At 32.1% G+C, this 72089-nt stretch overlaps 6 protein-coding genes across 11 annotated transcripts; 3 read left to right on the forward strand and 3 right to left on the reverse strand.

Annotated features, from left to right (window-relative positions):
• Positions 1 to 1751: 1751 nt before the first annotated feature.
• LOC129290995 (uncharacterized) lies at positions 1752 to 8181 on the forward strand. 3 transcript variants are annotated; one of them, XR_008588601.1, is made up of 10 exons: positions 1752 to 2106; positions 2839 to 2923; positions 3536 to 3610; positions 3705 to 3741; positions 3865 to 3948; positions 4064 to 4124; positions 4232 to 4338; positions 5468 to 5531; positions 6219 to 6284; positions 7680 to 7752. XR_008588601.1 is itself a non-coding variant. In XM_054928066.1 (10 exons), the coding sequence occupies exons 1-9, from the start codon at positions 2034 to 2036 to the stop codon at positions 6767 to 6769; spliced, it is 612 nt and encodes a 203-aa protein (XP_054784041.1). In that variant the 5' UTR covers positions 1753 to 2033; the 3' UTR covers positions 6770 to 6794; positions 7680 to 8181. The 3 variants fall into 3 exon arrangements, 2 of the variants coding, with proteins under 2 accessions (XP_054784041.1, XP_054784040.1); XM_054928066.1 differs by lacking the exon at positions 5468 to 5531 and adding an exon at positions 6746 to 6794 and having other exon boundaries at positions 1753 to 2106; positions 7680 to 8181; XM_054928065.1 differs by lacking the exon at positions 5468 to 5531 and having other exon boundaries at positions 1777 to 2106; positions 7680 to 8181.
• Positions 8182 to 13545: 5364 nt separating this feature from the next.
• LOC129290994 (deSI-like protein At4g17486) lies at positions 13546 to 14911 on the reverse strand. Its single transcript, XM_054928063.1, has 3 exons — positions 14515 to 14911; positions 14125 to 14412; positions 13546 to 14029 (listed from the first exon to the last, which is right to left on the reverse strand). The coding sequence occupies exons 1-3, from the start codon at positions 14645 to 14647 to the stop codon at positions 13761 to 13763; spliced, it is 690 nt and encodes a 229-aa protein (XP_054784038.1). The 5' UTR covers positions 14648 to 14911; the 3' UTR covers positions 13546 to 13760.
• Positions 14912 to 25042: 10131 nt separating this feature from the next.
• LOC129291512 (uncharacterized protein At2g39795, mitochondrial-like) lies at positions 25043 to 27692 on the forward strand. Its single transcript, XM_054928912.1, has 3 exons — positions 25043 to 25363; positions 26280 to 26614; positions 26721 to 27692. Exons 1-3 carry the CDS (start codon positions 25121 to 25123, stop codon positions 26881 to 26883), a joined length of 741 nt encoding a protein of 246 aa, XP_054784887.1. The 5' UTR covers positions 25043 to 25120; the 3' UTR covers positions 26884 to 27692.
• A 2221-nt stretch (positions 27693 to 29913) lies between these two features.
• LOC129291647 (zinc finger protein 1-like) lies at positions 29914 to 31154 on the reverse strand. Its single transcript, XM_054929126.1, has one exon. The coding sequence runs from the start codon at positions 30913 to 30915 to the stop codon at positions 30115 to 30117; it is 801 nt and encodes a 266-aa protein (XP_054785101.1). The 5' UTR covers positions 30916 to 31154; the 3' UTR covers positions 29914 to 30114.
• A 21139-nt stretch (positions 31155 to 52293) lies between these two features.
• Positions 52294 to 56609, forward strand: LOC129290842 (uncharacterized). 4 transcript variants are annotated; one of them, XM_054927885.1, is made up of 2 exons: positions 52294 to 52434; positions 52559 to 56609. In XM_054927885.1, the coding sequence occupies exon 2, from the start codon at positions 52625 to 52627 to the stop codon at positions 52961 to 52963; it is 339 nt and encodes a 112-aa protein (XP_054783860.1). In that variant the 5' UTR covers positions 52294 to 52434; positions 52559 to 52624; the 3' UTR covers positions 52964 to 56609. The 4 variants fall into 4 exon arrangements, 1 of the variants encoding a protein (XP_054783860.1); XR_008588577.1 differs by lacking the exon at positions 52294 to 52434 and having other exon boundaries at positions 52443 to 53210; positions 53862 to 56609; XR_008588578.1 differs by lacking the exon at positions 52294 to 52434 and having other exon boundaries at positions 52443 to 53210; positions 55601 to 56609.
• Positions 55464 to 59382, reverse strand: LOC129290841 (aquaporin NIP6-1-like). The gene is made up of 5 exons (XM_054927884.1): positions 58758 to 59382; positions 58359 to 58583; positions 58066 to 58260; positions 57136 to 57197; positions 55464 to 55820 (listed from the first exon to the last, which is right to left on the reverse strand). The coding sequence occupies exons 1-5, from the start codon at positions 58962 to 58964 to the stop codon at positions 55637 to 55639; spliced, it is 873 nt and encodes a 290-aa protein (XP_054783859.1). The 5' UTR covers positions 58965 to 59382; the 3' UTR covers positions 55464 to 55636.
• Between the last annotated feature and the right edge of the window lie 12707 nt (positions 59383 to 72089).

The following is a 72089-nucleotide window of genomic DNA, read 5'->3' on the forward strand; positions in this document are numbered from 1 at the left end:
AAATTTAAATCATTAAATTAAAATTAATTTCAAATAGCCCAAGTCTCATCTCAATAATAAATAGCATGTACTCCAAAGCACACGTTTTTATTTTAGGTGTGGACCTATGAAAAATGGAGAAAGCACATGACTTTAGGCCTTAGGAATCTTGTCTCGGAGGACCCGTACCATGGAAAGCAATTGCAGAGCAACACGTCCGGAGGGGATTTTCAAGGTTACAGAAAATTCATTGACATCATTATATATAAAAATAATATCCTGAATTTCATTCTTATTAAGTTCTGAATATTCCTACTGACATGAACAATATTTAAACTTTTTTCTGCTTGAAAATTATATCTAAGATTTCTGATTTTTAAGTCATAACTTTGTGAATATATTTTAAAATTTAGAAATAAGTACCTAAATATTTGATGAGAATTTTACTATTAGTTCCTAAAATTAATTTTTATTTTTATAGCTTTTTCATACAAATATCATTATTTTCAATTTATATGAATAACATAACATTTTTATTATATATTTTGTACTTTAGGTACAATATTCGCATTCATGCCATGATATCGATCATTATTATTGATGATTACATTGATTCTATTTTATATCCTTGTTTATTTATCGCTGTCTAAGAAGACAAGTCCATTAAATCCATCAACTAATATGTATTGAGAATGTCAGTAAACTATCACAAGAATAAATTAACCACATTTATATCCTTAATAGGTGATAGAGTTTTCTGAGAAGTGATTTGTAAATATTAGTTGACATACTGACAAGAATCTCAATCACAAATTGATGATTATAATTAGAATTTAAATATTTTATTTATAATTAATAATTTTAAATTTATAATTATTTAAGTTAATATTTGCAACTTATTTTTTAAAAAACTTTGTCATGGATCTAACTTTCATTCTTTCAAACACATACTCCCTTTAGTCTTATTTGTATTTTCAACACCATGAAAATTAAAAAAAAATAATTTTTTCAAAATTCAATAAGTTTTTAACTTTATTTTCATTAAATATATATATATTTTAAAAATAAAATACTCAAATAATTAATAAAATTATCAATATTTAATAAGAGCAAAATGATAAAGAGAATAAAAAAAGAGAAAATGATAATAAAATCTCTTTAAAATATATAAATAATAATTTAATCATTCGAAATGCCATAATTCTCCTGAAATTTTTAGAGGCTTTTTTGTTATTAATAAATTTATATAAATTATCAAATTACTCTTGTTAACAATAAATGATTCATAATTTTTTTTATATTTATAATTTTTTTCTTTTATTCGCAACAATGTAATAACAAATCACAACTTCATATGTTACATTGTTTATTTGCTGTTGCATTATTGCGAATATAAGAAAGAAAGTTATAAATCATTTATTTTCAACAAGAATAATTTGATAATTTATATAAATTCATTAATAATAAAAAATTCTTTAAAGATTTTAAGAGAATTATAGCTCTTCAAGAGATTAAATTATCATTTATATATTTTAAATAAATTTTATTATCAATTTTCCTAAAAAAATCATAACTAAAACAAATATCTTTTAATTCAATCCAATATCCTAGGCTTCTAATCTAGACTAATTCAATCAACAACTTGCAAGCACTTTTTAAATGTTTAGTTAAGCTGGACCAATATCTACCCAGTTCATCCAAGGACTGAGGGACATGTTAACCAAAACATGCATTTTGTTCCTCCGGTAACCATGTAAACGGGAATATGATTAAAGGCGCGTGTGTATCTATTTGACTTTATTTTCACCGCTTGGCTTTCACCCCAAGTCAATTTAGTATTCTTATCAATCTCGTCATCAACCTGTGTGCCCTGAGAGACGCGTTCTGGAAACGTACTATTGCCAATATCCGACTCCGACGCCTTCATTTCTCCCTTGTTGAATTGGCACACCCTCAAGGATTCCCTTTTCTGAGCGACGGAGATTCTTCGGTCGCTCGCTTCTTCATTTCCAATTCTTCTCTCCCAATTTTTCCCTCTGGATTTCTTCTTGAAGATGCGTCGCGCTACATCCAAGAAAGTGGGTCAATCCAATTCTAATTCCTCCCCCGCCGATCTCTTCCGCTCTGGTAATTGATTTCTCCTACAGCTCTTTTCCCATAGAATCTCGTGTTTGGGGTCAAAACTTTTTTTTTTCCCTCCTTTCTTTTCCTAGGCAACCAGCCATGGTCGTTCTTTGGTCATTAGAAGGGATTTTCTCTAAGCTCTGATTAAGTATATTGTTTACTTCGTTAGTGTGTTTTGAATTTTTATGAACTATATTTGTTTGAAGTTGTTTTTCTTTATTTCTTGCCTAAGGGATTGATTGTATATCGATGCCTGCCAACGTTCTGATTGGTCGTTTTTCTTTTATTCATTTTCTTCTTTTGAAAGGTTCTTTTTTGTTCCCAGGTTATTATCTGAAAAGGGAATATAAATTAGCAAGATTTCTTCTACTAGCCTATGCTGTTGCCCTTCTTTTCTTCTGGAAAAAAAAAAATGCAACTTTGGCTTGAATTAAAGGATTTATGATTTAAGTCATCGAACTGCATAAGTTGGGGCTTTGTGCTTGTGATCGGTTCTTCCATGTGAAGTGCTAGATGCCCTCGATTTTCTTTTAGTTGCTTTTTTGGAATGAACTTGTGATCTGTTCTTCTTCCTTCCTATTTGTATATTTCAATAGATAGCCTGTCATTTTGTCTACAATAAAATGTTGTGTATATATTCAGCGTTTTCTGATTATTATCTACGAATCAGTCCTGAGTGAGGCATTATTTATTTTTTCAATGCTCATAATTAAACAAGCATTTTTTCCTCCTCAGCTTCAAGTAAAGCAAGTTCCAAAGAATCAGAACGGATTGACAGTCTATTCTATTCATATGCCAATGTTTCTTCTGGTTTGATTGAGTAAGTATGCTTCATCCGAGGATATGATGTCTTTCTGAGGATATTTATGGGCTATCATTATATATTTCTAATTATTTTATTCAATATTTATTTTTTTAATTCAAATTTAAGACATGGATATCTAGGCGAAAATGATTCTTTCTCATGTGGTTGCTATAATGGAACTGTTATGGGACACATGTGGCTAGGGGAGTTTCATCAGTGTGCCTGCCCCACTGATCTGGCTGAGGCTGTGTGTGATAAACATAATAGGTGTACTGAAGTACACTCGGGAGCTATTTCATATGAAGAAGGGATTTGCTAAATCCCATGTAATATTCGATATACGGAAATTCAGGATGTACTCTGTGTCAATCCCTGGAGAAAGACAGAGTCACCCTTCATGTTCAAGACACTTATAGGTTATCGCATACATTACCAATTACCAAATAATAGAAGAAATTTACATTTTAGGTCTGAAGTTCTCAGAGTAGATGCCTTCTAAAATGCTAGAGAGTAAGTTTAGAGTGCAACTAACTTTTTATCTTTGTACTAGGCAAATCAATTGATTTTGTCCCTTCTAAATTTTAAAGGGCAATCCATATTGTAGCTAATTATTAATTTTGGATACAGTCCAGAAGGAATTGAAACACTTTGTGCTGATTTGGAGGTGAATCATACTGATGTGAGGATCTTGATGCTTGCATGGTAAACTATTCTTACTTCTTAGTCTATTGATTCCTTGTTACCATATCTTTATCTTAAGTCTGTGTTTGGGAATTGATGGAGTCTTATGTGATAGGAAAATGAAAGCTGAGAAGCAAGGATATTTTAACTTGGTAAGGGGCAGTTTTTTTGTGTATATCAAATCTATTGTCCATATTTACATAACTTCTCCTTCCTCTTCTTCTTGTTGTTGATGTTGTATTTAAAATCAATTCACTTACCCTAACTATTTATAGGATGAGTGGAGGAGAGGCCTTAAAGCATTAAGGGCTGATACAATGAGTAAATTGAAGAAGTCCCTTCCTGATCTAGAAAAGGAGGTATAGTGATCAATTTTTTATGTTTTCTGATGATATTCTGGAAAATTGCATGATGTATTTGTTAATGTGCGATGATGGTATTAAACTGATGGCTATTGTTCTTTGACATGTAAAGGTCTTGCGGCCATCGAATCTTTCTGATTTCTATTCTTATGCATTCCGATATTGTTTAACAGGTAAAGTAAATGTGTTATGAAAGTTAATTTTAGGAATGTTTTTTCATTTTCCTTATTCTTTTTCACAATGTCTGTTCTCTAACTTCTAGTTTTTCAAATTTTGGCAGAAGAGAAGCAGAAAAGCATCGATATAGAGAGCATTTGTGAATTACTTACTCTTGTACTGGGTTCCCAATTTCCATCCCAAGTCAACTTATTTGTGGAATATTTAAAGGTGAGTGTTATTTTTACAATGTTTATTTGGATTTTTTATGGACATTATTTATACTCTCAGGTTTCTCATGCCCTGGTGATTGAAGGAGCTTAATCAAATTCAATTACTTTTCTCTTTTTAATCAGTTCAGTTCTGCTTTATCTATCTTTATATAGTTCTCTCAATTTTCCCGCACAGCTAAGCTTCATTGAATCTTGTTTGATGTTTAAGATATTTTTCCATGTCAATTAAAAGACAGTTGATGTTCCAAGAACTTCTGAATGTTATTGAATAACAGAAGGAAAACAGAGGAGTCCTTCCATACTCTCACAGTGGCAAATAGAATTTTTAACACTAGCTGTAACAAAAAACAGCTTTGGAAACAAAGCTTAGTGATGCGACACAGAATAACGGAACAAGATCTATGCAAGAACTTAGAACATCCCGTTACTACTGGTGAGGGTTTATTATTTTTCTTCCATAAACATTACAAGGTCTTGGCCCAACAGATTTGGGTCCATCTATACCCACCCAAACAAGTTTCACCTCTTCCTTAAGGTCTAAACAGGAAGTTTGGACTACTTACTTCTTTTCAATGGAGCCTTGTGCTTGTTTCACAAAAGAACCAAAACAAGCATGTTTGCCACCTATTATGAGAAGTGAGTACTAATAACAATAGCGCAGACAATGCAAGGTCTCAATTCTTAACGCAAAACTAAAAATTTCCCCTAGATGCCACTATATCATAGCCATCATCCAAAGACACTCATTCAGTGCCTGCTGTATGCCCCCAAATCTTAATGCAAACTCTTCAAAGATGAGCCCAATTTGCTAAGTAATTGGGCCACCCTTTCAGCTGAGTAATGAACTTGGGTTGGCTGAATTTGCCAAGTAATTGGCCCACCCTTCTGCTGTAATTAAGCCCATGGTTTCCTTCCCAATTCAGCTTTGGGCTTCTATCCAGTCTGACCTCTATGACTCAATCCAAGATCCCTTCACTCTTTTCTTTGCTCATATCATCTTCTTCCTCTTTTGCCTTCATTGACAACAGAGGTAGTTGCTGGCTCCTATCTTTTTAATTTGCTCAAAACTTTGCATCCTGACAGCAAAAGACCAGTTTTCATCTATTGTCTGTTTTGATGTCTGGCAGGTGATGAGTTTCCTTCACATTGCTTGATTTCTCTGCAGCGAACAACATCATCGTTCACTTCTAGGTTCAAATGCTTCACCAATCTCTGATTTCTTCTCTTCTGTACTCTCTTTTGAATGCTTCTCTGTAACCACCCTCTTCAACTCTGATCTATCTTCTTTGATTGCAATCTCAGTTTACTGCCACTTCATCCACCTCTGCTAAAATGCAATATAGAATGACAAACTAAGAGCTAAGAACTCAAAAAAGCCCCTAGCTTTCAAGGGGCTAGAGACTCTCATTCTGGGATGAAATCTCACCTGCCCTATCTACTCAGCTCCCGCCACATATATCATGCTGTTTTCTCAGTAATTTCTCCACTCCTCACTTACCCTGCGTAGCATGTGAGAGTTAGTTAGACTTGGGACACCCATCTCTGGTTCCTTTTCTCTGGTTTCTTTTTATTCTTTTAACCGCTGACGTTACAGGGTCTTGGCCAAACAATTTTGGGTCCACTAGATTAGCAAACCAGAAGACCTTTATGTTTTGTATTATCAGCATGGTTGTCACATTCTTGTCCTTTTTTTCTTCATATTTTTTTCATCTTGAAGTGAGATATTAAACAAGAGGAATAAGTAAATTGCACAAACTCTTTGGTTTTATCCTTCTTGGTGGATGCCTCCTTTAATACTGTAGCCAGTTAGACTCTGGTTAAAATGAAAAAGAAAAGGATAAATATGTTAAAGGTTCTTACATACTTGTATTACTGCAGACTCAGAGTGATTACAAGGTCATAAACATGGATCAATGGATGGGATTTTTCCGGTTTTGCAATGAGGTACTCTCTCCTTTTGCGTCACAAGATTTTTGGTTGATAGTTATCCAGTAGGGAGATCTCCGTTCACCTTTTGCTGTGACACCAATGTCAGATTTTCATCTTTTAGCTTTCTATGTACTCTCTTACTACCTATTTTTGCACTTGTTGACACACCACTTGTTGCTCTACTAGGAAACACATAAGATCTGTGGAAGTCAAAATCATGATAAAATGGCTATTAATTACCTTTAACAATTACAATTTACAAAGATATAATCATATTCAATGTTTTTTAGATTGCAGTGTTGAGGGGAAACTTCTCAGTCTAAGATTAATAACTGGAGGTCACATAATTCAATGTTGAGAGTTGATGAACATAGTGAATGGGAGAAGCTATTGGTTTTGGTTTTAATGATTAAAGAGTGATTAGGCCTACTTTCAATATCTGGCCATTTACCACAATTGCATATGTTTGGCTGCAGACATTTAAAAATTTGTATATGTAACCCGTGGGCACAAAGTCACTTATCGGTAAGTATTGGTGATTTGCAAGACTTCTGAAACGAAGATGAGAGCTAAACAGATTGTACTATATAAATGTTGGTAATTAACGACTGAGTGATGATAACCTTTGTCTTGAAAGAATATTATGGTTCTGTTTCTGCTTTCATGGAGAAAGTCTAAGGAGTTGTTTGGTTGCTAGAGATGATGTGAATGGAATGGATTAAAATCTAAGAACAAAAATGAATTAAATTATCCAATCCCTTATGGTAAACATGGAAAAACTCAGTATATATGCCCCAAATGTGAGAATCACCACACCCACCACAACCTCAACAATCATGACTCCCAATCTTATGAACTAAATTTCTCTTCTCTCCTCATGAACATGATTGACTTATCTCCTCTCCACATCTTGATCATTGTATTTTTATCTTTATTTTTTTTTATCCATTCCATTTCTTTGCAGCAACCAAACGGACCCTCATTTTCTACTTCTTGTAGCAAAAAGAAATGCTTCCACCACTGCCTAGAAGCAATCTAATTTTTTTGTATTTGCAAAAGCTTGTCCAAACCCTTCATTTCCTCAAATGAAGTTTTTTTCTTTTTAAAAAAAGAGAGATAATAAGCAAGATTTCCCCTTCACAAAAGTAATGCAAAACAGGGAGGAGATTAATTAATGTAATGTCTTACAAGTTAAGAGAAGTAATGGGCTGGAGTTAAAAGAGGACACGGGGAAAATAAATTTGTTAGTTGGTGGTGGAGCAGAAACTAGAAACTCTCGGTAGTTTTTCCCATGTTATTCAATTATTGCTATTATTAAGCAAGCAATGTCGTATGGCTTTTGTGGATGTGTTCTTTCTTGTTTGTTTTTATTCGAAGTCTGCCTCTGACAGATTCCTTTTTTTCCAACAGATAAGCTTCCCAGACCTGAGCAACTACAATCCAGAACATGCATGGCCCTTGGTCCTGGACAATTTTGTTGAATGGGTGAGAGAAAAGCAAAAGTAACATGATTCTCTGCAGAGAACCGCTATAATTGATGATAAGGTTAAATGAATCTGTCTTTTTACCCCTCTGAAGAAGACATCACTCTTTACTATATCCTTCTCTAAATCTGGGGGGAAAAATCTTGTTACAGCCGTCCCCCTGGAATGCCACTCCAAGATTGTTCCTTCTACATCGGACTGCCAACTTTGTTCTGATTCATTTGTTGGCACTACTTCCATATAAACAAAGAGAAAACTGTCAGATCACCTAAAACAGATATACATGCATGCCCATGTGGCTCATTCTATTCTCTTTTTTCTTCTGCTGGCTCATCTTCTTGTTGGCCATTTTTTTAATTATGAATTATTGTTTGTTTGGTCCCTTTCAAACCACCTTTTTTAATACCATATGTGTCGTTGGGATCGGATCCTGATAGTTCTTACATGCTTTTACTTGTTGCTAATACAGTTTATACCACCATTCTTGAAAAGCTGATGTAGATCATTCGTTTTAATTTATTTTTCAATTTCTCAAATTCAAATCTGTGCTACTCTTACAACTCGATACTGTCATTTGCATGTTATATACAACTCTGTTGACACAATGACATAAACAGTCTGATAGGGCAAAAGATACTGAAATTATATGTTATTGGCTCTGCCTATTGAACTGAAAATTCTCAACTCCTCAACTGAGAAAGATTATTTAAGAATGGAAGGTTAATTTAATAAAAGACGAAGAAGAAGCAGCGGCAGCAGGGAAGATTAAATTTCTTCAACGAGAATAATAATAAAATAATCTGAATATTTATTTATGTACATACCTTCACGCTCACCTTAATCTGACAGTGATGAGGCGGAAAACATTAAGCAACCTTTGCATTGTACAGTGCGTAGTGGAGATTACTTCGTAATGGACTTGAAGTAAATTGTAAGTTGACTAGCTTATAAGGTATCAACTATGTGGCCTGTCACTGTCAGGTATACTATTTTGGAGTTTGAAAGTCATATAGCAGATGGAGGTTTAACCTACCGACCGTAACAATGAAATGATTGTGTGCTTTTTTTTTTTTTAGTATTTCAGAAAATGACTCTTGTAAGGATTTAATTTCAAATCAAAACCACTAAAATCTGAAAATACATTGCAAGAGCAAGGGGTTTAATTGAAAATATGTTGTGATATGAAATAATCAAAATGTCCTCCATTTATTTTAACAATTTAGTTTAGGATTTAGTAAGTATATTTCATATTTTATCAAGCCAACGAGATTGAATTTATAAGAAATATTGTTGACAAGTTTTTCTAGTTCCACTAAAAAAGCATGTGCGTATTTTAAAAATGACAAATTAGAATTTTAACAAATTCACTTTATATATTTAAAAAAAATGAAAGGCATTTTAGTCTTTTTCTATTAAAATATATTTTCAATTCAATCTATTTTCAAAATCTATTAGTCTTGATTTGAAATTAAACCCTACAAGAGTCCTTTACTAAAATTCTCCTCTCTTTTTCCCCACAACATACAATGGATATTGCATGAGAAGAGTAAAAAACTAATTAGTAGGCATATCAACCAACAAATAAATGCAACCAAAGGAAAAGAATATACTGTGCTTGGATGGAACTACACAATTAGGTCTTGACCTTGCAAGCAAGCTAGTCAACCCATGAATTAACATATCTGAATACGTGATCATATCTTATCATGAAAAGTCACCATATGGTAATCTCACGAAAATCTTGTTCCTTTTGGTCGTTTTGGATCATTAAATGGTAATGGAATGACAATAGGTAGGTACAAATGAAGGAGATTATGTTTTCTGAGTAGGATGGTCCTGCGCCAAAAACAAAGGACACTTATTAAATACTTCACTTGTATCTTTCTCCCTCGCTGAGGGACCATTCTAAATTAAGAAAGAATATGCACTGTTTGCAAACTTGGATTGATCTAAATGGGGTTTATCAATGGATTGATAGATTGGCCACTGATTGACTGAACAAATCGATCACTTTATGAGTTAGGTTTTAACTCAATCTCAACTGGTGGGATGAATGAGTTAACTTAGGTCTACTGACAACTAGTTGTGTTATTAATACAGTTTAGTTTGATTGTATTGTCAATGCAATTTAATTCAATTGTCAATGAACCTTGCAATAATCAATTTTTTTATGTAGAACATGATTGTAATTCTCCTTTTTTTCCCTTCCCCTTGGGAATTGTGAACCTAAATCAACTCTAAATCTCTTAATCAATATTTTTAATGTTATTGTATTTTATTATTTTCAAAAATTTATAATTAATATTTGTACAAGACATGCATGTGATTTTATGAATGAACATTCCACTAACTTGAGAATCAATAACTTTTTTACTTATATATTAATTTCTTTAATAGTCAAATATGAATATTTTTGTGTATTATGATTAAATTATATTATTTTTGTCAGGTCTAATATCATGTTGATTTCAATTAGACTATCAACTCTTGAACTATTGCTTCAACTCGTTTCAAAGGTTAATTTCGTTTTCAGTATTTTAAGAATATGAGGGTAAAAGAGAAAAATAAAAACATAAAATCACTTGATGGGCTAAACGGTGCTAGTCATCGATAAGGTAATTTTCGGCCAAAAAAATAACAAGGGTATATTTTTTTTTAATACCAGAAAAAATCTGAGGCGGACAAAATCGAACCTGAGGCAAAGCTAAAAGCCTAAAACATAAAAAGTCTCCAATAAAATAATGACAAGGAAAACGTGATTTTCCACATTTGTCCCTGTTGCAGAGGATAGTCAAAAGTAGTTGAACTATATTGTCTGACTTTGTTGACTATAATAGCATCCTTGGTGGCGAAAGGGGAAACATTCAAACATCTCCAAAGCCGCTCCTTTTTTGTTTTCATAACAAAATTAATTAATTACAGTGATGGACTATTAAAGGAAAAATGGAATCATGATCATACATATTTTTAGTGACCTCGTAGGAATAAGTGGATAAATCAAGTATATCATCACTTCATGATTATATTTTTTTTAGAAAATTATAATCTAAAATTCAAGTTAACTATATTTATGTTAAAAAAATTTAAATTAGTTTACTAAAATATCTATATTAATATTTTTTGGGTAAAAAAGTTTATATTAACACTAGAATCTATACTCCATCCTTTTTTTTTAAATAACAAGGGAAGAAACTGAGCAATAATAATGTCATGTTGTAACACATTAACTAAATCAATTGAAGGAGAAAAAAAAGGGGGGGTGAAAACCAACAACACAAGATAGAGCTTTGGCAAACACATCGGCAGTTGAGATTTTATAGACTACCACACTCTAATTGTGACTTAGTAGAGCTTGAATCTCATAAACAACATCCATATTTGGGTAAGAAGAGGAGTTTCTACCACTAAGTAACTTTGAAGTTTCAAAGTAATCAGATTTTAGAATCAACTATCGATATTCAAGATTCTAGGCAAATTTTAGGCCCCACATGCAAGTCAAGAGTTTAGCAATTAATAGGTCATCATCATTTATTTTAAACATGAAATCAGTTTTAAACTCACCACTCAAGTTATGAAATAAACTACCACAACCTGCAATGTTTTAAACCACAAAAAATACACCATCTACATTTAACTTAAGTCAATTATTGGTGGAATATATCTAGGTGCCTCTATGCATAGGAACATCTTTTTGCCTCTACACAATACCTTAAGTCAATCAGCTTAAGACAATTTTTAAAAGTATTAATAATAGCCAAAGTCTATGCATCAATGGCAAAGTTAGAGGTAGTTTTGCCTTGGAATAAGTTCTTGTTCTACCTTGATCTCCTGCGAACACCATTATCCCTCCTTGAGGTTCGCATGCTCCCTTTGATCTACTTTTGAATGCTCGCCTCAAAATATGACCTTTTATATTGATGGGGAAGGATCTCCATTCAAAAGTACTTTGTGGTAGGGGAATTGTGGAGTACATGGATGGTTTCCTCAATAGCATCCTTTCGCACCTTGAACCGATCATAGACTTTGGTGTGTTGAACTAGAGAGTCATAAGTAGTTTTGCCCGAAAATTGATTATTCTTACTCCACTTTCATAAAGCATTCCTATTTTCAGCACTCATCGCCGTCCCTGACTTAACATTCTCCCAAGAAGACTTGATCCCCAACCAAATGTTAGAACCTAATCGCTTCTTTTCAATATTAGGAAGGATGTCTGAACCACATTTGTATTTGATTCAAAGTACTTGGACCCAAGATTAGCCTTGTGTTTAATGAGCCCCTACCCTAGCTTCATGTGAAAAGCCGAGTCTCGTTCCTATACATGTTTGATGTAAGGCAAATTTTTGAAAAGTTTTTAAGTCTTTATTATAAGGCAAAGTCAAAGTAATTAATATTTTTTAATTTTACTCCTTGTTTATTTATTATAGTTTGAATTCCTATATTATAATTTATTATGATTATTAATTGTAAAGAATGACAAAATTGTAACATTGCATATTTTTTAATAATTTTAAAAAATATAACTATCATTTTTTAATGAGTACAAAGTTAATTAAGTTTGTCTTATATTAATGACTAAGAGAAATATATTAATTTTCACCAAATAAAGGATTATATTAATATTTGAATCCTATGTGAAGTGGTGGCTCGTTTTAAATTTTGAGCAAAACACTATCCCAATTTAGTTAAAATTAAATTAAAAACTTTAAAGTTAAAATATTAGATATAGTATATGATTTTTTTTTGGGGCCAACGATATAGTATATAAATATATAATTACCCGATTTATACTACCGACAAAGTGATCGCTTTAATGTGGATTCGAAATAATATCAGAACATGCTTCACCATTAAGGTCATATGGTCATTTCATTGAAGAACACGTCAGAATGGCCCTTTGTGCGTAGTATATGACGTGTCTGTCGGGGGTACTACTTTAACGTGTCTACTGCGAAACACGAGGATCGAATACAGTACAATTTTTTAAACTTAGTTACAAGATCTAAAAATTGAAAGAGAATTACATGCAAATCACATTTAAGATAATTAATTACTTTAAAATCTATTGATAATTGAATTTAGAATTCGCAGGTCCCTTGACAATCAAACTTAAGAGTCCTAAATTCAATTGTCAAAGTAATTAATTTTCTTGAATAAAATCTTAAAATTATTCTTTCAAAAAAATCATAGTAAAACTCTTTCAGGTATCGCATACATATTTGGGGTTCTTAGTGAAAATTTAAATTGGTGTATAACTCCAAAAAGGCTATATCTTTACAAAGAGACAAAAAAGGTTTTATCCAAACTATATCTATTTTTATAAAATATAACGTCAATTAAATCATATTATTCCTAAGTCATTAACATTATATCTTATTTTAAAATTAATTCAGTACAAGAAAAAATGTATCTAATTCTACAAATAATTATTTTTCTATTCGAATTTGTTTTGTAAAATAATGGCTTTTATAACTTCACATTTTATGGTTTAGCGGTTAAAAATTGAATTTTAATTGTAACATCTTAACAACCGGCCTTTTATCGTATTTATTGCGATTAATTTTTCTAATTTGAAAGGGGCTTTTTTTATAAATTGGATTTGGATGAAAGCAACTTATGGTTAGTAAATAGTAGGCTAATGGCAGCAACCTAATGCTTCAAAATTGCTTTATTTGCTTGGTATCATTATCATTACATATTAATCTATACTTTTAAAAATTATAAAATCTACATGATCAAATCCCATATTACTACACGAAATTTGAAAATCCGTAAAAAAGAAAAAAAAGCAATATGGTATATGATCTCCGGGATTCCTGCCAAGTTTTCCGACATAGAAGCCTTATAAGCTGCTAATTGGGTGACAAGAATGAACAACATTCACAAATTCAAATTAAAAAAACTAATAATAGGTTAATGTTCCTTCTTTAATTGTAAATTTGAAAATGAAGAGGCACCAAAAAAAAAAAAACAAAGAAAGAAATTAATGTTTCAGAATTGACTTCACAGATCAAGAAGACGCAGAAGAACCAATTATCAACGGTGAAGAAGGAGGAAGAGGACGTCTGGTTCTACTCCTTCCCCTACGCAATCTGGAACCAGATGCCGGCGACGATGTTGCCGATGATGTTGAATTCGAAACAGTCACTTTATCAGTACTCGTCTCACTCGTTAATGCTTGCTTCTCTCCTTCACCACAACAGTGCTTGTCGTCTATTCTGTGATGCCTCACTCTCGTCGAATTCAAGGTCACCGGAAGCACACAGTTGCACAAAAACCCTGCATCTCAGTTCATCACCGAAATCAATTCCATTATCTCCACCTACAAATCATCCATTCAGTAAACGAAATCTGACACTGAACATGAACAATACCGATTCTCGCAAGACGATTCACCCAATTGGGAATCGGATTTCCGGTGAGTCTGATACAAGCATCGTTGCAGAAATGGTTGCAGTTCTTGGTGATGAGATTATATGCATTTCCTTTGTACTCGCCGGCGAGCTCTTCCATCACGCACCTGACCTCCTCCGCTCCCATATCCGTCTTTCCGACCAGTATCGTCTTCCGGAACGCGAACCCATCGCATCGTCTCGGCTCGGCTTCGAAAATCCCCGTCGTCGAGTACTCGTGAGCTCCGAATGCGTATTCTACTCCGTGAACTACACTCAAATAGCAATTCCGAAACCCTATTAACTTCCTGAGAAATTACAGATCTGAAAATTGAAATTCAAACTGAGAGGGATTTGAGTTCGAAGACTAACCTTGAACGCCGGAATGGTACACCCCGAGGCCGAACCAGTACGCGTAGCCGTTAATGGGAGTCAGATCGTACACATTGAGGTACACCGGCACCGATCCTGAACTGCGTCTCCGGGAACCCCTTCTGCACAGCATTTTACGGCGTCGTTTTCTTGGGCTACTTCGACTTCATTTCAGTAAGAAGTTTCACTGATCTATCACACAGCTTTTGGAAAAGAGAGACAAGGCGCAAGTTGCTTTCGCTAAAAAGAAATTAAAATTATATATATAAATATATATATTCGCTCGATTTGGTTTCTGAATTTCGAATTTCGAAATCACAAGGAAGAGAATAAGAAGCTTCTGATAATGGGTTCCACCGGCGGCAAGTGGTGCCGCACCGTCTCTGTTATTTTCGGAGCGCGATGAGCATATATAAAATCCGTGTTTGTACATGAATGGCCTCGTAGTTCGATCGAATTCACCAGAATGCCCCCATATTAGCTGGTCTCTTTCTCTGAAATCTCAAATGAACAAAGCTCTTTGTAATTTTTAAAATGAAAAAAATTAGTACTCGTTAAAAAATATAAAATATTTTTTAAAAAATTAAATATTAAAAATATAAAATATTTTTAATTTTTTAAAATATAATAATTATTTTTTTAAAAATATTTCTATTAATAATAATTTTATATTTATTATAAGTGTTTAATAAATATAAATATAAAAAAATAAAATTAATTTAAAAATAGATAGCAATTTTATTTATTGAGGTAAGATTTAATTAAAAATATTTTATATTTTCAAACGAAGAAAGTAATATTTTGGGACCTTGTAAAAAATGAATGACAATTAAGAATTATTTTTCACTGAGTTTAGCGAGCTCCAATATTTTTAAATTAATAATATTCTTGACAATCATTGTTCTTCGTGCACTGTAAGGTCCCGTAAAGTCATTTATTTTCTCCGTTATAAAAAGTTTTATAAAATATTTTTTATTCTTAAATATAAGATATTCTTAATATATTTTTTAATGAAAAATCATTATATTTTTATTAAATTATTTAATATAAATATTTTTATTAATTTATTTTAAAAAATTATTTTTTATTTACAATAATTAAAGATAAAATTAAAATATTATTATGTTTTTAATTAAATAATTAATTTTTATTAATTTATATAATTTAATTAAAAATATTTTATATATAACGACGGAAGAAGAACTTTATAAATGCAAGATCTAATTTTTGGAGGGAAGAAAAGGGATTAAGAGTTTCCTTGGGGCAGAGGAAGTAACGCTTGCTATAATAATGGCGGAGGGTGGGGATTTCTTAATTTATATCTATATATATATATATATATATATTAAATTAAGGAGGAAGATGCGACTAGTGGGTGTGTGTGTGTGTATCATTTAAAAGGAAAATAATGATGAATGACATGGCCTTAGATCCCATAATGAAGGATGGTGGTGTGATTAATCTAATTTAGCCTTTGAGATTAGAGAATAGGAATTGTGATTATGAGAGTGATGCGTGCGATATCAAGAATAGTTCTAAGTCGTAGTCTATGATCGTGATAGTCTTCCGCACAATGACACAAAGTCAAGCGATGATACAAGAATTAGAAAGTGACTGACTTTGACCCTTAGAAAAAGCTCTTGTTAAGGTTTTTTTTTTTTAGTTTAAAAAAATTAAATGAATTGAATTTCCAAGACTTATCAAAATCTAAACATATTTTTAAATTTAAAAATAATTAATACAAATGTTTATAAATAATATATCAATAAAATTGTCACATCGATAACAGTTAACATGACTTGAATTTATGATTTTATGAGTCACGACTAAATTCTCACCAAAAAATTTAGATAAGCAAATTTAGGCCTACTTGTTGTGTGGTGTGGTTCATGTGTGATTAGTGATAACCTCACGTGGGCTTCAATAATATTCACGAAATAATATTCCTTCCTAAATCATCTATGGCTGATTGGTCAAAGTTTTAATGTGGTTCAAAGTTCAAGGATGTTACGCTATTATTATTATTTGGTCCGAAATGGAATTCTTTCGTTACACCCAGTTCTGGGTGAAGTTTTAATTGCGTTTGCGTGACCAAGGGTCTGTAAAAAAAGAGTTTCTTTCTTTCTTTTTACCCGATTATATTAAATAGTTTTATATATATATATATATGTATATATAATAAGATGAAAAAAAGAGTTTCTTTCTTTCTTTTTACCCGATTATATTAAATAGTTTTATATATATATATAATAAGATGAACTAAAACGAATTTACATAAAAATCCAATTGATCTAGATGACTAGATAAGTTAGGCTTGGCATTACACACAAGCATACGGACACGAGACAGAAAAAGAAAAAGGAAAAGTAAAAGAAAAGGCACAACACACGGACCAATATAAAACACATGCAGGTTCTGTTATGTGCTTTATTTACATTTACATATACATACATACATGTATGTATATATATATATATAAACAGCTACGAAAATAAAAAAGGAGAAAACAAAAACAAGCACAAATATAATAGATTGAAACTTCAATCTCGGACTTTGTAGATAATGATGCAGCTCAAAGTTGGCAAAGAAATTGGGAGAATGACATACAGGTTTTAAGGAGATCAATCAATTTAAATTAAATATCAATTAATTTTAAAGTATTAAACTTTAAAGATTTATAAATTTGACCCTTAATTTTATAATTTTACTGTGATAAATTTACAATTTATTTTTTAAATTTTAATGTGATTGAAGAATAAATAAATTTATCTTTCTCGTTAAAATTTGAAACATAAATTATAAATTCATCACAATAAAATTATAAAATTGAGAATCAAATTTATAAATTTTTAAAATTTTACATTCTAAAATTAGTTGAGATTTAATTTAAATTAATTAATCTCCTTAAAACTTATATGTTATTCTCCCAAAAAAATTTCACTTTGGCTGCAAAATAGAATCTAACAACCTCGACTTTACGATGACAAAATTGAATTATTTGTTAGTTTATAATATGAAAAAAGTTGAATTTTAGAACTTGTGTGAAACTATTTTTTTTATTGTTTTGAGAACTGGTATTTTGTAAAATATATTTTGAGAATAAGAAATAATAAAAATATATGTTTTTCTCATTTCTTCTTATTTTTCAAAATATTTAAAAGTTGTTTTTATTTTTCAAAATATATATATAAAAGGTTTTGTAGAATATTTTTTATCCCTAAATATAAGAAGTTGTTAGTATATTTTTTAATAAATAGACTATTAAACCCTTATTAAATTAAAAAGAAAAAAAGATAAGTATTCTCATTAATTTACTTTAAAAAAAATTATTTTTATTTACAATAATCAAGGGCAAAATTAAAATATTGTTATACTTTTAATTAAATAACTAACTTTTATTAATTTGCATGATTCAGTAAAAAACATCCTACATATAGGGATAGGTGAATAGACTTTTTTTATTCTTTTATTTTAGAGAATAAAAAATTGTTTCTAGAATAGGTTGTCAAACATGCCATTAATTGCTTCTATTTTAGTTCTATCATTTAATTATAAAGAATTGCAGTACTCTCCTTGTTTCTATTTATATCTATTTATAGAAGAAACTATTACTTTTTACTTATTTTTTTATATAATCAAAATCACATTTTTTAATAAATATTTATTACACATTTTTTAAATAACCTCTCGTAATTTATATTAATAAAAAATAATTAATGCATACTTATGTTAATTAACATAGATCATTTTAATTTAATTTTTTTATTTTTAAATATAATTATTATGATTAACTAATTTTATTAAACTGTATAATATAATTTATATATATATATAGAAATGAAAGAAGTACTTTTCAATGGATCCATTCTTATAACCATACATCATTACATTGAATGCATGATGCACGCCAGCAATATGAACCATAAAAATGTTGCACAGTTAATAATTTAATTTAATGCAGCTCGTTATACGTTTATTAGTATATTATATATAAATATATAAATACTTAGATAGATAGTATAATATTTAAATTGATAAAAGAAAAGATAGTTATAATATTTAAAAATATCATTTGTATTTTATGTTATGATTTTTAAGATAGTAAAATTTACATATAAAAGGATAAAGAGAAAATTAATCTTCAAATTCTTCTAGTTTTCTCAATTTTGAATCAGGCTTATGTAATTTATTGAAAAATTATAAATGGATGACTACTTTTTTAGAAAATAAAATAACTTTTAAAATTTATAAAAAAAATTGATTTAATATTTTTTTCCAAAAAAAGACTATTTGATTTAATGGAATTTTTACATTTTTATTTTTTTATGAAAATTCTATATGTATAAAATATATTTAAAGGAGATAAATTAATTATATTATATAAATTGTAAATCATAAAAATTAGGTAATAAATTCTAAAATTATATAATATTTTAATAAAAATTCAAAAAACTTTAATTTAATTTTTAAAGGTAAACATTCAAGGATCTTAACTCTTAGATATTAGCATATTTAATCAATCAAAATATAATATTTTAATTAAAATAAAATAAACTACATGAAATCAATTAAAAATTGAGAAAAACTTGATTAATTTCCTTTTCCTAACTAATTTCCTATCTATTTTTTCGGTCCGCAGAATAAGGAGTTTTCCAAGCCACTCAACTAATTAATTGATGCATTAGTTCAATGCTTGGACATTAATGGAATCCATTATTAATAAATTCATATCTTTTGAAGATGAAAACATTCATCCATAATGATAAAAATAACTATTAAATTAAAACAAAAATAATATACTATAGTTAATAAAAGGGTTAATGAGCAAATAAGACCCTAAACTATTGCTCAAAAATCGCTCTAAACTCTAAACTCTAAACTCTTAAAATATATAAAATAAATCTAAATTTTTAAAATTATAGTAAAATAAACCTTGATCGTTAACTTTTTTTAACACCGTTACTATCTATGCTGGTATAGTAATAGTCAGAGTTAAATTCATAGAAAAATAAACCTTGAATAGTACTTGTATAGACAGTAACAGTGTTAAAAAAGTTAACAATCGAAATTTATTTTATTATGAATTTAAAAGTTTATGATTTATTTTGTATATTTTAAGAGTTAGGGTTCAGGATGATTTTTGAGTAATAATTCAGAATCCTATTTGCTCATTAACCCTTAAGAAAACCATGAATACTCTAATATATATATATATATATATATATCTTGCTTATTTGTTCGTTATTCTTTACATGTTAATGGTTATTAGATATAAATATGAGAAAATCATAGTTTAGAAACATGAATTAAATTGTTAAAAAGTAAAAATGTGATTCATTCATTTAATTCTACTAGTTTTGATCGGTTCAAGATAGACTCGACTATTTCCTAACTTGATCTGTCTCTAATTCCTAACTTGATGTCACATTACGTTCTATGATCTATCCCAAAATAACAGTTGCAGCACTCCTACACTGTGAAAAGTGAATAACTATTCCTCTTCCCGCGAAACAATTATGTGTAGACAACCACAGACGACAAGGGAGCAGAGGCAAATGTTAGTTGAGTTTTTGTCACCTCAATATTCTCAATGAATTATCCATTATATATATATATATATATGAATGAAATATCATTTTTTGCATATAATATTTTCTTTTTTTTCGTTTTAAATTTTAACTAATAAGAAAAAACTATATTTAAAAGATAGTCTTAGTTTAGGATCAAAACGTTGTATAAGCTTCAAGTTGATTAACTCATTTAAACAAAATAAAGGAAAAATTGTTTTCTTTGCATTAGGATTATATTCTACCGAACCTTTCGTTTGGATATGGTTGTAATTGGGGGAAAAAATTGTTTATATTTTTTTGATAACTTTCTCTCTTAATATATATATATATATATATATATGTTTTCCCCTTATCCAACGCAATCGTCATTGTCTAGATATTTTCATCCCACACTTTGGCCATATAAATTACATTCATTCTTTCTCCCAGGGTAAGTACTAGTTAACCCAACATGTTGGAATGTTACTGCAAGTTATTTACTATTTAATATTTAATAGCCACTCTAGTCTATTTTTTTCACTTGAATGATATAATCTAGATCAACTAAAATAAGAGAGATCAGGGTTCAGATCCTCCTACTATAATAAAAATTTTGGGAAAGCTATTTTAATTGTAACTGACAATGCTCAAATTTATCCTAGTCCAATAGTTATATAAAAATAAATTTTTATAAAATGAAATTAAGACTATTTTAAAAAAGAGATTTGATAGGTGTATACATATACATATACATATACATATATAGGATCGGTGAAAATAAAATATATTATAACGAACAAACACTGCTCAACACAAGCCCAACTCTGGCTACAAAGCAATAGCCCAACAAATACCCACGAAACCAAATAAAGCCCACCAACTGTCACAAACCTAAGGAATCCCACAGCAGAGAGAGATTTTTTTTTTTTTTTTGTGGGGGAGGGAGAAGGGAGAGATCACAGATAAACCTTCAAGGCCATGAATTAAAATTTGAATTTTTATTAAAAAAAGTATCCGCGTTTAATGATCGACGGTGCTTTAACATAAAGTTCCTTTTAATAGGAGGATTCTTATAGGTATCAAAAAAAATAATAGCAAGCCCACCCAATATCATGTGCTTGTTCCAATTTAAGTTAAAGTGACTTTATCAAGGACTCACACTAAATTAAGATGTGAGCCATTTGAACGAAAATTTTTGCCACTAATATTGTTACATTTTTAAAAGGAAAAAGTTAGTTGTTTGGTTTTTCAAACTTTTAATTTAATTATGACTCAATCCCTCAAATTTAATTTGTCACAACTCAAACACTCAAGTTTGATCTTTTCAAAAATTCTATCCTTATCATGAGTGAATTAGGCTAGACATGTTTTTGTGTCACAAGCGGTGTTTACATGACATTCTTGTCAACCACACATCATGTTTACTTATTGTCGTGCCCAAATTGTGATCTCCCTTAAAAGAAAAATTAATAAATGTAGGAGTTATCACCAAAATTTTAAAAAAAATAATTTTAAAAATCTTTTAAAAAATAAAATAGTCTACAATAACTAAAATAAAATTTGGGAGTCGATTACGCGTGCAAAAAATATTAGGTATTCCACATCACTCATCCATGAGAATGGTTATCCTAAATTAACTAAATAAACTTAATATGACCTTAAATAAAATTTAATTATCCTCAATTAAAAAAGAATAATAAAAAGAAATGAATAAGAAAAATTAAGTTAAAAAATTTATTTATTTATAAATTGGATTTGATTTAATATAAAACCATAGGGCCTACACATTCTTTAGAGGGATTGGAGCCCATGTAATTCGACAGTAAAAATGTTTTTCAATTTTTTTCCATTTTTTTAGAAAAAGGAATTTTTTAAATAGGTTTTTAATTGGATTTGTATTTTTTAACTTATAAAAGAGACTTATTTCTTTATTTGAGAAAGAATTTTGGTGAAAAAAAAAGTAGATTGAAATTCTTGCAGAGATTTCAAAAATCTCACATGAAAATTAATTTATTTTATACATGTAAAGATTTTAAAATCTCACATAGCATACAAATTATTTTTCAATATATTTATAACAAAAAAACTCTTCTTCTTCTTTTAAAAAATAGATTTTTAAATAAATTAATTAAGCATAGTTAATGAAAAAGAAGATAAAATGGAAAACATGAAATCAATCATATTTGGGAATTCTGAAAGGAAACAAATGGAAGCAAGGAAAAAAAAATTTTAAGTAATAAAACAAACACTTGAAATGATAATTCACATAGAATGATCAAAGTAAAGAAATAAAAAAAAAAGAAAAGAAAAGGCAATAGAAATAAAAGAAGGCAAAAGAAAGAAGGGAGAATGATAAGTAAGGAATAAGGACTTTATAAAGATATTAATATTAAATTAAAAATTTTAATATTAAAACATGAAAGAATGAGTATTATATTTGGGAGCATTAATATTAAAAAAATTAATTTAAAATTAATATTTTTATAGGTTCCTTGTCATTCTCTCAAGAAAGAAAGGAAAAGTATCTCTCTCATACACTGATGACAATGCAAGGAAAATAGGAGAATTGGGGGGGGGGGGGGAGGGAAGGGAAAAACACGAGAACAAACAAAAAGACAAACCCATTTAGTCAAACACTATGAATTCCACCCTCCGACCATGAATCTTGAAAATCACATGTATCATCGTACGTATGATAACTTTGGTTTTCCTCAAGGTATTTAGAAACACCTTTACCCAACAACCTGCCTCCTTTCTCTTCTTCATCTCATCATACTTTCTGTATAGATAAAAATTATGGTTTTTATTATTAATAGTTAAATCTCATCGAATCGTAATTCATGATTAATTTTGTTTAATGTTCACTATTTCAAATTAAGGCACAAATTTAAAAATTAAATTTGCATTTGACTTCCTCTAATTGAAGACTCATACTAAAACATAAATTTAGAGGTTTTTTCATTTAATTTTTATTGATTAATTTTCATTTCATTTTTTTTTATTTTATTAAAAAGGCTTTTTTTCAATTTTTTTTTTCATTTATTTTTTTGTGAGGGCTCAAACAAAATGGGATGTTCACACTTGTCAATATATTTAAAAATAAAATCACAAAAATAAAAAAAGAAATTAAAATAGGTGAAATTTTTAAATTGACCAAATTTAAGGGTTTGAGTTGTGATGAGTTAAACTTGAAGGATTGATTTATAATTAAATTAAAAGTTAAAAGATTAAATGACTATTTTTAAATATTTGGTTGAGTTGATATAATTTTGTTATCAATCAAACTAAATATCCTAATGGTTTGGCCCTTTGACTAAGATTTCTTGAGAGGCAAATTTTAGATGTCTTCAGGGGATTTAACTCCGCACTCACAAGTCAAGAGCAAAACAATAACTTTTATTTAATTCCTCAACTTATTACTAAGAACAAAAGAGGAACTAGCAAGCACCCGTCAAGGGCATTGAATTCTCCATCTTTTAATCCCTTTTTGAAAATTTGACCAACTTATGATAGGTTTTGAAATGTACTATTTTTTCCTTGTTCTTCTGGTTCACAATGCCTAAGGGTAAGAGAATAATTTTAAAAATAATGAATTTAAAAAATTTAAGAAAAAATGATAATAAAATCTCTTTAAAATATATAAATGATAATTTGATCTCTCAAAAATATCATAATTCTTCTGAAGTTCCTAAAAACTTTTCTGTCATTAATAAATTTATATAAATTATTAAATTTTCATTGTTTAAGATAAATAATTTATAAATTTTGTTTAAATATTCATAACTTTCTTTTTTATATTCATAGCCATACAACAGCAAATAAGAAATTTAACAAAACTTGCTATTGTGACAGAAAAGTTGTGATTTGTTATTGTATGGTTGTAAATATAAAAAGAAAAGTTATGAATATTTAAACAAAACTTATGAATCATTTATTTTTACTAAGGGTAATCTAATAATTTATATAAATTTATTAATAATAGAAAAGTTCCTAGAGATTTTAGAAAAATTATGATATTTTGAGGGACTAAATTATTATTTATATATTTAAAAAAATTTATTGTTAATTTTCCAAAATTTAAATACCACACATTAAAGTGCTTGATTATTTGTATTTTTTTGTTTCTCCATATATTCCCATAGCCGGCCATTGATTATTTGTGTTTTCGTCATAGATTATTGTTTTTTTTAAGTTAGTTGTGCTTGAAAGAAATAAATGAAATGATTGGTAATAAAATTAATGAAACATATGAAAAAAGATAAGAAGTGGGACTTTGTGAGAGATAATCTTTATTGGCAAACTTAAATCCTTATATTATGTGACTAGCTAAAGTTAGCGTGAATGATAAAGGATCTTGTTATTTAAAAAAATAGTTGAATGTTCAAATCTTATCCTTGTGTATAGAGCTATTTAATTGGGAGATGTCTACCTTTTATTTTTTGTATCTTGGTAGAGATAATTTTTGTTGTTGGTGAAGTCAACTCCTTATGCTATTGGAATAACTAAAGTTGGTGTGAATAGTAATGGCTATTGAGAGATTTATCTTTTGCTTTTCATACTATGAGAGAAATAATCTTTATTGTGATGGAGTTCACTCCTTATACTATTAAACACACATCAATTTTAACTAACAAACACAACTTAATTGGTAAGTGATTGTGCTAACTTAACTTACAACTTAACTTACGTATTTGGAGAGCTTTGCCGTTAGTATGGCCTTACTTGAGATTTTTGAAGGTGAAAGAAAAAAAAAGATAGGAAGTGATTTTTGATTGTTTTAATATTATTTTTACAATTAAAATAAAATTAAGAAAATTATTGTTAGATCTTAAATGAGAAAATTAATTATTTTTCAATCTTTCTATAAATAAAGTTATTATTTTTTCACAGGATATACATGTAAATTGTCCTAATAAAATTCCTAACTTCGCGATATTGACAAGTGAATTGTCCAAATAAAATTCCTAACTTCGCGGTATTGATAAGTGAATTTCTGGGGTTTTTGGTTTCAGAGGTCAGAGAGCAGACCATAAACCCTGAGAAGTGTACCTTCGTCAATGGATCGCCTGTCCCGGCGCCTCAGAAAAACCGTTGTCCAGTTACTTCACCATCAACGATATGGCCTATCATATTCTGGTTCCACAGCTAGGAACAACATCGCCATTCACAATCCCATGTTTCATTTTCGAAGGACTTGCTCTTACATCTCCGAAATGCGGAGGTCAGCTTTTGAAGGAAACGTCCTTAGATACCTCCGAAATGAGATTCAGTACGAGCTCGAACACTCTCCTCCAAAGCAGGTCTATTCCTTTCCCATTTTGCCTTTTCTTAATTACGATCACAGTCCATAATTGTCAATGGTTGGTTGTTATTTTTCAGTCTTAATCCGTGGTTTTATGTTACATGTGTAATGGGTTTTGATGAAAGACAAAACGATTACTGGAATAGTAAAAGTAGGACTTGAAACAATTTCATTTTCGAAGGGCTGCTTTGATTTTGGAGTTTGGGAGATGAAACCATTTTCTATTATATTGTTAATCAAAGCACTGAATTTTTGTGATAGAGATGAACAAACAATGTTGGATTTCTTTACGGAAGGGTTGTTGAGTTCTAACTTCACGAAGTTTTAACTTTTATTATTGTATTTGTTCCACGCCTTCTATTCTCATTGCTATTAAACTTGCTTCTGGAAATTTGTTAAATTTGTTCTTTTATATTTTGGCAAGTAATGCAAAAATACATCACGTCCTTCCACCACTAGTTTACCTAGAAAGACTTGATCTTCTTTTTTGTTTATATGTCTAAAGGATTTTGATTTAGAGAAAAAAAAGGTTATTTTATTTAGAGAATGTTGGAGAAGAAAAGAAATATAATCTACAAAACCTGGATGGTTTCTTTGATGTTGGAATTTAGTGGATGAAAGTATTTTCTATTTTGCTGTTGCTAATGCGCTGAATGTCATGATGGAAATGAGAAATTTTGATTTCTTGATGAAAGGGGGGCCTGATTTGCAACTTAAAGTTTCAATTTTTATGTTGTCTATATCCTACATTATCTTGGCAATTAAGTATGGTTTCAGGAACTTTATTGTCTTTCTTCCATCAGATTTGGGACTCCTACACAAAACATGTCACTTCCGTTCATGACTTGTGTCCCCAGAAAGATATAATCCTTTTGCTTTTGTGTGGGTTAATATGGGCTTTTAATGTTTTGTAGCCTGTCACGAAGTTTGGTTCATTCATGGTTGATGACCGACCCGGCCAACAATGGATTGGATTGAAGAGCAAATTTGGGGATGAAGATATTAAAGTTGAAGTCAGCACGTTTGATGGAGCCGTTCCTATTCCAAATGCAAGTGGTGTTGGAGGGGCCAAAGAGGAAGATATGCAGCTTCACATAACGTTAATTGTCAATATATCGAAGGGAGAAGGTGCTAGTGTCTTGGAAATCATGTGTTCTGCTTGGCCAGATAGTATAGAGATCAAAAGGCTGCTTGTACGTGCAAGTGATAGTTATAAGCCAGCTAAGCCTTATGCTGGTCCCCAATTCAAGTGGGTTTATTTACTCTGTTCCACTTCTTCTTTTTTCGCTTAGTACTTTGGAGGACAGTTGAGTTGGAATTCTATTAATATGCCTTGTTCTGTTGGTTCTTGACAGGGAATTGGATGATGCATTGCAAGACAGCCTTTATGAGTTCTTGGAAACTAGGGGTATAAATGATGAACTTGCCGTTTTCTTGCATGAGTACATGAAAAACAAGAATAAAATGGAGCTCATAAGATGGATGGGGTCGGTTAAGTCTTTCATTGAAAAGAAATAGAGGCTAAGGGATTGTACGTTTTACCTCTAAGTTGAAATAGGGATCAAATATAGTTTGCTATCAGGCTAACAGAGCCCGGTCTCGCATGCCTTTTTTGATTTGACCATACTTTCTTTCGATGGTTGTGTGGGTGTAATTTCTTACAACGGAGAAAGGCCTTATTGTAACTGGCGTTTTTGCTGCATACTCTTGCTGTGCCCCCACCCTTTTCCCAAAGAATAGGCATTACAAAAATAGTGAATCACTGAATCACCATATTTTTCTTCAAGAAGTATTCCTAGTTTCAGAAAACGAAGCATGTCCATTCAATTCATTCACTTCTATAATTTTGACATTTAGTAAGGATTTGCATCCTTTCAATTTTTCTCCAAATCTGCAATCTCAATTTGGTAGAAATATGGGCACGAAGTATCTAGGGTCCATTGTTCAAGTGAAGTTTATCACTCAAGTGGGCTTTACACATGTGTATGTTGATTTATTTGTTTTCTCTAAAATTGGCACCCTCGGTTTCAGAGAGAGGATACATTTTCTTGAATGAATGGTGACAGTTGATTATTGATGAGTTGTAGGCTGGTAGAGAAGTAGCCAACAGCTAAAATTTGAAGGTACTTTGTAAGTGGTGGGCAGCATGTTGTTGATATCTTCTTAAAGTTGTATGAGTGGTCTGTGTTTGTTCTGAAAATTGACATGGCCGACATTACTTGTGTTTCGTCAACTGTCATTTTCCCCTTCATGTGTTCTGCCAGACAAAGCTCTGTTGTGCAGGATGAATTCTTATGAACAATTGTGTATCTCATGCAATTTTTGAACTGTACATGCATTATTCATGTTTGTTCTGTACTCTTTTCTGATGCTCAACAACAAGCTCTATTGCACCAAGTGGGGTTGGTTATATATTATTGTGCTTTATCAACAACCAAACCAGAAGGTCTAGTTCAAGATAAAATATGTTATTAATCAATGGGTAGTGTTCAACAAGACTTAGATGCAATATTATATCTGTGAACTTGTTCTTTAGAGAATAATTACTGTGTCCAATGACGCATTAGGGGATAGCGGCCTTAGTTTAGTTTAATGTACAGAAAGTTACTGTTAAAATCTAGAATCTGATTTGCTGCTAAACATGACTAATGATCCCAGACTTTCAATAATTTCACCGCTAAATCTGGAGAACTTTCTTGTGAATTTTTCTCTACGTATTCCAAGCTTTCCAAAGTAGTTGTATTACTTTGAACACATAGTAATATCAAGTACATGGGGTGTAAAGCTACTGTGAAATTTTCCTTTTTGGTAAAATAAATGTTCGTGTGATATTATTAGTTAGGTGCGAAGGGCATGTGTGAATTCCTTTTTCAACGGTATCCAAATATGTCAAACTCAAAAAATTGAAGTGTCAGGCAAGGCTTACCCAGAAGATTAGATATTAAGAAATCTACTTCGAATGGATTAACCACTAGCATAAGTTCGTGACGCCTAAAGAATTTGAACATAGACGATATAAATCACTACAAATCTCTTATCCCATTATTGTTAACGTGAGTTGAACTCGTTTCCCTTTCCGATACTAACTAATGGGGGTAAAATTGTTATGGAAAAAAAGGCTTGAAGGGCAAAGAAACTGTGGCACCAAAAAGTGAAGTAAATAATAAACAGCAGCAAACGTCCAGTAATGTCACTAGCCTAACTGAGATGTTGATGTCATTTCAATTTTTATATCCTATCCTTTTTGTTTAAGACCATGACGGACAATCTTTTCCTTTTGATTATCATCAGATCTTCAAGAGGAAGATGCAGTTCTTGCTTAAAAATTTCACCCAATCCCTGCAAAATGGTGGCTCCGCATGCTTTGATTGCTGCATTTAATGCATTTTCTTTCTTTGTTGAGAGGCAAGACAAAAGCTTTAGCCTTTTAGCCTACAATATTTTAATGGAAGAATGGTGAGGAGTGTGGCGTGCCACCACAAGTAAAATAGACAACCCAACCAAAGCGCTACATTTGGAAACAAGAAAGTCTATACTCAAACGTTTTATGTTTAGCAACATCAAGATAGATCCTACTGTCGATTCAGCACATGATATCTACCTCTGTTAGTGTGAGATTACTATGATTATTAGCTGTCATAGTGACTGGATTTTCAGCTACTTTCCCTTCTTAATTTCCTATAATAATGTTTGTTTCATGATTAGCATGAGATTATTAGCTTGTAACCATCGGGAAGATATGGACCTACCAATTTGGGGGGGTTCTCTCTAAGATATTTTGTAGGTGAGAAATCAAGGCAATCAAGATTCAAGACTCAAAGATTTAACGCCTTAAGTTAAATATATTTCTTTTAAGCTGATGTGATAGCAGAGCTGAGGGTCATTGTGTGGCTTACTTTCACATGGCTTGCCTCAACTACTTCTTTTGATCCCAATAGAGATGGTCTATTTCTCCAACTGCAGGTGGGTCAAAGTATGGAGCCACTCTGACAATCACAACCATGAAAATTCTTGCACATTTGGTGGACCAACCCTTGCATAAGAATAAATTTAAAAAGAAATGATAAATCTCTAGCATCCAAAGTTCTAAACAGTGTGGACCTCTGTCACCCAAAGTGTGAGACAGATATACCTTGATCCAAACAGTCTTAGGTTGACATCAAGAGAGCACTGTCATATATTTCTGGAATCAAACAAACGCAAAACCCTTGAGATATCTTTTCTTTTTCTCTCGGAAAGAGGATAAACTGCAAAAGCTATCATTACAGGTCTCATTTTTGTGACTGGATGCTAGATCCATGTCTAAAATTAAAAAGTGAAGTGGGATAAGCTCCAGGCTCCACCTGACCTGTTGGTTTCATTTTTAATCTAAACTTTAGGTAATTATTATGAAAGAAAAATTTAACTGCTAAAAGCTGTGAAGTTCTCTTAACTTTATTTTTATCAGGTGAGACTTGAGATTTGAGAAAGCTTGGTGGCATATTAATTTTTGAAGTTGAATTGGTTATGATACTCAAAAGCTATCAAACTCACAAATAAATCTACGAGTAATGCCGAGAAAACAGCCTCTGATATAAGTAGCCAAAATGCATTTACAGCAGCTGAAACTAGAGATACATTATGACAAAAGAAGAGAAAAGGAATGAAGGTAGAAATTAAGCTCCTGGTCAATGGAGAAAAGGATACAATTGAAATGGGTATTGGGTTTTTTTTTTTTTGGATGGGGGGGGGGTTTGGGACTACTACTACTTAGAGTTTGAGGGACAAGTCTAGCTTCTGTAACTCCTCTTGTTTAGATTTTACATGAGTAACACTTCCCAACCAGTAAGCTCCAATTCCCTCTTTCAACACCATATTTGGAGAAAACTTCGCTAACCTCGAAACTCCACCAGAAAAGGAAGCTTCAGTTTCATCTCCAATATGAACCTTTCCGGATGGGAGCTTCCCAATTGCTGGCTGTGAATCTAAAGGCTGCCTCCACCATGCATTTTGACCATGGAAACACGGTAAAGCAGGAGTAGGAGCTGGATAAGAGGGCTTATGAATCATAGAATGTGCTTGAATCCCAAGTGATCTGTTATATGAGCCATGCAAGGGCAGGGAAGCCATACTAGTGTACCTCTGTCCAAATTCTACTGAAATTGCAGCTCCAACTTTATGTCCCCTTTTTGCCAAAGTCCTCTCACGTTTGTGTGCATTCTGGTGTCCTCCAAGGGCCTGCGAACTATAAAATTTTCTCTGGCAGTAGTTGCATGAGAAAATCCGGGGTTCCAGGTCATGAGAAGATTCTGAGGAGTTTAAGGACGACTTGGCATCAAAACAATTGATGAGGTTGAGTTCTGGCTTTGATCCATCCGCTGAATCCTCGCTTGAGAGATTTAGATTCAGTGGAAGAGGAGGAGCTGAGCCATGTGGGTGTTTTTGATCTTCTTTTCGTGTGTTTCTCTTCTCAGTTTGGCTATCCATTGTGGGTTTTGGGCATGCTGGAACATCTGAAAATGAGAGAATCAAATTTTCAGATGAACATGGCTCTGATCTTTGAAGGTCCATATGGGAAGAAATATATGCCAAGGCCACCTTCTTGTGGACGATGAAGTTTGGTTTAACAGCAAGAAAAATGGGATTTGTATATGATGTAACAACAACATGCGCTCTGTGCTGCTAGTGTGAAAGTAGCTATCACTATTTTACAGTTACAAGGTCTTAATATAGCAAGACCTAAAAAATAAGACATCCTTTTGTGAGTGTGTAATGTATATGTGTGCATGAGTGTGAGTGAGTGAGAGAGAGAGAGAGAGAGAGAGAGAGAGAGTTGCGTTAGAAACCAATTTGATTGGAACTTATGAGGAACACCCATGTACAACTTTTGCTAGAGCATACATACCCCATCAAATGTTTTTTCTAACTTTTATTTGTCTTCCCACTTGTCTCTTTACATTCTTTGTCCTGGAGTCAGCCTTTTTTCGGTATATTCACGTCTATAGTTCTTTGACAGAGCTAAAAATCCAAGATAAGATATATCTTACTTTTGAATTTTAGAATAATATAAGTTTTGTTGAATGGACTTGTCTTATAAAAGGTGTGGTACTCTGAATTTCTTAAGCCACTTGGTGGATTTGCAGTATCTTCACAGAGACTCTTCTGTCCTTTTCCTGAATAATGGTTTTGTGTATCCCATTACAATAGATAGGCCAGTTCTCATTCTCTCCTTAAATTAATTTGTATATTATTGTTATTGTTAGAGTTCTATACCATGAGCTACTCAACTAGACAGCTGCAGCACCTTGACATTTAGGTGCCTACCCCACCATTATAGGCTTGAGACATCGACTAGTTTCCTCTTGTTTCTGTCTGGATCATTATTAAGAGGCGTGATCCATTTACTTAGTCTATAACATGACAACATAAATATTATGATACCAAGCAATAATGGCAGCTTGGATACTTGATCTCTCATACTTATTGCACATGATTTCATACACTATTATTTATTTGCACTAAACAGTGTGATAATGATCCAGCAAAGAAAGAATTTAAATCACACACTTCATGATATCTAGTCAAGTTGAACCCAGAAAAGGTCCTTGTCAGCTTTGTTCATCAGAGATGGAGTTAAAAGGATTACTCGAGCTTTCTAGCAACATAGCTAACTGTTCAAATACTTGAGGTCTCTGAAACCTTCAACTGAAGATTTTTAAGTCACCGTTCATGCTGATATACATTTTCTTTCATACTTGGATTCGAGCATCCTTTGTTTTTCTGGCTTCAACAGTTCCATGTTACAGTAATTTTTCTACTAGAGACTTCCTGGTTGATATGACATCATGAACTAGGTAAGGTCACTGCTGACCAATACTATCAGACACTGTAGCTCCCTTTTTCATTGTTGGGTATTGGCCTTCTTTCTCGGTTCTCAAAAATGTTTCTGATCGATGCTAAGCTTCTGTTGTAGCACTTAATAATCGAAACCTGTTCTAAGAATTTCAGAAGGCAAAATTGATGTCATTTGTTCCACTTGAAAGCTGAAAAGCATGCAATGAACAATTTTTATTCAGCTAACCCTTTAACTTTCTCCCCTGAGGGCTCCACCTGTCATTCGTATTCTTTTATTATATCCCCATTATGCTTCTTCCTGACCCCACTCAACATGTGGAATGACTTCATGTACAAGTTGAATTTCCAAAAATACCCAGATATAATGAACACCTTCCCTCCCTCTTCCAAGTTGAATTACTAAGGACATTATACTTTTTTGTCTTGAGAGATACCTACTTCAACTATTTGATCTTTAAATATTTTACCTTTACCCAGTTTAGTCCTTAATTTTTTTACTCATTTGTCCTCTTTTTTTGGCTTGTTTTCACCGACAGGGGACCTACAAGGAAAGAGTAAAAAGACTTTAGGAAATGAATTGCATAGAAGGAAGAATCAAAAACCCAAGAGTGTTGGTATTAGTATATTATATCATTGAGGGACCAAAAACTATGTATCCTTAGGCCTTAGTTATGAATTGTTTAATCCTATCAGAGTTTGTTAGCTAGATTTAGGTGAGAGAGTTGAATTTTTCATGGAAAATGTTAGGTTAGGTAAGCTTCCAATATTATAAAGCCTAAACTATTTTTAGCTTTTGTCTCCTACCACATCTTCAAGTTTAGCCACAAATCAGGTAACAGTCAATTAGATCCTAATCATCTCTCCATGTTCCTAAGAAATTTTTCTAATCATGTCATAATACTTTGAGCAAATGGTGCTTCGTCCAACTTCAAACATTTCACTTTCCACGAGGTTGGAGCCTTTTTTGCTTTCAACCTCATTTTAATTTTTATCTCACAACAACCACACAAGGTGTTGGACACAAGCGACTGAAACATGGCTCTGTGACACCAAGCAAAAGAAGAATTATGTGACATATTTGATGGATAAGTGATAACTTTCTTTTTTGTGATTGTTTGCTCTCTCTCTCTCTCTCTCTCTCTCTCTCTCTGTGTTCACGTTGGCTTAGGATTAAAACCTTGACAAGAAAAGAAAGTGACAAGAACATGACATCTTGTGTCTGCCTCAAATAGGAAAAGGCATCAAGATTTTCACAGTTATAATCATTCACAGTACCATGAACAGAAGAATGGGAAATCCCACTACTGTGTTTTTTTTCTTCTGTAATATTAATGGACATTGTTGTGTACCACTGTACTGTACCTTCATGTTATTTCCTATGTTCAATGAATTTGAGAAGTTGGCATAATGCAACATCAGCTTTCAATTCCATTATTAATAGATGTCAAATGGTCATTCCATATTCCTTAAGCTAGTGCTGTAATCTGTGAAGAGTGAACCACTATTTTTACTGTACAAAAGGACATTGACATCATTGGATTAGCCAGACAAGTTAAAGGTTTAAACTTTAATAGCTATGGAAGGCTATATATACATATCAAGTCCACTTTCTGTCATAGATGCCATGCTAGTTCAGCTTTGCATACTGTAGGAATCAATGATCGGCTTTAATTTTCTCTCAATTTCCTGCGCATATTAAGCCATGACAGATTCAGATTCCTTTATGTGTTGAATTCATTGTAGTTCTGAAGTTTAGAAATGGAACTCCTTTAATTTTTATTATCACCCCTATGAATGAATGACACTTGGAGCTTTTGTTATATTTTGTGGAGTGGGGTATATGCTATTTTGACTTGAATAAAGATTCATGTGAAAGCATTGGCCTTTATCTTTCTTATTATTATTATTTTTTAGTTATTCTTTTGAATAGACCTTGAAATTCTACAGTTAATTTCTATGCCGTCTGTGATTCATGCAGATTAGACAAGACTGGGCTTCTTTTGGTGAAAAGATTGGATGGTTTTTTTTAATTAAAAAAAAAATAGTTGTGTGTCTTATGGAATATCAATTAAATATTAAATGGGAAGCATATATATCCTTGGGGGAATGACATTTTTGGCCAAAATGTTGAATTAAACTTAAATAATGAGTTAAAATATTTGTAAATTCAAAATAAGGACCAAAAGTCCTTTGATGAATTGTTCAAAAAGTTCGACACTTTCATTATGTGCTTTGCAAATCTCAAAACAAAGTTTTGTAAGTAAAATTCGTTAATTTATTAGAAAAAACTTGTTAAATATATCATTGCTTGAAAGTTGTTTTTCATAAAAAATTAGTGAATCTTGTAAATTTGTATTTTAAGAGTTGCAATAAAAGTGTGACTTATGAGAGTCTCAAATCACTCAAAATGATGATATGGATGACAATTTTTTTTTTTTTACAAATTAGTGAATTTCACTTGCAAATTCTTATTTTAATAGTTGCAAAATTATGAAATGACAGTAGAAAATTTGCAGACCTATAATTCACTCAAGAATCTTTGGTCCTTATTTAAAATTAATTCAATATTTTAACCCTTTATTATCATCCCCCCTAACCCTATATTAATTAGTCGTTAAGCAACTTTGCTTAGTGGAATCTTGTCGGTTTGCCATGTTATCTATTATCCCTTGCAGGTGTCTCATCATTGTGGGGCAACCATAAACAAAGGATTAAGCAATAAATTGCAGAATAACTATTTTATTTATCTTTTTGGGCCATTTGGACGTGTATTATTAAACTATTAATTGTATATATGCATTCATTAAATGAAATAATAATGAATCTTAAAGCATACATATATAATGGTAGGTTGAGCTCCATAATCTTCAAAGGCATATGGAACATGAAGATTTTTGAATTTGTTCAAAGCACTTTCTGATTTTATACATATTCTTTGCAGTTTATATATAAGGATAAAAGCATTCTATACTCAAAAAGTGAATTAAAAAACAAGTAAAACAAGACTGAAGGAACATGACAAGCATTTTCCTGGGAAATGAATATGGAGAGAAAAAGATAGATATTTGAACATTTTGAAAAAGCAACATCTCTGTCAAATTTTGCATCCTGCAAGTGTGGAAGTGTGCATTCAATGAAAAAGATTGATTTGCATATATAAAACAAAAAATGGGACCATAAAAGCTAGTGAGTGCTGATGCAATTTTACGATTAGCAATGAAATTTAAGTCTAGCAAAAATAATTAATCTCTCACAATATGTAGTGAATTAAAATTTAAATTTTTGTTGGAAGAAATTCATATTTAATACTCAATTATATTTTGAATAAAATTACTTTTAATAAAAAAATATCTCTATTTAAACTAAAAAAATAATGAATATGATAATCTGATCAAGTTCACCGATCACTTTATGTTCAACTTTATCTGGGATATCATGCAAGATTTGGTTTTGTGATTCTTTATTTCTGTCAATTATTTGATGCTTTTCTTTTTAAGATATTTTTATCAATAATTAATAATATCAATTCGAATCTCTCACCCAGTGACGGGCCATGCTCTAAAAGAAACTTTCAAACTTTTTTTTTTTTGGCAAAAGAACTTTTTTTTAAGTACACAAAGAAGAATGCTTTAACTTGATCATTAGATATTAAAATAATAAAATTAATTCTTAAAAACAGAGTCTTGTAAATACTTTGTAATGCTGATCGGTCAAATAGAATTATTATGAGAAAACAACTAAAATTACACGATCTTTCAATTACAGAGGAATTAAGTTAAAAAAAATTATTACAAAAGTGGCGAGAATCTTCTTGAGGGTCTTTCGAGAGAGAGGTTATTGCATTTTAAGCTCATAAAACTCTAAAATTTATCAACAGACCCATAAAATTCAAGTGAAATTATGTTTCGTCGACTGTTTGAAACCATTCTTGTAATATATTTGTCATTTTAAATCAGGGGCTTTGTCAGTCTTTTACTTCAAAAAATAATTTTACTTGAGCCCTATAAGTCTGCCAAGGAATTTCAAAGTTCTTTGGGCACAAAATACAGTAATCTTTCTTCTCAAGTCTTGATCAATGACATTCTCCCCAAAAAATGTGGCAGAATGACATATAGGTTGGATTAATTAATTTAAATTAAATCTCAAGCAATTTTAAAGTGCCAAATTTTAGGGATTTACAAGTTCGGCTTTCAATTTTATAATTTATTGTGATGAATTTATAACTTATTTTTTAAATTTTAACATGGTTGAAGAATAAATAAATTTATTTTTTCTATTAAAATTTAAAATATAAGTTACAAATTCATCATAATGAAATTACAAAATTGAGAGCCAAACTTATATTAGAGTTTGGCACTTTGAAACATGGAGGATAATTGAATTGTCCTTGAAAAACAAATAAATGTGAAGAGGGAGAGTGGACAACAAAAATTTTAATGAAAAAACAATAATTTCATTAGGTTTGGTCTATTTTTTTGTCAATTATATTCAAAATGATAAACAAGAACCATAAGGCATGCCATATCCAAAAACATACCATGGAGGCAAGAGCAACATCATTCCCATATTAAATTACATCATACTCTACCAAAAAAAAAAAACAAATAAGGGAGATAGCTATAAATATACTTCAAAATACAATCACATTTTCATTCAATCTTTTAGCAGAATCCTTGATCAACATTTCCCTGTAGCTTACTTGAGTTATGATATGCAAATAAGAATTTCTTGACTTAAACTTTTTTTCCCCTCATTTTCAGCCAAAATCTTATACTTCAATGCATCTAAAATATTATGCCTAAAATAAACATTAATGGCCATTACAAGTGGGTCATTCATGTATTAATATACAACACCTACAAAATTACAACTAGCAATTTAAAAGAACTTTAAATAGGCCATTACAATTTACAATTACCTCATGAGAAATATAGATGCCCCTTGTGACAATTGATATGGGGTGATTTAATGTTGTAACAAGTTTGCCTTTTGTCATATAAATAACAAAGAAAATATATTAAAAACAAAATCACAATATAAAGCATACCAACATTAATCCAATACCATAAGTTGATCTGTTAATCACAAGATGATGGTTGAAGTTACAAATATGAATAAATAAAGAGATAACAGACTCAAGATATTATTGATACTTGAAACATAAATTTTTGGAGGTTCATTATGAAATTCTGGATACTTACATGGCTTCATTATGATATTAGGAATGATTTAGTTATATATATTGGTCAACTATTTCATTTACATTATATCTACTGCAAAATAAAGTGATTCCAAACAAATAAAATAATTGCATTTTGTATGCATAGAAAAAATGGAAATCTCAAATATATTTCAAAACAAGGCATCTAAAATATGGCACAAATTTATTTGAATAAAGAAAATTAACAAAAATGCATGTACTGCACTTTTATAGTTCTAATACAATTCCTTCATTTCAGTAGCAACATTAGAAGATAGAGATCCTACTTCTGCTTCTTTCTTGATTCTCAATAGAAGTTCTACAAAAATACAAGAAATATTCAGCAGTAAAATAACTTTTTAAAATTTGATGTAAAAATGATACTGGAAAATAAGAGTACAGTAAGAAATGAAATTTTACATAAATTATACCTCAGAGTGCTAAATTTCATAATTGATTATATTTAATAATTAGACCATTCTTTCAATCTTTACACAATATATCAAAAGATTTCTTAGTTTTTGAACCATTACCTTGAACTTCATATGGTAAATTAAATAATATTTCCTCAAAACAAATTGGTAAATTATGTCAGCCAAAGCAATCTCCATTATGTGATTTGCTCCAAAAAAATAAAAACATATGATGTTTATATCAGAAATAGATGATTTGCAATTATATCATGATTGTTGAACCAATTAAGAACCAAAATCAAAACCATAGGAAGACTAATCAACAACAAAGAATAATGCTGTCAAACAAGTGGCCAATAATTGCATAAAGATATCTATGAAATTGTGAAACTATAAAGTGAGATAGTTATACTAAGATCCTAGAAATAGATGACCAAAACAACAAAATGAGTTGAAACAAGAAGGAGAACCAGAAACACTTGCCAAGTATCCTTCACATAACCAAGAGGACAATTGTCGTGAAGCCTTAATAAATGGTGTAAATTCAATGTCACTTGTAAAAGTAAAAAATATACTCTCATGTGATGAATTGACCAAGATAACATGAAGAAGAAGCGTCTCTATTTCACAAAAACTCTTACCCACAATGCCTCCAAGTCCAAGCTCAATCATACAAACATTTGCCAGTCCCTCCTTCCCATCAATAGGAATATAACAACTAATTAAATCCAATCTTTTATGGCCTTTGTGATGTGTGGTACCACTTGTATTAGCATCCCTAAAAACTTAGTAAACCACTCCTCATCCATACAATATGAGTATGCAAGCAACACATAATAGCAATTCCTTTTGAAGATGTTCTCAATTTTGTTCAAGATACTTTATTTTGGGATTAAATATTTATTTAGTGGGACATCTACAACTAAATTATATGGAATCAATATAATCACAAACATATGAACACATGGGCGATGCATCAGTATACAAAAGTCATAAAAGGGCAAAACAATACTAGGGTGATAACCTCTTCAATTATAACAGATTTGGCTTTCTTGAAGTTGGTACTAAGCTTTTCATACTCTTAGTTAGATTCTTCTACTTGAAACCCTTTTGATTATATTTCTTACTCCTGGTTAGATTCTTTCAAAAAATCTTGGCATCAAAATTAGAGTCCACAAAAGCTAAAGAAGATGAAGAATCAGCAGAGCATCTAACGGAGAGAGGCTTCCAGCATTGAAAAGAACACATCCTAAAAAAGCTTAAATTGTGGATAGAGGTTAATGATGAGGAAGAGATGCTAAATTCACAGAGAAACATGATCAATGGTAGTCGATGGGAGAATAGAGCGACATGGATTGGGGGAAGACATAATGAGATGAACAGTAGGCAAGCTCAATGAAAACAAGGAGAATGCGAGCCCTTAAGTGTGGAAGGTGGTAGGTTGACAGCGAGGATGATGAAGTGAGTGATGAGGGATGGTGATAGACAAAGTTAGGAGTTCGATCGGAACGCAAACAAAGAGCAATATTGAATGAATGAAGGGCATTTTGGTCTATTTATCCCATCATTTTTTGAATATTATAATAAGTTTGGTCCTTAAGCACAATTTCCTTCTCAAGCAAGTCCTTTTCACCAATTTTCCCTAGTTTGAATTCCTAAATAACAATTTATTATTAACTGTAAATAAGGGAAAAATTAAAAGATATATTTTTTTAATAATTTTAATGATATAACTACCATTTTTTTAATAAATTAAACATAAAACTGGTTAAGTTTGCTCTATGTTAAGGACAAGAGGAAATATATTTTTAGGTTAAATCATCTGAAATTCCCCCCAACTTAATTTCAACCATGTATAGACAACTTTTAAAAATAAGAAGCTAAACTTTTAAAGCTATGTTGATAAGCACTAAGAGATGTTTGGTTTGACTAGTCGAAGGAGTTAAACTAACTTATTCTAAAATCTCGAGTTCGAGTCCTATGACACTGAGTGATGGAATAAAAAAAAAGGTATATGTTGATAAGCGCATTGCATTATTTCTTTATTATATATATTGACAAATTAACACACACACACACTAATGAGTATAAACTTTATTTTTTTAAATAACCACTTTAACTTTAAATTTAAAGTGTATAGACATAAACTCTAAGTCATGTTGTATTCTTTCAATGAAATAACAAAAAATAACAGTAATAAAATTTATTTACATAAGTGTAAGTTTAGAGGATTCATTATAAAGTTTTTAAAAATGTAAAAGATTGTCCTCACACAATCTGAAGTTTAAAGGGACTATGCAAATACTTTAACCCTAGTATTAACTTTTAAATGTATGTGAAAGATCTTATACAATAGTGTCAGCTAATCTTCTTAAACGCATAACTAGATAGCGTGCTCTTTTCATTTCTAAGATTCAATTTGAACTAGTTGAAACAAATGCAGATATATCAATATAAGTTTATGTGAGTTAAGTCATCACAGCAAGCATGCACCTCGATGCACTTCTCCATCACTTAACCAGTCTCCCACCACCACCATCATCCAAAATATCCAACCCAACCATATCAGTTTCTTGCTTAAACTTGACCACTAATCTCCACCACCGCGCTCAAATCACATGCAACTTAAATTTGGCTTCAAAAGGTGTTAATATATGGCTAGATAGGTGCACTACTGCGTGACAGTCTGTATCTGTATCCGTGTGTGTGTGAAAGAGAGAGATAAGAGAGCATCTGAGATGTGGAACAGTGTTTGGTAGTTCCATTTTGGACAATAAGCATATGGATCATGTGATATTTAGGTGGTTATATACAAGGGAATGAATGGTTCAGACTTCAGAGCTTGATGTGACGTATTTAAGGAAAAGGACACTAATTGAGCTATGATACACTTATGTATTCGTTGGTTGGTTGGATTCCTGAAAAATCTCATAAAGTTATTACTCTACAGACTACAATTTAGCAGCCTTTTCTAGTCAGAGATCGTGCTACTAATGAAGTTAATGTATGGTATTGGATGGATAACTGGTGTAACAGAACTAAGACATTCCTTTTAATTAATATAAAACAAAAAAGAAAGAATCCGTAAAAATACAAAATATATATTTAGAAGAGCTGTCTGCAATTGGACTTTCAAATCCAAAAACGGTACAATAACTTCATTAATAGCACCAGGAATGAAAAAAAATGGGGGTAACTTTGACAACTGCATTCAAATGACATCATTCCAAGTAGACAGAAACTTTGATGGATAGAAATGACATAAAAACTCTTTCTTCTTGGCTAAGAGCTTAAAACAAAACTAGACCCTTCTTTCTTTCTTAATTTCTTTCTTTGTTTTTCTGTTGTTTAATCTGTAGTTTATCTATGAAATAATAAAATTTTAATATTCGCCATTATTATTGGGGTGTTCATCCTTATTCAGTATCAATCTACTGGAATAATCAATAGTATACTCAAAATACACCTAGTGCTTGTGCTTATGAAGTAACATTATTATCCATTTGAAGCAGAGAGTAAACAGTACATCTTTAAATATTTAGACATATATGTTCCTTCACAAACTCCCTCTGGGTCTATTTATATACTAATAAACAACTTAATGTAATTAATTAAGTTGTTTCTTATAAATAGGTAGAGAGATTGTATTATATAAAGTCATATGTAAATCAATCGTTCATCACTCATGTAAATAATAATACATAATACAATACAAATTTATAGATATAAGCAAAGTTGAATAAGAGAAATGGTATTTGGAAGGGCAAAATGCATGTTGGGATTAAAGCTCTTGAATTTAGACTGTCGTGCCCAACTTTTAGATAGTTTAAAAAAAAGAAAGTGCAAAAATACTCATGAAATAGAAAAAATAAAGAGCAAAATACTCATAAAATATTTTGTAAGGAACTATTGGCATTCTTAACTTTATTAAGATGCAATTTTACCCGTTAATTCTTAAAAACAGTACAAAAATCTCAAATTGATACCTGACGTTCATTAACTAATGGTTGTAGATATATTATGCCACATGTAAATGGGTGTAAATGGGTTAAGGGCAAAAATATTCATGAAGTAATATACTACAATGCAATTTTGCCATCAATCTAAAAATGATATATGCAAAAATCTCAATGCTTAACAAATGTACTTGTTATCAAACGTTGAATATAAATGTTACAGGCATTGAAATTTTATTTGACATGAACTCCATACATAGAAACACATGTCCTCAAAAATGTCTTAATTAATTGGATGAAATTAATCAAGGAATAAAATTTAATTTTGTCACATATCACAAGCTACATAAATATATTTTGATTTAAAAATCTAGAAGCTATTCCAACTCTTGACTTTTTTCTCTTTGCTACCCAGGTTAGTTTGAATTCCCTTCCCTTTCCTTATTGTGCTTAGGGTTTATGTTAGTTTAGACAAATTTAAACACATCTATTTTCTTATTGACACTTTGGGTCAAATAAAATCTAAATCTTTTAATATTCATAGTCAATGTTTGCCAACATATGCCTTTATTTTAAATTGAGGATTTTTGCACATTTTTTTGAAGGTTTTGTGCAAAATTACATTATGGTGTAATATATTATGAATATTTTTACCCTTAATTTAGTTGCACGTGCGACCCATGATCTCTTACTTAACAAACATTTACTTCTATTATAAATTGGTTAAAAATTATCATCTCCCTGAGCTTGGTTTTAATCATAGGCGCCCCCATCTTAGAGTCCACATATGTTCTGATAGCAAAAATAAATAAAGTTTTGTTTAGGTGCCAAGAAGCTTGGTTGCTTGAAGATGGTTTCTTTGAGATAGTAAGGAAAGCTTGGAATCAAGAAAAATGGAATGATTGTGTTAAAAACTTTGAAAGAAAAGCTCTAGTGTGGAATGAGAGTCGTGTGGGGAATATTCTAGCCAAAAAAAGGAAACTCCTTAAATGTTTGGAAGGTATACACAAAGTTAGAGTTAATAGAGATTCTCAATATCTACAGCAAATTGAAAATGAACTTTGCAAATAATACAATAAAGCCCTTGTTCAAGAACTCTTGTCATACCAAAAGTCAAGATGTTAATGGTTGACATGAAGGGACTGAAATCATAGATTTTTCTACTCCTCTACCATCTCGAAGCGAAAACAAAGTAGAATTGATATGATAAAGGATGAGAATGGTTCTTGGGTTAGTGACAATGAAGCTATAAGGAGAGTGGCTCTTGAGTATTATAAGCCACTTTTCTCTAGTAATAATATGAATTATTCACGACTTCATACTATCAAGTCTTTTCCCAATTTGAATGAACTGGACTTGACACTGTTAAATAGAGAAGCCAATGGTGAGGAAATAAAACAAGTAGTTATGGAATTTAGAGCTTTTAAAGTTCCCTGGCCTAATGGGATTCAAACTTTTCTTTACCAAGATTTTTGAAATGTGGTGGGTCCATCCATTTGTTCTTTGGTTTGCAAAGTGTTCAATGACTCTAAGGAAGTGCAAGAACTCAATGCTACACATCTCACCCTTATTCCAAAGATTGATAATCCTAAAACTCTTAAGAGATTTTAGGCCCATCTCTTTATGCAATGTCAGTTACAAGATTGTCACTAAGGTTGTTGCCAGTAGGATGAAAGGGGTTATGGATAAACTTGTAGGAAAATATCAGTGTAGCTTTATTGTTGGTAGACAGAGAAGTGATAATATTATAGTGGCATAAGAAGTTATCCGCTCCATGAAAATGAAGAAATGTCTGAAGGGTGTTATGTCAATATAGGTTGATTTAGAGAAGGCCTACAATTGTCTTCAATGGAATTTTGTTCATAAAGTTTTAGCCAAAATGGGGTTTGATGAATGGCTACATACTATCATCATGGCTTGCATTACTAGCTTTGAAATGAAAATCCTTTGGAATGGAGAGCCTACCACTATGTTTAAGCCCTCTAGAGGAATTAGATTGGGTATGATCCCATCTCACATTATATCTTTACTTTATGCATGGAGAAGTTGAGCCACGTTATAAAGGATGAAATTCAATACTTTAAAAATCAGATCGGATTGGCCAGTTTAACTTGTTAAACTAGGAACTGATGAGGCTGGAAAATTGGGGAGTAATCAATTGGTCAACAAACTAAGAAAATCAAAAAACTCAATTGATTGACTGGTTTAGCCAGTTCAAGAGATGGGATCTGAAAAAAATGAAAAATACAAGGTAAAGGCAAGATAGAGAACAATAATTAAGGGAATGAGGAAGATTTATGAAAAATTAATTAAGAAAGTAAGATATTTTGCAAGAAAACACCACCATATATGTGTTTTTTCCAATCACAAAAATATTAAATATGCTGTAAAAATGAACGAAACTGCACAAGAGAGAAGATGAAGATCAGATAAGGAAAATGCATGAAAATGAATTAGATTCAAGAAAAATTAAAACAAGAAGACGTTTTGTGTAAATAATCACCTCAAATGTTCTCTTTTAGTCATGAAATCATCTAATCCATCATAAAAGCTATCAGATGGGTTGAAAAATTGAGATGTCCATAGCAGACTGGCAATGAAGAAGACGAACAGTTAAAAAATGGGTTGAGGTTTTTTTAAATAGAAAAATTAGGCGAGGTTTTTGTCTATTGGGTATTAGAATGAAGTGTTAATTCTTATTTCAAGTGCAAGAGATTGATATTCATATTATTAACAAGAAAGTAGATGACTATGTGGGAAGAGATTTGCAGAGGGAGGGAGATGAGATTTTTATTTTGCAACGCAAAAGCTTCAAAGAAAAAAGACTCAAATTAGTGTATAAAAAAAGACTCAAATTGATGTTAGTAAATGTTAATATATGCCTGTAACAATTTGCATGCTATTTAAATAATGAAAAATGAAGAAAATAAAATGATTTCTAATAAATATTAAGCTTTTAACAAAATTGAAATATAATTTATAAATTTTCTTTATTTTATATAAATATTAGTTTTATGGTTAACAAAAAAATTATTTTATTATTTTTAAATGTAGATTATTTTAAACATATTAAATTAATCATAATAGATTCAACCATGGTTTAACTCCGGTCAAACCATTAACCTTTGAATCACTATCTTGTCTAGTTTGATGATCGGTCCGGTTTTTAAAACCTTGATGAAATTAATCTTGATAATTGGAAGCTTGTTAAGTTATGCAGAGATGATCCTTTGATTTCACATCTTTCCTTTGCTAACAATCTCATTTTGTTTGGGGAGGCTTCTAAGGGTCAGATTGAAGTCGTTAACACATATGTTGATTAGTTTTGTGAGGCCTCAGGTCAAATAATGAATTGAAATAAGACTTTGATGTGTTGCTTTGCTAATGTGAATTTTAGTAGAGCTTTTGATTTGAGCCAACAACTTGGGGTGGCTTTCATTGGTGATTTTGATAAATACTTGAGCATCCTTTTTATCCATAAGAGAGCATCCTACTTTATTTTTGCTTCGATCTTGGAGAAAGTCAAAGGAAGACTCACTCATTAGAAAGGGAAATTGCTTAATTTGGAGGGTAGAGCCTTATTAAGTCATTCTTAACTACCTTAGCTTCCTACTTTATGCAAACAATCCTTCTTTTGAAAAAGCTGTTAAATGATTTAGATTATTTATGCCAGAAGTTCCTTTAAGGTAGTACTGAGGCAAAGAGGAAATTACACTTGGTTTCTTGGAAGATGGTGACCAGAGGAAAAAGGGAAGTGGACCTGGGGTTGAAAGATATGAGATTATGAAACGAGACCCAAATCATGAAGTTATGCTGTCATTTAATTAATTGAAAGAATTCTTTGTGGGTTGATGTGCTTATCTCAAGTAAAAATTCAATTTGTGTGATTTCCTTAAGTCCATTAAGAAGACTAATATGTCCTTAACTTGGAGGGATATTGCAAGTGTATGGCTGAAATTTAGACAAGGCTTGGGAAAAATTCTAGTTAGTTGTAATATCCTAAAAATTTTAAGACTCAAATTTATTTAAAAAATAAAATATTTATAATTAAATTAAAATTAAGAATAATTTGATAGAGATTTAGAGTTTGAATTTTATTTAGAAAAAGTTTAGTTTTATTTTATTTTTAATTATAAAAAAATTACCAAAGTTGACCCGGGCTTTTGTGCTATAATAAAAAATGTTAGGCCCTTTCTTGTAATTTTTCCCAGATCATTATGATAATTTTTTTAAAAGGCAAGACAGCATGCAAGAAATGCAAAAACAAGAAAACAAAAGGAAAGAAATGAATAAGAGAATGAGAGAGTGAGAGGAGGAGAAGAGAGGAGGAAGAGAGGGGATCCGAGAGGCTTTGCGACCATGGCGAGTTTGGCTACACGATAAATAAACTCCCTACTTCAATTCGCTTCCTTTCCCTTTGGTTTTCTTCATTTTTTAGAAGAGAAAATTTTTGAAATTTGATCCAAAAGGCTTGATTCTTGTAAGCTTTAGTTTTTTTGGGTCCTTGGGAAAGTGTTTTAAGTTTCTACATGATGCTCTAATATTTTGAGTGGATAATTAGATAAAAAGAGGTGTTTTGGGCACAAATTAAATCATGAGAGATTGTGTTTTGCTCTTTAATGGTTAAAGCCTATTGATTTAGTTATAATCATGCTATTTTTGAATAAATATTATTAGTTATCATGCATTACACGTTTTAAATGATTAAATATAATTAATTGTGTTTTATAAAGACTTATGAGGAATTACTTGGATAATAGTGCATATATGTTTTTTATTCATTTAACAATATTATTTTTATAGAAATGAGGTTGTTTGCATGTATTAAAATTATAGAGAATGAAAGTTGCACTTAAGAAAGTGTAATTGGGTTAGGTACCTTAAAGAGGCTAATGAACCGCTTAAGGGAAGAGTAATATTTGTTATACTACCTTAGAGTGTTGAAGTGGTCACTACTCAAGAAAGGTAGATAAGAGTGAAAGGCATAATTTTGGTCGAAGTTCACTAATAGGAAGATGTGAACTTGTGATATTCTATAACATACTGCCAATACTTAGTGTTGCTTTTCGTATTGTGGGCTCAGTGCACTAAAGTGGTTAGTGGATTGAGTGTTCGACACCTCTTAATAGGGGAGGAAATCTAACATATAAAGTATGAGGTTGAGTGCTTAGGCCAAGGTAGCCCTCACATGGAGAGTAAGTCGGGCTGGCTCTGGGAAAGAGTTAGCTTTGGCTGCTCAAGATTCACGTTGAAGGAGCACTAGCGGTTAGGTGGATTCAATCATACCTTAGATTATGTTTTGTTCTTGTGGAGGTACAAGTAGGTATAAGGTTTACCTGCAAGCTAAAGAGTGCTAGGGGGCATTCTGTTGGTCAGGAAAGGCCATACTGGCCTATGTCATGCATTCATGCATTTAAAATGGCTAAATTATATACTATGTTGAATCTATTATTCATTTATTGGATTTTAGATTACTTGATAATAATTAATGTAGATTTCTTTATTACTAAGACTATGATTATTTCACCCTTTTCTTTTTAATATTTTTATGTCCAAGTGAAGGAACCAGTAGTGGATAGGAAAAAAGCAGAGCTAAGGGTTGTTTGTGGATTGTAAAGAACTACAATCCCTTTATTTTGAGCAAAACTATTGTAATGTATTTAGGATTAGGATGCCAATAAGATGTGATTATGTATATACGTGTGTATTTGTATATTGTATGGTTTGTGTATGAATTTTTATTTGCTTGTAGACTTGTGGCTATGAAACTTGATTATGGTGTGTGATTTTAATGGATTTATTTAGTAGACTAAGTTTCCACTACAATCAAATATTTATTTTCGTATATATGTGATTCTACAAGTAAATGCAAAGTGATTGCATTGTAAATAGTGTGCTACGGGCAAACATACACCTTGATAGAGAGAGTGGATACATGGGCCCTACGGAGATCTCTGAGCCAAGTAAAAATATTTAGCGTTTGTATTCATATGTGTATATAATATTTGAAATAGTTTTTGACTACTCTTGTGTGATTTGTAAATTTTGGAGATATAAAGACTATTTTGGGAAATGGCGCTGAGGTGGTTAAATTTTGATATAAGGAATTTTTTCATTATTTAAATATTCTATTAGGTACTCCTAGTTCTATTTAACGTGTCCAAAGTATTTTCACAAGTTTATGACTATTAGGATGAGATTTGAATAATTTTGAAAATGATTTTTACTAAAAAGACTGCACTTATACATCCAAGTGTTCAAATCTCAATTCGACCGTTGGATTTCTTTAAAATTTGGATCACAAGTAAAACTTTTTATAAGCTTCGTGTAGGTTTTGAAATCACATCAATTGTACACCAAAAGGAGAAACGACGCACTCTAAAATTTGGTCTGGAGGTGCTGTCATGACAGCAACAGTGTTGATGTTCGGACATGCACAAATTTTGATCTAACCGTTGGATCTTTTTGAAATTTGGTACACTTGTAGTACCCTTTGAATGTGACTTATGGGCTCTAGAATTGCTCTGATCGAAGGTTGGATGATGAAATAGTACACCCTGAAAGTTAGTCTGGAGGTGCTGTCATGACAGCTAAAAAGCTGTCATCACAGCAAAAATGACCAAACTTATAACGTGTTCAATTTTTAATCCGACCATTAGATCTTTTTAAAATTTGATACACTTGTAGTGCCCTTTGAATGTGACGTCTGAGCTTTAAAATTACTTTGATTGAAGACTAGACTATAGAACGATGCCTCCCGAAAGTTGGCCCAGGAGAGCTGTTATGACAGCAATTTGTGACAATTTAATGCTGTTATGACAGCATCTTTTTATCCCGTTTTCACTTATCTTGCTTCCATGTGCTATAGGTAAAATCTATAAATTTTTTTAAAGATTTTAAATATTTATTTTGTGATAGGGTGTCTGTTTAATGATTTAAATGATTTGTTTCCTAAGTTGGCTTTAGTATCGACTCATTAACTACACTTAGTTTATTTGAATTGTGTGATTTTTGAATAACACTCGAGACAAGTGTTACATTAGTAGTAAGAATACTTTTTTCTGGAGAAAAAAATGGGTGTTACTCGAGCAACAGTTGAATTAATTAAGAATGGAAAAGAGGGGTATATATGATGAAAAGGAGGTTATGGTAGATTACATTCATGATAGTGGAACGTAGGATATTGAGAGGATGCGACCTTGGTTCCCTAAGCCTGTGATTAACCTAATAACTCGCACTCAAGTCCCTAGTGAGGTAAGAGGAGAGGATAAATACACTTGGCTACCTTCTACAAATGATATTTTTTAGTTAAATCTACATGTAATTTCATATTTACAGGTACCATCGAGGAGAATGATGACATTTAGAAAAGCATTTGAAGTTGTCCCACATCAGAGAAGATCAAATCCTTTCTTTAGCCTTTGGCTCATAGTATAGTTCATACAGCTGGACTCTAGAGCAAAACATGGTTTATAAAGCTCAAGTGCTTGCCCGTTAAGATGCTTAGAGGAAGAAAACATTATGTACGCCATTACAGACTATAATTTAACTTAAGATAGATGGAAAGAAGCAATTCAGTGAGATAAGTAGGAGCAATTCTTTTCCCTTAATGGCTGTGACTGGCTGAGATGGAACTTGAAAAATGAAATAGGTAATCAAAATAATAGGAATGTCCCTTAGAACATCCTCTTTAGAAACATTTGTTGCAATATTTGGATTATTAGATGTAATAGGCTCTTTGACTCTAAAGATGTTGTCGGTAACATGTCTTCTTTGAATAATGTTTTTAGAGTTGCTATGAATTTGATGTTGCTTAACTCTTATTCTCTCAATCTTAGTAGAAGGAATATTTCAACTAAGTAAGTTCCTCTTGCTAATGGTTTTGTTAAACTTCATATTGATGCTTCTATACTAGTAGATAGAGGGAGAGCATGAGGGGGAGTAATTAGGGATATTGATAGTAAATGAATTATGAGATTTAGAACCCATTTGGATCCTTCCTTATCTACTATTGTGGAAATTAAAGGGATAACCAAAGGGTTGGAAATCTATTGGAATCTTAGCTAACAAACGAGTTGAAGCTACTAGTAACTATATTGAAGCTCTCAATTTGATTCTTAGAGATTCCATTATTGATCATCCTTTTTGGGAAGCTATTTTGGAAGTTATAGAGTTTATTCAGAGAGATTAGATTCTTGTTTTTAACTTCACTTTTAAAGAGGTTAATGAGATAGCGAATAATTTAGCTACTTTTTGTTACAGTGTAATGTTCTCTTTTTGGGCTTTTAATCATCCTCCACCTTCTTGTTGTGAAGTGGTGAATGATGAAAGGGTGACTAAATTTGTTTAAGGTGTGGCTCTGTCTCTAGCCTTTTCTCTTGTTTGTATTGTTTTTATAGTTTAATTATATATAAATATATCCTTGTTTATTCAAAAATTGGAGAGTTCTACACTATTTTTCAAGATTGATGAATAAAATTACACCTATTTGAGTTAAGTATACTAACAGTTCCTTGAAAAAAAATACTTGCACCTAATCCAAAAAAAAATACATTTTAAATTTTGCATGATTGAGCTTTATATCTTTTTAATTTTTATAGTAGATAGTAGATGAATCATGGATGATTCAAAAATAGTATAATCAAGTTGATACATAAGAAGTTTTTTGTTACTTTCTAAGTGGTCGATCGTTTAATCTTTATAGTGAAAGTGTGAATTTATACTTATTAACGGCAGATTATAGTGTGTTTGCTTTTTGTAGTTTTTAAACTCACCTTTACTCCTCTGCTTCATAAAATTAACTCTTGTCTTTCCAATAGAAAGAGTCATTTTCTTAACACTGCTAGGAAGGCTATTCTTATCAAGTCTGTCCTTTCTTCTATTCCTAGCTATGCTATGCAAACTATACTCCTACCTGATAATGTTCTAACTAAAGTGGAAACTTACTCCTGTAATTTCCTTCAAGATTCAACTAACGAAACCAAAAAGTCTAATCTCTTATATTTAGACTATATCACTAGGGATAATAATCATGGAGGTCTTGGCTTTAAAAATCTTAAAAGTCAAAACAAGGCTTATATTATGAAGCTTTGTTGGGGAATTGTAATGAAACCTAATAGCCTCTAGGTTCATGTCATTCATGACAAATATAAATGCAATAACCCTACCATTCCCATGGTCTGTAAAACCAACTCTTATTCTTATACACGGTATAGTATATGTAAAGTTTGGGAGCAATTTATAACTCATGTGTGTTAGAAGGTAGGGAAGGGAATCAAATATCCTTCTGGTATGACAAATGGTGTCCCCTTCCTCAACCCCTAATTAAGTACGCATCCTTTAATGTTGAATCTATTCTTCATGAAAAAGCGTCTGATTTTTATACTGCTACAAGTAACTGGTAGGACAATTACACAAATATCTTCAACAGGACATCATCAAACAAATCACTATTGTTCAACCTCCTAAACCTAATGTTGATGATGATGTCATCTATTGGAGGCCTTTCAATGACGGCAACTTCATCACCAAATCTGCTTACAAGACTATTGATAATCATTGCGACACCCCCCAGATCTAAAATTTGGTCTAAGATTTGGAAATGGTCAACATATGAAAAGATTGAGTCATTTCTTTAGAAAGTAGCTTGAGTTTGTCTTCAACCTAAATTCATCTAGTTCAATGGTGGCAATCCCTGTCTTAGGACATGCCCTTTTGGCTATAACACCTTGGATTCAACTGCTCATATCTTGAGAGATTGCAAGAATCTAGAGGGGTTTGGATAAAATTAGTTAAATAATCTAACTCAAATACTTTTTTTCTCTCATTTTACAGGAATGGATACTTTAAAATGCAAAAAATGATATGGGCAGCGCTTGTGTAAGAAAGACCTCCTGGCAAAGACTTTTCTCCCACGTGTGCTGGAACATTTGAAAAGAAAGATGTAAAACAATATACTCTGAGGAAGATACTCCTAACAAAGACATTACTTTCATTAGTATTTAAGATATTCTCAGTGATCAATGCATTCAATCAAAAATCAACTTCTTAACTAAACAAGGCGATAAATCTAAAGCTAACTGGTCCTCATCCTCTCCTGAAGACGGATGGGTCATACTTGATATAGATGGCTTCGCCAATAATCAAGGTGCAACTTCTTGTAGCGGGCTCATCTGAGATGAAAAAAAGTAATTGGATTAAAGGCTTCTTCAAATATCACCCAAGTACAATAGGAGAGCTTATGAGTATCTTGAAAGGACTTAACATTTGTTGAGTTAAAAAAATTGATAAAATTAATGTCTATTTTAACTCTACAAAAGCTCTCACATTAATACGCAATGAATTTTTTGCAAATCACTTTTAACTACAACTATCTAACAAAATTAGAGATCTTATTATGAGAGATTGAACAATCACTTTTAATCATATTTTTAAAGAAACAAATAAATCATGAATTAATTGACTTATCAAGCTCTTATTAACAATCTAAGCATTCACATTTTTCATACACAGCCTCTTGATTGTAAAAAAATTTTGTATATTGACGTGAGACGTCATGTCATATGGCATGATTTTTCTGCGGTCTTCTATTAAAAAAAAAAAAATTTGACTTTCAGAACAGCATCAAGTTCCTGCATTTCATAAAAGCGATTTCGAAATTCCTTTCGTAAGTAATAGAACTATAGAAGTCGCAAACATTACAAACATGCTCTTAATTCATGTTTATGAACTTCTTCTTGCATTGATTACATTATTATTGTTTTGGATTGACGATTGGAATTGAATAACAGCGTGTTCCGATTTCGTATCTGGCTTGAAGGAGAAGAAGAAGAAGCAGATGCTTCCGCGGCACCTGAATGGAGGAGAAAGACCCGTGGTTGGCCTCAGATAAGGGCTACCACGTCCTCTTCTGCTTCATTCTCACCATTGCTTTCTCCACCCTCGCTACCCTCACCAGACATCCCTTCCTCCGCCGTCACGCTGTTTTGATCGGATCAATCGCTTCGCTCCTCGCAGGCGCCGCCAAAGAGGCCGCCGATCAGCTTGGCTATTTTCGCTCTGCCGGAGCTTCCTCTAGGGATGCGGTTGCCGACGTAGTTGGGGTGTTGCTTGCTTCCTTCGTTCTTTCTGTGTTCAGATGCTCGACACGACCCGACGCAGAGAGGAGTCAGGTTCGAGGGATATCGCTGGTTTGATGGAGCCGATCCGAATTTTTGATGCGAGAAAGTGTTCACATTCTTTTTGTTGCATTTTGGGAGGTGGTTTTATTTGAATGTTGAAGAAAAAATAGGTGTTTTAGTTGCTGATGGATTTAGAGAAGAATAGAGACTAGAGAGTGTAAAGGCAGACTATTGTTCTTCAATTCTGCATTTGTAGGCATTCCGACAAACTTGTGGTAAATTGGAGACACACACATTTAACACCAAGTTAAGCATTTTCAAGGTCAGCATTTTTGTCTTGATGTTCTTTCTTTCCAAATTTTCATTTCCAAACATCCGGATGATTCTTATTGGATTATGAATGTAAAAACTTAAAATACTATGTCCTCCTCTTTTGATCCATATCGTGTAATTTTTTCCTGCATGAGTAAGTTGTCAAATTTTCTCATGCCTTGTATGCCATGACAATTATGTTGTCCTGCTTCTCTTCTGTAGAACTTATGATATGTGAAGTAAGTGGAGTTAAATATGTTTTTTGCTGTTGGGACATTGAACTATGAAACATAGTTGGCTTTGATATATATATTTTTTTTTTGTTATCTTTTTCTGAGTTCACCTGGTTGGAGAGTATGGCATGGTGATCTAATCATGTTTTCTGATTTAACTCCTAAGTAAAACTATAGCAACTCTGTATTGGCAGAAGATGAACTATTTTTAAAGTGAACGGTGAAGTTTAAAATTCAATTAGAATGAGTTTATTTATATAGTTCTAAACTAAAGATATGGTATGAAAAAGGAAATCAACTCCACTCAATATGCTGGAACCTTAACTGGATATCTTCAGTTGTAGATTTCTGCTTGTTTAATAATTTCCTGATTGATGCTACTCTCTGTTGTCAATCCTATATTCACTCTGAATTTTATCTGAATGCAGTTAAGGTACTATTTTCTTGTGGATGAACTAGGCTGGGTTATAAAGTTCATCCTACAGATGGACATATATCTGAATGCTAGAATGAGAAGTTATTAAATTTCCTTGACATCACTGCCTCTGCCTCTGTTCACTGTGGTCTTGAATTGTTTATATACTTAGCCAAAGTCAATACTTTGGACTTTCTTATGAGAGTAATATCTCACTTGTCCTCAAATTGAATGGTAGTATATGGATGCCCTTCTTTGAATGGCTATTCTAAGGTTTTTTCTCTCTGCTGAACTGGGTCCAAACGTAAAAAATCCCAAGTTCTCTAGTTGCTTGTTTAAGGCAAGGCTCTCTAAAGTCATATACAAATGCTTCCAATATAATTAGTTTCAGGAATAATGGTTGCCTATGTTTCTTAGAGTTTCCTTTTCCATGACAAATTAAAGATCAAACCCTTGCAAATTTTTATTCTTGGGCTGAGAATGAGAGTAGAATGAGATCGTTGAGTATTAAACCTCTTTTCAATTTCAAATGTTGTCACAAGCAGATAAAAAGGCACATCTTTAATAGCAGTTTTATTGTATCTGCTGTTGTAGAACTTCACTAACTATAAGATAGTTGCAACTCTAGCATTTGGAAGCTCTGTTGACATTTATAATAGAAACAAAGTTGAAATGTTGAAATGAGAACCATATTTAGACTATGAATAAATAATACTGCAGTTAATAACCCAAGGGATGAAGCGTTCTTGATAACTCCAAAATCAGCTTAGAGTTTCACAGAAAGGAACTCTATTTGTGATGATTGATGAAGATGCAGAACTTTGCAGGAAAAAAAAAACACTTCACACGTACTTCTGTACTCTCTAAGTTCTATCTCATTTCCAAGGCCTAATTGCACTGGAGGTGCTTGGTCTCTTAAAGATCTTGTTGAAGCAAATGGGTTGGAGAAGTAACAACCATATTATTTGCCAGAAAGCACTGCAGGAAAAAGTATGATCTTGTGAATACCATCGCATGAATATCTAATTCCACAGTGAGGGTGACTATGGTGTTATCTGCTGCATACCAGTTCCCTGCCATACCTGTGACCTGCTGATTTTGTAGCCAGATTTGACACAAGCTTCAAAGTTACCTTATATTTTACATTGCATAAGCTCATCACCTTGTTAGCTATATTGCATTGGTACAAACATAAATATTGTATACAAAGTGTGCAGATACTGACATTTTCTTCTAACATCTGTGATACCAGAAAGGCTAGGTATTTTATAGAATTTGGTTGTTCTGAAAGATTTTTCAGTATATTTGATAACATGTCATAATCCATGTGTATTACTAAGTTGTTACTTAATTTTGTTCCGCTCAATGTGTTTTCTTGGATAGAGATGACTTACATCTATCTTACCATTGTTGTGAAAATTGCCATATTTCATTTGGCGCATGTGGTTGGAGAGAGTTGCAGGCTCTTTCAATTTAAGGTTTCTGCTTATGTTAATTTCTGTGGATAAAAGCTGTGTTTATGTTTTCTTTATGGTAATTTGCTGATGATTTAATTCTGTGGGATATGTCAAATGTGCAATGCACTTTGCATGCATGTTATACCAACTGATGCATATTGACTTAGATATATATTGCATAGCTAATAATTGGATGTACTGAGAAGTATTTATTTTTTGGTTGCTTTACACAACTTTTATATTATGAACCACAAACATCTTTCGGCTGAGTGCCTAATAAGTGCATGAAATGCAGTCTCATGACCATGTGGATGATTCACTTTTTGAAGCTTCAGGGCATTGAAGCCTCTCCTTGTTCACTATCTTCTGGAAGCTTGACTGCAGTGTAGATTCCTGCCCCACCAAGAGCTCCGAGTATAGGAGCAAAGAGGTAGACCCATATGTCTTTGTAGTTTCTTGCAGCAATAGCTGGACCAAGTGTTCTCACTGGGTTCATTGATCCTCCTGTTGATGGCCTGTGATACATGATTTAGCAAATGCTTGAATCATTAATCAATATATATTGTATAGAATCAATAGGAAATTTCACTATCCATAAACCATGACCAATGTGTTTAACCCAAGACTCTGTATGTCATATTACGAAACATGTCCAGTTAGTTTTTAACTTTTTATTGTGTGGTCGTTTGTTGAAATCTATCTCATGCGCTGTGAAGTATGGATATTGGTATGTGCATGGTATGCTGCACAATGATAGGTTCTGAAGTGTCTCTGATGGAGCTGCTGAGTTGCTGAGACCTACAGGAGCAAATTACAAAGAAACTGATAGAAGGGGGCAAAACAAAAACTGCTGGGTCAAAAGATTACACTATGGGTCCTGGCCAAAAGGGAAAAGAAGTGACATTAGGAGTAGGGAGTAGGGGAAGCTAAGGGTAAGGGCAGTGATTTTGTAACTTTTTTGGGTTTTAAGTTCTCCAATTCTGGCGAGAGAGGGAGTTAAATGTTTTGGAAAGTGAAGTGAGTTTGGGAGAGTACTAGCCTCTGAAAAGTCTAGTGTATTGGGGTGGAGGAAGATTGTCTTGCTTCATCATTTTCTCTTTATGTTTTAGTGTGTGTTGGTGAGTGGCTTATGTTCTAGGTTATTTTTCTGTGGTGTGTGTATTTTGTACTGATCCTTGTACTCTGTAACTTTATTCAGTTTAGCGTATGGGTGTATGAGGGAGTTGGAGTTAGCTTGAATCATTATCTTCCTTGTAATCCTTTTTATTATTCAGCAATAGTATTTTCAGTCCATTTTTAATGCATTTTCTGGTTTTTGCTTGTTTTATTAGAATAGAGGGTTCTATCAGTGTATGCATTTTAATGTATTGTGCTTTGTCTATGCTAATATTTAACATTTCCCAAACGCAAACAATATTTTTTGGAGCATCATGCTTTACGGATATCAAAAGCAATATTGTAATCTATAGTGAATGATAGAACATAATGGCATTGTATGATTTATGTAATCGGCCTTACTTAATAGGCAAGGGTTGTTATTCTTGGCATCCTGAGTTACAGGAAAAAAAAACAAGTATTAAATACCCTATCATCATGCAAACCAATTGAAAGGAAATCTAAGTTGGTTTTTAACGGGGAAAGGAGAAATCTTTATAATATTTAAAAGATTGAAGTTAGCATGCAAAGTAATATATGGTTGGAATTTTCTTGTTACTTGAACACTATTAGCGATGTAGGACGAACCAATTTCAATTCATTAGCGAAAAGATGTTGTTCCTGCATAACAAATCAATAACTGTCCTTAGATTTGAGTAGCTAGATAGGACAGACCCGGCTATAAGTATGTTGAGCATGACAGTTGCTCCAACTGCAATTCCGGCAAGTTCCCCCACCTGCAAAAAATGCAGCATCAACCATATTATTATACTTATTGTGATATGATATATCTAGCTTTGTTTTATATTAGATAGGGATGCTTGCTCTCAACCGTTTAGATCAAGTTGTTTGGTGCAACTTGGAAGATTCCTGTTATGTCTGTTTGAAGTCCAGACATCGGATTACATTTTTACAACAACTTGCATTCATCTTGACTGGTATTTCTTGTAGAATTACTAGAGTCAAATACTGTTGACTGATTCTGTTCTTTGTCATCAATCGCTTGTTTCTTTCCCAAGTGGCACCAGCCCAGCAACCCTCCTCCCCTAGCTAGGTTGACTCCTTTGAGTAATGACGAGAAAAAAACAGTTGCTTCTGCTAGTCTTATATTTATGTTGTTGAGAAAATAGAAGGTATCTTTTTCTCATGAATATGAGTCTGTTCGATTTCACTGAAAGAAAGATACTCTTGGTGCAGGGAAGGGGAAAAAAGCTCAAAGAGATGATATTGATCTCATATAAAAATTTAAATAATTTAATATAGTGATTAAAATGAGGATTCAACAACACCAGAATAAGGTCAGCTAAGGATTTGATTTCATAGTGACAGGATCAATTACTCTAAACTATTATAGCTTGAACTTTTCAAAAACGATTTTGGGACATCCATGATCCTTGAATCTCTAGGTGGGGAGGCAACAAAAAAGAAGTTGTTTTTGTAGTTTAAAGTGGGAACATCCCAAAACTTAGTTAAATATTTCTTTAATTTTTTTCTCTCCATTCTCTATTTCTTGAAAACAGCCTTTCTCAATCATAATATCCATTTTTTCCAGATTTTCAAGTCATAATTTAGTAAACTAGAGTTCTTGAATAAAACAATACTCACAGCTCTTGTGTCAGTGGCCACTGCTGTGACAACAAACATGAGAATAAAGCTGATAATAAACTCTAAAGCAAAAGCTTGAGCATATCCGCCTGAAGGAACTGTGACTCCTCCACTCATGAAGGGGTGAAATATCCCCTTCAATGCAAATGCTGCACAGATGGACGCTGTAAGCTGTGCACCAATATACAATGGCACCTACAATATAAAATTAACATTGGTAATCACTAGGCAGCTTAAACAAAAGAGGATATAAGGTTAAAATAGAGAAGTGGGGGAAAGATAAAAGGTTTTACATGTTTCCATGGGAAGTGCTTTAAAGCAGCAAAGGAAATAGTGACTGCAGGGTTGAGATGAGCACCAGAGATGTGACCGGTGGCGAGGATGACAACCATGGCAGCAAGACCAGTAGAGGCAGCACATCCAATTAGAGTCTCAGAACCTGGTGTCCGTTGGTTCACAATAGCAGTGGACATACCAGCAAACATGAGAATTAAGGTACCTACAAACTCAGCTCCTACCTGTTTTAAGGCCAAACCGTTAAATATTATCACAGCAAGGAAGAATGGGTCAGCGTTAGTTTCCAATTTTTCCATGCTAAAAAAAAAACTTCTTTATTTTTCCAGGAAAAAAAATGAGTTTTGAATAAGAATAAGGTGCAATTTTTATTATCTATCTCTTTATTTTTTATGTACCTTTCTTCCAAGAGGGACAGGAGAGGGAGGCAATGAGCAAGAGACTTTGAGTAAGCCTCCATCTTCTAAGGTCCATTCTTCAGGACTGAAACACTTGCTCTTGAGAAGTGATTTCTTGCCTATTCCATTCCCTCCAAAAAGTGAAGCACCAGAAGTCCTTTGAGTTGCTGTTGTTGAAGGGACTACTGGAGTTTCCTCATTGCCCATCTCTCCTATGGTAAAAACAACTTGGGCGAAAACAGAACAGAGACTATGGTTTCAAATGTTGGTCTTCTGGTGAAGAGTGTTTAAACTATGTCGCACATATAAAAGCTGTTTGCTTTACTTGCAGAATCCAAATGTGTGTGTGTGTGTGAGAGAGAGAGAGAGAGAAGACAATTAGTGGATGAAACTTGAAAGTGCTGTAAAAAAGAAAAGAAGATAGCTATGGCTTCTGAAGTGGACCATGTGACATTGCAAGGGGTCTTGAGTATGTCCCAAGAGCCTTTAATGTTTTCCCTTCTCAATCATCCAACTGCAACTTCATTCTCCTTTTTTTTTTTCCCCTTAACTTTATTTTCCTTCTTGACCATCCGTTTTCTTTGTATTGTCTTCCTGCATCAATCATGTTAATTTCCAAACACGTTATTTTGTCGGTACTAGATTATGTATCAGAGCAACATGGGTTTGCTTGTACCGCAATTTGGAATAGTAGGAAGTTCCATATGACTAGCAGGTCAAAACGTTTTTTTGGTGTTAACACAAATTCAGGTCAGTGCCACTAACTATTGTGCAGTGCAGTTACTGTTAAATTTGAAGATTGAGTGCATGTTTGGTTTCCAATTAGAAACTACCAATACCACGTATATGTATAAATCACCACCTTAAGTAGTGCAGAAATTTGGCATTTTCAGTATTAATTACCAATATGCCAATCAACTTCATTGTTTTGGCAATCAACAAGATTGGTCAGTTTATGGCATATTTGTTAAGCGAAGGGTTTTGTCATGATAAATGATTCTGCCATTCATATATTACTAATAATTTTGGTCCATCTGTTTCTTGTATATTTTTTCTCTACCACTCATTCCTTCAACCAATGGTGGTCGAGAAGATGGCTGTGAAATGGGAGGACCAGCGCTAGTCCACATCAAACATATACACAGAATAAATTGGGGTAATTAATTAGAACTCGCTTTTCGACTTTACAAAAAAAGGGTGCGTAATTTAGAATTAAGAAAACGCAACTTTTAGACAAGATAAAGTTGAAAACTTTAAGGAGGAGAAAAAGTGTAATGAGGAACGGTTCTTTCTGTTTTCTAGCAAAAAAATGTTTCGTGTGTTTGGAATCTGATGAGGAGGGGTCAAAAACACGTTTTGGTAATTAAACCAGAAAAAGAAGAAGAAGAAGCAAACGCTGCTTCTGCCAAAAGCAAGTTTTGGCTCCTAGCCTCCTGCCAATATTATTCCAAGCATGCACTAAGTGAGCTGAGTTCCAAACATCCCTCAGCTCAGAATGATATTTGCAAATTACCCAAAAATGAGCTTCTCACAATGGCAGAAAAATTCAAATCCAAACCTTTTTAGACTCGGATCTTTGGAAACTACATTAGCCTTTGTTGGCAAAGAGTTTTTGTTGCCATTCATCACGTGCTTGAATTATGAAATACTTTTGGGAGAATGACAATTAGGCCTTTGGCAAAATATTCTTTAAAAAAATAAGTTACAAATATTGATTTAAATGGTTATAAATATGAATTACTAATATAATTTGAGAATTACTCCCTCTTGTCTTATTATAAGACACTTTTAATTAAGTCATACGGATTAAGAAACGTGGTTAAAATTGGTTAAGAGTGTGGGTTTTTTCAAAAATTTCTATAAAAATTTCAAATCACCCTTAATTAAAATTATTAACTTTACTTTTAAATCTTTAAGCCAAACATTCCATTCAAATGAACTGATTGGATATGTAGGCATTTTTGAAAATAACTCACTATATTTTATCAAATTTTATAAAGTTTATTATATTAAGGACTAAGCAAAACTTCTACAAGGTGTTTTATATTAGGAATTAGAGGGAGTTAATTTAAAACTTAAATGTCTTATCCATAATTAAAACTACTGAATTTACATTATTTTGAATCAATATTTATAATTTATTTTTGTAAAATTTTGCCGATGACCTAACTATAATTATTTTAAGTTTTGGGACTCAACTTTCTTTCTCCCAATACTTTTGGCAGGTTATAACTTTCTTTCTCCCAATACTTTTGGCAGGTTATAACTTTCTTTCTCCCAATACTTTTGGCAGATTATTGGGGGTTTTTTAAGCACCAACATAGGGGCATTTAGTGTGGGTGATCATCCTAGTTCATGAGCCGTGTTGGTGCCAAAATTCTCATAATCACTTTGTCAAAAGCTTTTAATACTAAAGGAGAATCGGGTACCCATTATGGTATGCATTTCAAGTGAACAGAGAATAGCTGACATGAATCTTACAAGACAAGTTTTCTTCAATCTCAGAGAATTAAGATTTTGGACTATTGTGAAAATTGCACCAGAAAAGTATTCAAAACATCTACATATTCCAATGACACTGAATAACAGCAAAGGCACTTTATGAAATCGGTCTACAACCAAGTCGAATGGCTGAAAATGAGCATAGCACTATTACACAAAGGAAATAAACGCGTAAACCAAGCGAACTACTCACAAAGTAAAGATAGTTGTATGACAAATTCTCTATTTTATGTTCCCTTTATCCTTTATACACTTCTTCATTTCTTTTATATTGTGTTTGTTTCTTCCACTGAAGATAATTGCTCTGTACGTCAATCCACCTTTCTTGTTTTTAGTGAGAAATTCACTAAGATTGCATTTAGATGGGTGGATTTAAGTTAGAAATTTATATTTAAAATCTTACATTTGAAATTCATAGATTCTAAATTCTTTGTTTGGATGATATAAAAAATTTTAAATTATAATATTAAAATATTTTGTTTGGATCTAAAGTAAAATTTTAAATTATAAATTTCATATTTAAATTTAAAAGAAACTTGAACGACTGGCCAACTGCCACCGAAATCAGACAGTCAAAGCCGACTAGCACTATAGCACTGGCAACAACTAGAACAAGATGGCCGACTTTCACTAGGACTAGATTGATACGACAATAGGGACTGGACAACAAACTTCTACTAAGACTAGATCGATGGCAAGGACCAGGACAGGATGGCTAACTTCCACTAGGACTGAACCTATGGCAATGACAAGGACCAAACAGCCAACTTTCATTAGGATTAGTTCCACTACACCGATGAGGATTGGACGATTGTCGCTGTCCGTTCGGTCCCTATAGAAATTGGCCCTTTGGTCTTGATCGTTGTCGTTACCCCATTTTTGGTGGAAGTCGATCGTCTAGTCCCTGTTGCCATTGTAAGTCAAGTCCTAATAGAAGTCAGTCGTTTGATCCTCATCGTTGCCGTCGATTTAATCTAGTCTTGGTTGTCTTTGTTGGTTCAATCCAAGTAAAATTTGGATGTCTAGTCCCCTTCCTTACCATCTGTCTAATCCCATCCTAGTAGTTAATGTCGATCCAATCTCAATGGAAGTTAGTTTTTTGGTCCTAGTTATCACAATTGATTAGGTCCTGGCAAAAATTGATTGTCTGGTCCTGGTCATCACCGCAGGTTTAGTCCTTATGGAAGCTAGCCTTCCGATCTCGATCGTCGTCGATCAAGTCCCAGTAGAAGTCGATCATTCAATCTCAGTCATCATCGTTGGTCCAGTCTTGATGAAAGTTTGTTGTCCAATCCTTATCGTTGTCATAGGTTTGGCCTTAGTGAAAGTAGGCCATTCGATCCTAGTAGAAATCAGCTGTTTGATCCTCATCGTTACCATCACCATTGGTCTAATCCCGTCCAGGTCATCATTGTCGGTCTAGTTCAAGTGGAAGTTGGCTATCTGATCCCTATCATCACTGTTGCCATCGATTCAATCCTGGTAAAAGTCAGCCGTTCAGTCCTGATCGTAGCCATCGGTTTGGTCCTGGTGGAAATCGATCATTCGATCCCCACGTTGTCGTTGTCATAGGTCCAATCCAATCCCAATCATTGGTGTCAGTCCATTTCTAGTGGAAGTTGGCCTTCTAGTCCAAGTCAACGGTGGCAACTTGTTTCCATCAATTTTGATTGTCCAGTCCAATTACCAATGACAAGCTAATTAAGCCTTCGTGATTTGGATCAAATTACAAAAGAGATTGAAGGAGAATTTGAAATAATATAGATTTAAAAAGGATTTTAAATTATTAAGAAATTGAAGTGAAACTTGAATTTGGATTTAGATCAAATCCAAATTTATATAATTTTAATTATCCAAATAATGGATATAGCTCAAACCTAGATTCAAATCCATATATATTCAAATATAGCATAAATAATCTTATTTGACTACAATATTTTTTCTTTTGCATGGTTCTGCATGAAGTAAAGTAAATCTAATCTGTACCACGGCATGGTAGCAAGTTAACTTTAAGAATGTGTCGTTTACATGATGAAAAGGATAGTAGACACCGGCAAAGCTACGCTCACCTACACACACACATATGCTGATATTGATGTTTATATGATATTAATATTAGAACATTTACTTTTATATTAATATTTATTTACTTGTATGTATGTTTGAAATTGACAAGTTTGCAGTGGTTTGGAGGTTAAATTTGGAAGATCAAATCATATATACCACAAGTGACCGAGGTCAAATATTTGGGAGTCATTAGATAAAACGATGGGGACAAGATATTACACATAAAATATAAATTGGGTGGTTCAAATGAAAATGTTAAAGGTTTTGTTTGTGAGAATGTCCTTGATAAATTTAATCGAAAATTCATCGCATTGCTATAAGACTTAAAATGACAGTAAGAACATAAAGCTAGGAGTAACAAAAATGAAAATACTAAGACAGATGTATAAACATACAAGTAAAGATAAAATTTATTATAATTTTACAAGAAAAGAATTGGTGTGGCATAAAAATGATTGAAAATTATTTAAAATTATTTGGACATGTTCAAAAAAAAATTGGTGAAAACACAAGTGAGAAAAATAGAACTGATCATTTTGAATTCTATGAAGAGAGGTGAAGGAACACAGAAGAAAATTGCAGTAAATGAAATTATTGAACACATGCATGGAAGTTGGCGCGATTACTCCTTGCCCTTAGCTCCGCCACTGTACTGGATTCGTTTTGAAACTGTTTTAGATTTTCCGTACCCATATCTTTCGTACATAACATGCATTCACATTATATTGCTAGGATATATAATTAATATATTGAGAGAGTGTGTCATGTTTTGATATTTGTATAGTGTATCTGTACTGTAGATGTATTGTCTAGCACGTATTAAATTCCAGAAATTAGTCTGTCATGAAAGTGGATGTCTTTGATTTATGGTAAAATAACAATCAAAGACTTCAATAGTAAATTAATATCAACCAATCACTAATTGACTTTAGAATTACATTACAATTCCTTAATTCTTAATTGATATTAATTTTTATAATCAAAAGTCTAAACTATCCCTCTAGTTTAAAATAAAAAGAAAAGAAAAGAAACCTTCACTATCGCTGGCAAAGGAGGTGAGGTCTTCGAAGCACCTAGTGTTGGTGGGGTCACCAACAACATTTTTATTTAAGAAATAATTAGTTTAAATGGTCAAGAGAGGGTTTGATCTCATACCCCTTGGCTACCTAAAAAGCTTGGTGGCTTAACACATATAATTAAGCATATCTCATATATTTTCCTAACTTGTTAAAATTTAAATGAACTATTGTTAATTTAAAATGAATTATTGTCAAAATCTAAATGAATACTTGATGATGATGATTAAAAGCACAGGTTTAATGGATTATTGTTTTTCTAGCTTGTTAATCCCAAATGGATTGTTGTTAATTTAAAATAGGTTATTATTAAAATTTGAATCGATACTTATTGATGAAAGACTAGTACATACAATTGTATTCATCTTATATGTTTTTCTAGCTTGCTAAAACTTGAATGGACTATTATTAATTTAGATTAGCTTGTTTTTTATACACTTGTTCTATTAGACCCATGCTTTTAATCATTAGCATTAAATATTCATTCAGATTTTGACAACAATTCATTCTAAATTAATAATAGTTCACTCGAGCTTTAACAACCTAAGAAAATGGATAAGATGGGCTTAATTATATGTGTTAATCATTCATCAACAAATGTACATTTAGGTTTTCATAATAATTCATTTAAAATTAACAACAATCTATTATAATTTTAACAAGTTAGAAAAATTGATAGGATGTGTTTAATTGTATTTGTTAGTTATTCATTAACAAGTATTCATTCGGATTTTGACAACAACTTATTCGTGATTAACAATACATTCAAACTTTTAACAAGTAACATGCGTGAAGTTTTAAAGCTTTCAATATGTAATTGTCTATGTTAGATTAACAAGTGATATTTGTAAAATAACAAGTTCCATTCAGAAATTAACGATACACCATTATGTTATAATATAGAAGCAATTAGAAGTTTGATTTACTACTTATTTTATTTTATTTTTTTCTATATATAATTAAAGGATTTGGTGGCCAAGGGTCATGGGATTAAATCCTCCCTTGACCATCTAAATCAATTATTGTTTAAATAAAAATATTGTCAGCGTCGAAGCTCTGGTGACTGACTGCCACCAACCCCACTAGCAATAGGGGCTCTAGCAGCCATGAGGGTTTCTTTTTTTTTTCTTTTTATTTTTTTTTAATTTGAGAGGCAATTTGAATTTTTGACTTTAAAGATTAATATTAGTTAAAGAAAAGGGACTATAATCTAATTTTAAAGTCAATTAATCTTTAACTCATAATAATTTCTCTAAGCGGTCATTCAATACTATTTTCCACTTGATTTATTGTCTAGCGTACTGGTGTCAAGCTACTGTGCTGTATATATTCTCACATTCTTGACTCAGTGAGAAGCTATCGCTTGGATTGTTCATCTCCACCTCTAGAATTTAATTATTTGATATCAGAACCATTGAAGATAATTCATACTAAGGCCACGTACTGGTGTTGCATGCCTCCTATAACTTCATTGTCTCTTTTAGCTTATAATGTTGCTGCCATAGTCCTTTAACAATCCCATGCAGCTGCAAAATTACTCTTAAGTGGCTACTAGTCATGCTTATTCAAGTCATAATTAGTTTTGAGTGCTATCACAGTAAAATGATAATGCCGAAGTGATATATATTCTTCTGAAGTGAAACATCAAATCGCATAGGTGAAACCCTAGCAATTGGAGGCACAAATTCTGTCCGTCTCTGATTTGAACAGCTGCGGTTGTCTTCCTTCCAAAGCCCCTTTTTCTTTCGTTCTTTCTCTCAGTACTTTAATATATCTCACAACTGGTCAGCCACTATCATTTTTTATCTGAAAATCACTTCAATGGTCCATGCAATTCCGTAGTTTGGGTGAACCAGACAAAACATCATTTCATAGATATCCATATACATACATAAATAAATATATATATATATATATATATAGGCCATTTGATCACTAAAAAGGATGAGAATATAATCAATTAAAGAAATAAAAAACAAAAATAAATTAAATGATAAATAAAATAAAAGTCAATACTATATATTATAAATGCAAGAATCACCGTACCCTTTACAAATTTTATAAATTATAAATTTTAATCTTATAAATTAAATTATTATTTTTCATTCGTGAATTCAACTTGTCTTATTTTTTTCTTTCTTTCTCTCTACACTTTAATGTCATCTTACAGCTGGTCAGCCACTATCATTTTTTCCCCCCTGAAAATCACTTCAATGGTCCATGCTCTTTCATATAGAGTTTGGATGAACCAAACAATACGTCATTTTATATTTATTTTTATTTCTTTAATTTATTTTATTTTCATCTTTTCTAACAATCAAATGCATGTTATTTTTTCGTATCACACCTGAGAAGATTTGTTAGATATATTTGAAATTACAGCATCTTCTCCAACTCTTTCGCCTCAACTTAATATATACTAAGTTTTAGCATGTGAGTGCTCTTTAACAGATTCAAAACCTAACTTATTAATGAGGAGAGACACAATTTATTCTTTCATGTACAGCTCAATGGGGTCTGTTACGTTATATATGTCCGTGAGTAGCAGAGCTGCAGTAAACTCATTCTCTCTCTCTCTCTATGTATATATACATACATATACATCTACACACGAACCATTCTATATATTGTTCCATTGTGAAACAGTTCAGGAAGAGAGTTACTTTTAAAGTCTGTGATTTGGGATTAGGAAGGGGCTACTTCCAGAAAAATAATGTATTATATTTTGATTCAGTCTTAATGAGATTTAAGAAAACAAATCTAACATAATGAGGATTACTACACATGCATCTTTGATTACAAAAGAATCTACCCATATTGTCAGTGCTATGGATGCAAAAGAGAGAAGATTACATTTAACAAATCTTATTCCATTAGACGGAATGGATTATATAAATTACATAATGTCACTGTATTCTATGAACAACTAAATATTTGAAAATATTGTTAACTAATTAAAAGGTCTTATTCAATAACATCATTGAATGTTATCTTTAGTCTTCATCTTCCATTCTTCACATGACTTAAGGTTATTCGTTTCACCCTTTTTACTGGCTCTTACAACAGTTTTTTTTTTTTTGTACATGTTTATATTATCTCAAATGATTTTTTATTATTTTTTTCACAATCGATAGATCCATGTCATGCCAACTTTTTTTCATATATGATTATTATAAATTCACCATCTCAATTCCCACTATGGATTGCTGAGAGGGATAAGGAAGATGGGAAAATTTAAGCCATCAAACTCACAAGTCATGAGCATTAGAATGCAGGCTATAATGGGGCTAAATGGCAATATCTATATACAATACAATGTATTTTTTACAAAAAGTTGGACAATTCAGTATCCGTAATTCATGAATAATATGGCTTACTTTAAATTTCATATAAAAGATTTGGCCATTCTCGCTATTTATTGCCGGACTTGTTAAATTCTCTTTTAGAAGACTCAATTATGTGTTAATTAATTATTAATAAAGATAAAAAATGGACTTGTGATGTTGTAAGCCACCCACACCGGTCATTTATAGATTCCAGTAAGTACTCTACCCAACGATGAGTGATAAGTGTGACGTGTTGTCAGAGCATTATCAAATATCAACTATGAAACAATATAAATTCTTGTTCTTCTTATTTTAAAGACCAAAAAAGGATAAAGTCTTATGCCCTTCAGCAATTGGGACTTGTGATATTATGCTTGTCTCAATATCCATATCACAGGTGTCATGTGCAAAAAAAAAAAAAAAAAATCTTCCATCTAGATGGCACACTCAGTGAAGATTCTGTGCAATCATCTGTGTAAATTTTTTCACTTAGTATTTATCTTTATCATATAAAAAAAATACTATTTTTCATGTTAAGTCTCATCAGAGAGGGAAGTCGATTTCAAAAATGGTGGACAAGATATTGTTTTCAGATTAATGTTGGATTCATATAAATACTGATTATGAAGGATCAATGGGAAATTGTCTCATACATAGTGATAATTATTTGTCTATTTCTTATATTATAATATCAAGGGTTAAATGATAAATTTTGCCTCTAAATTATAAATTTAAGAGATTTTGAAACTTTAAATTCATTTTTGATGAAGTAATTCCCTTTAACATTTCAAGACAATGCAATAGTGCCTCTATTGTTAATAAATGTTAACTTTGATAATTAATTAATAAAAAAATTTACAAAAACATACCTAAACAATTATTTGGTCATTTTCTATAATTTTTTAAGTTTTTTGTTATAATTTTTTTGCCAATTAACTGTCAAAATTAACTTTTATTAATAGTTTGGATAACATTACATTATTTTTAAAAGTTAAAAAAATTATATTAAAAATAAATTTAGAGCATTAGACATTCTCATTTAATCCTATTAACAAAAACAACAAAAAATATTTTCTTATATATATCACCAAGTCCATGATAAGTTATGAATGGCACATGAAGAGTGCGATTTGCTTAGAGTTGGTAAACGGGCGGGTCTAGCCCATATGGGCTCGGCCCTTATGGGCCTAGGCCCTAAAGCCCGATTACCCTAATTTTACTCTAAAATTAAAGCTCGGCCTTTATTTAAAGGGCTCAGGGTCGGGCCCATAAGCCCTGATAGAAATAAAATAAAATAAAATAAAATTTAACATTAAAATTTACTAAAAATATTTTAAAATTCAACATACATCCAACCAAAGTCTCACATAATTTAAAAAATAAATAAAAAATTTAAAAGTCTAAATAAGATGAAGACAAATATTATCATCAATCCTAATCAAGATCCCCCTCATCATCATCCAGAAATAAAATATTGAAACCCTCAGATATAGGTCCATTCATAGAAGATGGAGGTGGAGGCTCAATATCAATTATCTCTGCAGCTTCTTCTTCTTCATCACCTACAATAATTAGCAATTAAATTGTATCATTATCAAATATATATATATATACATATATCACAAGATAAAATATAAAAATTACCATAAAATGGCACAAAACCATTCAACCAATTGCTGGCACAAATCAATGCTTGCACATTATCTGGAAGGAGGCGGCAACGATACTTTGTGAGAATACGGGAGCCAATACTAAATGCTGATTCACTAGCTACTGTAGTGATCGGAATACTCAGAATATCACATGCCATCCTTGAAAGATTGGGAAATCGTTGTTGATTAGTCTTCCACCAATGCAACACATCTAACTCTGGAAATTGGCAACCATCAAGGGAAGCTTCTTCCAAATAAAAAAAAATCCAAGTGTATCAAATAAGAAATTACAATTTATAAACTAACAATAATGAGATAAAAACTTACACCATAAGCTTAAGTCCAAGACATGGTTGGTTCCCTCTTCTTCTCTAACATCCTTCCACTAGTGCTTGAGCTTGGTTGACTTTGTGTTGGAGTTGAACTTAGTGTAAAATTAATGGAAGATTCACCCATTTCTTTATATTGATCAAACATACAATACAACTTCTGCTTGATATTATTAACTTTCATGAAGTAATTTACAGGATCAATCAGTGAGTAAAAATACTTAATCACTTCAAGCTTTGCTCATAGATCAAAAACACTTCCAATAGAAAGGATTACACTATAGTCACTCTAATACTTGTCAAATTTCTCCTTCATTTTAATCGCCATACTAGAAATCACAGGATCACAATTGCTAGTGGCTTCATTCAACAAAATCTCAATTTTTGATATTTGCCCAAAATACATATTTGAGGTAGGATAGGATGTGCCAGAAATTAAAGTTGTAATGATTGCAAATGGCTGTAAGAAAGTGCACATTTCCTCTGCTCTCCTCCATTCTTCATTCGACAGGCAGTGTTTAAAACTAGTGTCACGACAAGACATGCAAACAAAAGCTCTTTTATATCTAATTCCACTATCAAGCATATCATAGGTGGAATTTCATCTAGTAGGCACATCTAATCGCAATCCTATTGAGGTGTCAATGCCACCAACTTGCTGAATGCATTGCTTGAAAGTCTTCATCCTGGACTTTGACATCTTAACATACTTAATGCTTTCTCGAATTTTATTTATCACAACATTTGTTACCTTCAAACCTTCTTGAACTATCAAGTTCAAAATATGTGCACAACACCTCACATGAAAAAATTCCCCATCACAAATCAAGTTATTTTGCAAAACCAACCTCTCTTTCAAGATTTCAGCCATACAATCATTTGCAAATGCATTGTCTAAAGTAATTGTAAAAACTTTCTTTTCAATCCCCCACTCACACAAGCTCTCAAAAACTTTGCTAGCTAATTCATGTCCAGAATATGGAGGTTCCATCTTACAAAAAGAAAGTATTCTACTATTAAGTTTCCAATTTTCATCCACAAAATGAGCTGTCAAGCAAATATAACTTTCAGATATTACAGCAGTCCAACAATCAAAGGTCAAACAAATTTTGCTAGGACTCTTTGATAAAATCACTTTCAACTTCTCTTTCTGGAGCTCATAAAATCTCCTAACATCTGACACAGCAGTTTTCTTACTCATAATCTTAACATCAGGATTACATTCCTTAAGTAGCTATCTTAAAAGAGGAAATTCAATAAAGGAATATGGCAAATCATGTTCAACAATCAACATCCCCAACAACTCCCGAATACGTGTATTATTGATTTGTCTAGGCCTAACATTCCCTTCATTATCTAACATCATTAAACCTATATTATGAAACTTTAGAAGAGCCACACACTGTTTAACATGTCGACTTAGATGTGAAGTGCCATGATTTCCACCACTTACTAACAAAGTGCCACAACCATTACACTTTGCTTTTGTTGCTCCCTCTTCATTAACCACTTTAGAAAAGGACTTCCAAACATCTGAAGTACAACTTTTAGCTTTCTTAGGTGGTTTCTTATTGAATGTAGTAAATTGGGTAGGAGTTGATTCTCTATTACTTTCCTCCTCAACTAACTTCTTACTAGTTTCATTACTTTTGGCACTAGATGATGACATACTGCAAACAAGCATAAAACATATAATTAAAACTAATAATAAAATAACAGAATAGTATTAAGGCCTAATTTATCAGGATCAGGAATAAAATCATATAATCAAAATTAAAAATAAACTAACAGCATTCAAAGCATATCAAGATAGAGGAGGCAGAGGATCAAAAATCAGGAATCAACAATCAAAATCGAGACCAGAAATAATCAAAAACTAGGAATCAGCAATCACCAGATCGAAAGACAATCAGAGCAGCAACCAACACTAAATAACCAGAAGCAGATCAAGATAAAGGAGGCAAACCTAAAAGGCGAGAGGAGGAGGAGACCACGGCGAGACTGTAACTGTGAGGCTGAGTTGATTGAAATTGAGAGGCGAAAGGGAGAGGAGACCACAGTAGAATGAGCTCGAGACTGAGATTATGAGGCACCAACGAGCTCGAGACTCTAAGACTGAGACTGAGAGGCGAGAGGCGAGATTGTGATTGAGGACTACGGCAGATTGTGGCAGAGACGATTTCGAGACTGTGACTGATTGCGGTAGAGACGAGCTTGAGACTGAGAGGCGATCGGCAAGACTATGACTACGGTGGAGACGAGCTTGAGACTGAGACTAATACTGAGAGGCGAGCACCGAGACTGTGACTACGGCAGAGAGTCGGAGACGAGCTTGAGACTGAGACTTGAGTCGGGAAACGACACTGACTGCGAACTACGA

This window comes from Prosopis cineraria, unplaced genomic scaffold (genome assembly GCF_029017545.1).
Source record: "Prosopis cineraria cultivar Desert tree isolate PC_DT_omini unplaced genomic scaffold, ASM2901754v1 PC13, whole genome shotgun sequence".
In the NCBI taxonomy this organism is placed as follows: Eukaryota; Viridiplantae; Streptophyta; class Magnoliopsida; order Fabales; family Fabaceae; genus Prosopis; species Prosopis cineraria.

Coding starts and splice junctions, on each gene's coding strand:
- LOC129290995 (XM_054928065.1), top strand. CDS start 2,034: ATGCGTCGCGCTACATCCAAGAAAGTGGGTCAATCCAATTCTAATTCC. Junction 3,611..3,704: donor AGGATCTTGATGCTTGCATG/GTAAACTATTCT, acceptor CTTATGTGATAG/GAAAATGAAAGCTGAGAAGC. Junction 3,949..4,063: donor TTCCTGATCTAGAAAAGGAG/GTATAGTGATCA, acceptor TGACATGTAAAG/GTCTTGCGGCCATCGAATCT.
- LOC129290994 (XM_054928063.1), bottom strand. CDS start 14,647: ATGCTGTGCAGAAGGGGTTCCCGGAGACGCAGTTCAGGATCGGTGCCG. Junction 14,413..14,514: donor GTACCATTCCGGCGTTCAAG/GTTAGTCTTCGA, acceptor ATTTGAGTGTAG/TTCACGGAGTAGAATACGCA. Junction 14,030..14,124: donor GAATCGTCTTGCGAGAATCG/GTATTGTTCATG, acceptor ACTGAGATGCAG/GGTTTTTGTGCAACTGTGTG.
- LOC129290841 (XM_054927884.1), bottom strand. CDS start 58,964: ATGGGCAATGAGGAAACTCCAGTAGTCCCTTCAACAACAGCAACTCAA. Junction 58,584..58,757: donor CTGTCCCTCTTGGAAGAAAG/GTACATAAAAAA, acceptor GCCTTAAAACAG/GTAGGAGCTGAGTTTGTAGG. Junction 58,261..58,358: donor AGCACTTCCCATGGAAACAT/GTAAAACCTTTT, acceptor TTTATATTGTAG/GTGCCATTGTATATTGGTGC.
- LOC129291647 (XM_054929126.1), bottom strand. CDS start 30,915: ATGGACCTTCAAAGATCAGAGCCATGTTCATCTGAAAATTTGATTCTC.
- LOC129290842 (XM_054927885.1), top strand. CDS start 52,625: ATGGAGGAGAAAGACCCGTGGTTGGCCTCAGATAAGGGCTACCACGTC.
- LOC129291512 (XM_054928912.1), top strand. CDS start 25,121: ATGGATCGCCTGTCCCGGCGCCTCAGAAAAACCGTTGTCCAGTTACTT. Junction 25,364..26,279: donor AACACTCTCCTCCAAAGCAG/GTCTATTCCTTT, acceptor AATGTTTTGTAG/CCTGTCACGAAGTTTGGTTC. Junction 26,615..26,720: donor TATGCTGGTCCCCAATTCAA/GTGGGTTTATTT, acceptor GGTTCTTGACAG/GGAATTGGATGATGCATTGC.